Source organism: Magallana gigas, chromosome 8 (assembly GCF_963853765.1).
Source record: "Magallana gigas chromosome 8, xbMagGiga1.1, whole genome shotgun sequence".
In the NCBI taxonomy this organism is placed as follows: Eukaryota; Metazoa; Mollusca; class Bivalvia; order Ostreida; family Ostreidae; genus Magallana; species Magallana gigas.
The window spans coordinates 43,829,749-43,890,696 of NC_088860.1; the positions used below are offsets into that span (position 1 = coordinate 43,829,749).

The window sequence follows — 60,948 nt, forward strand, 5'->3', positions numbered from 1 at the left end:
CTGTATTAATAGAATCCTGCTGAATAATGCTTTCATAAACCATCATGTCAGGCCTTCTAAACAGTAGTGAGATCTGTTCAAAGGTTTTCCCTTTCGTCTCGGGAACCCTTCTGTATATGAAGTTTAAGAATATAATCAACAGCACCACAAACGGAAGGAAGGAGTATTGATGAATTGCCAGCTCCTGAAAATGTATTTTTCAATTCAATTTACAAAGTGAATGAGAACAATATTACTTTATATATGTTGGTAAAATACAGGTCAACAATATTTCTTAAACAGCTTTTTTGTTATCGAATGTGATTTATGTCTAGTAAAGATGAAAAATAAAGTCAACAGAAGGAAAAGGGTACGTATCGAAATTGTTATTTATGATCAACCATGACCCCTTTTTTTCCCATGCATACGTTGAAATCAAAATTTAAAACAGAGCCGTATAAAAAATACTTACATTCAATAAAGGGAAAACTAGTCCAACTGTGAAGTTCGAGAACCAGTTTACCATGGTGGACACGGAAATTGCCGCTGATCGCGGACCTTGCGAAAAGATCTCAGCAACCATAAACCATGGTATTGATCCTGAAGTAAGAATGGGAGATTAATTCATTGAGAAATGACTGCAATGTTATAGTTTATCGTCATCGATAATCAAACTAATATAAATCATTTCAATATGACGTTACTAAAAAGTATGATTTAATTTCAAGTTGATAAATATTTATATACAGAATATGAACAAAAATGTGAAAGAAAATTAAACAGAGAGATAAAATTAAAATACAAATGTACATTTTACATAGCGTTAATTAAAGTGTGTTCATTCAAAATCAAAAAGGGGAAGAATAACTTTCCTATTGCTATCAAACATTAGGTACTGTGATGAAATTGTATAAGTGTATATTGAAATATCAAACATGTTTATTTTATGTGAATCATGAATGAATTAATAGAGATGAAATATTTAAATATATTTTACTGAACACACCTGGACCTGAGGCAAATGCAATAATGTAACATATCACAGACACGATAGCTAGGTAAGGCAACCATACAACTGTAATGTTCAGTTCCTGTAAAAAAACCAAAAAACATTTAATGGTTTTTAAGAATCATTTAATACTGTTAGTCAATGACTAAATCTCGAACATGTTTAAAAATATACTACGACATAAGTGCAACATAGAACAAGACTTTTCGTTACTGTAGTGGTAAGACTTCTATTATAGTGAGGTAATGTACAAAGAGAAAATAGGTGTATATCGCTTACCTACGCAACAACGTCCGACTTAAATTTAATTGACAAAATGGCTTCACTATGATTATTTATTTATAGAAATATGATATCCTCTTTCAAAAATGATGTCAATCTGACTATAAGCGTTGTTGCATGGACATATTTTAAAATTCTCTTTAAACACCTGCTTTTTTACCTTTATATTTTATCTTTGAATTCTTTATGGGAAAAAAAGGAATTTCAACACCTTTGTTTAACAGATGTGTTGTTAGAGTATATGTTTGCCCTTATTGAGATTGGTATTTTTTTTACACAAACGCAAACGTCTATACACAAAGACACTCTGTATTAAGTTTTGAAAATGAATTTATTAATGTCAAAGATGTTAAAAGTTTATAAAATAGGAATGGAAAAACAAACGTGTACGTACATACAGAATCTAGAAGAATTAGATTAGAAAAGTTTAAAAATTTTACGTACATGTGGACTAAAAACATGTATTCGTGAGGCAAACCTTTGTAGATAATCAATTATGTCAGCTATCAACAGCTTTTAATTGGTTAACAACCATCCAGTAAAAATGGATATGGTTAAAGGAATAGTAAAATGATCGCATGATGTATAAACAAGAACATAAAATGCACTGCGCAGAAACTAAAGTACAGGTGGATATCAGTACCTCGGATATCGGTTATCTTGAATAGCCCGTAAATATCAAGTTTTAACGTCTGTCCCGATTGCATTCTCTAAATAATTCATTTTTAAAATTATCTTTTACTTGACAACCTCTCAAATCTTACATTCCATCTAGGCTTATAGATAGTAAAAAACATAAATGCAATCTTATAAACAAATCTGTTTTAGGTGTCTGACATTTGATAAAAATAGATAAGACCAACAAAACTCCTTTCTTTAATAATATATCAATTTTACTACCCTACCGTTAATCATTAAGTAAAACTATATATGATATGAGTTAAATATGGCCCCCATAATTCGCCATTTTTTAAGTGTTTCGGGTACAATAAAAAGTTAACTTCTTTTTTAGAAGAGTTGATACAAAATATATTTTTCATATATTTATTTGATTTTTTGCTCTCACTGGCAGTATATGACGTCAGAAGTGACGCTATTTTTAGAATTCAATCAAAATCAGTCAAAAGTTGACATTTTTCTTATCTTTTTACGAATGGTAAACATAGAGCGCATGCTTGAACAAGATTAATTTTTTGTCACTTATAAGTCTTGGCTAGATACATCTCTGATTAAAATATTTTGTTTGTTCAAGAATGCGCTCTATGTTTTCTGAAAGAAAAACTGCTTGAAAAAAAGCTGTTTTATGTCTTTACGATGTCATATTTCTATATTGTGGGCACTTGAATCAAACGAATATTATGTAAACACATCACATATATATTTGAACTAAAAAATCAAAGAATTACAGTAAAATGATGATGTTCATTTTAGGGGCCATATATAGTCCTTTGCTTGCTTGTTCTTAAGTGCCAAAATTTAATTACGAGCAATGTACTGTACTTACTTTGATAAGTATTAGAGACAGAGCAAGAATAGCACTGAAGATTAGTAACCCTCCCACTCCGACTAACAGGAGGGTACGGCGTCCGACTCGATCCATAAGGAACGCAGACACTAATGTCATAACGACATTGACCCCTCCTGTTGCTATGGTAGCATACTCAGCCCAATGTGCACTTAAACCAGCTGTTTTAAAAATTTCGGTGGAGTAATATATCACCTAAATGGATATGAAAGGAAGACATGTGCACTGCTTAATTTTTCTAGTCCAACATTGAAATGGAAGAAAAATGTTTTTTTTAAATACTGAATGGTTAGAAAAATACTTAAAAAATTTAAAGAATAAAATAAAATAACGTCTGTTAATTTATCTTTGATAGAAATATCACATTAATTGTTAACCCCAAAAGAATGTTTGTTCTACAGTAGAATTCGACATGGTGAATTTGTATAGACATTTCTTACAGCGTTGATGCCACTGAACTGCTGCGTCAGTTGTAGAACTACGCTTATAGTCAACGGCTCTCTGAAAAATTTGTTCCGGAACAAATCCATGAAAGCAAACTGAAATAGGGAGAGAAAACAAGTTTTTTTTACAAAACTGTCTTTAAAAAAATACCTATTACTGTTAGTTATAATTTTATCCATTATGACGAATATGAATGTTCTCATATTGATTTGTTATGTCAGTCCAGTATAATAATTCGCAATTATCATCTTTTGTTACCTCTGGCATCCTCGTCTGCGTCTCTGCTTCCCTTTTCATTTCATCCATATCCTCTCCTACATCTTCAGTTTCCCTTAACCAGATTAGAGCTATCAAATAAGTAATGAAATATTCATCTTTTTTGTGTATAAATGTTTAATCGTAATAAAAAAGAAAACAATTTTGTAGAATATGCAATGTTTTGAAACAAATAGAATAACTCATTGAAATAATAAAACATTAGATACTTTATACCCATGATGGAATCTTTATTTGCTGAAAGTCATTAAACCTTACTATTAGGCTTCTGACCTTTTTCAGCCTTGTTTTCATCCATTGCAGTAAGCATTAGAAATCGCGGAGATTCTGGACACCATGGCAGAGAACACAACATTATAACTATTGGTACAACAGTCGCTCCTTCAATTCAAAAAGTAATTATACTTCCTCGTGTATTTCTGGTCTTAGTAAGCATCTTATTAAAGCTATTTTTATATAAGTCGCACCTTCAAATTCAAAACTATTCATGAAATAATTTTGCAAGAGTAATCACAGCATCAACGATATCGTTATAACAGTCGTACCAACATCTTTGCCATGAAAAAGACAGTCTCGCATTCATGCCATAAAATAACACATGACATATAATAATAATTTGTTGCTCGTTATAATTCACTGAAAACATATTCAGCAAATTTATCCTTTCGTATAGCAGTGATAGTTTATCATAATGTAATGAATATGGCTTAATACAAATAAAAAAAACAAGTACTGTTTATACTTACCCAAGTCGCATGGCCAAAGGTCTTTAGTTCCCATGACAGAATCCAGTCCCAATATTTGAGAGACCAGAATGCCTATGTTGATGGCTAGCTGGTTGAAGACCCCAGCAAATCCTCTCAGAGACGTGGGTGCTATCTCCATCAAGTATAACGGGGCAGCCCCTGAGTTTATTCCTTATTTTTTGGTTTAAATTTAAAAAAAAAATAGCATGTACATGGCAGTTATAGACATTATATAAACTCTTTGAGACAAAATGATTGCATGGTTTTATTAGAGTGGATGTTATTTTCCTTTTCATAAAAAAGAAAAATCAGTTGAATAAGTGATAAAAAGATTCTGCATTATTGCGGGAAAAATATCAGTAGTAATTTATTTAAAAAGTATCATAATTAAAAAAAGTTAAGAAACGCAAGATCGGTTTTTCCTTGTGATAGGAATCCATGATAAAAACAATAGTATGAACTGTTGTCAGTATGATCACGATTTTTTGTGAATATCAATGCAAGTTTGTCAGCTTTGGAAAATATTTATGTTATTTCTTCTCAGATATACGAAATGATAATTAACTACGCACAGAGAGGTGTATATTTACAGTACTTGATAATGGTAGATTTGTAAGTATACCTGCACATATCCCGACCAAAAGTCGACCAGCTATCAACATTTCATAGGAGTTTATAAAGTTAGAATAATACATCAAAGCAGCTGATAATAAATGCAAAAGGTTGTTTCTCAGCAATGCTCCTTTTCTGCAACAAAAATTCCTCTATTGGGTCAAGGCAAACTAATTATTGGCATATATTTCAGACATGATATTTCAAATCAATAAAAAAAAACCTCATATAATATTTGTATTTCATTATATTAAAATCTCCGAGTAGTCTTCTAGTATGCATTGAAACACAAGTACTTGGAAAGAGGTTTGAGCTACCTTCCGTATTTATTGCACCAATACCCTGCGCTGAGCCCCCCAATCATTCCACCCAATGCAAAAACAGAAACGGTAGTGGCCCAAAGGACTGAGATGCTTATGGTACTGAGGTACTTTGAGGAGTTTGTTCCTTGTCTCTTGTTGTAGCTTGCGTTGTAGAAATCTTTGATTATCTACAAAAAAGGCATAATAGGTACTTCTAATATATTCACTTATATTAAATAGAATACAATTGCTGACTGTTCCAATGATCCATGTACAGTCGTGCGCATATGGTACTATCTACGAAATATAAACCCTTTATTCATTACTAAGGAATGATAAGTTGCTCGCGTTCACTCATGCTGTAGTACCAATAGATGCGTTTAATTCCGGAGAATTAATCATTGTAAATGGCAACACTTTTCCACATGAATACTAGTGTGTATACAATGTTTAAGGAGGCTGGGTTGTCATCAGATCAACCAGACCACCTATAACCATTGTACACTTAAAAATAACGTGTTTAATCTATTACTTCTTATTTTCTTTGAAAAACACATATTGCAGAATTTAAATTTGAACACATTATCATATTATTTACTCTCTGTATAAAGTTCTAGTCCTTAAACTTTAGCTGACCATTAAAAATACTTTGAATTGACATTTATTTGTAGAAGCATAAAATGAAGGATATACAGTTTAAAAAATATCACACATTCCTTCTATGCCTATGTAAAATGGAGGCGTACTGTTCATCTGAACCTGAACACTATTTATTTCACAACGATTGATAAACAAGTTCTACAACTTATATTAATATCTCTCGTTGGCACGGATGTCAGCGCGAAGGGGTCATTGTTATGGGAAGAAGCCGGAGTACCCGGAGAAAACCCACATACTGTTGCTGGTGTATTGACGACTCCGGTGTTGTAGCCCAACATAAAAGACGAGCCACACACGCATGCTGCTATGGCAAATGCAAGGTTCTTTGTGTAGTGCTGAAATTCAAATTTATTTTACAGGTGAAAAAATTAATGAACAAATCAAAGCATGTTCCATCTTATTCATTATACCACCATATATGCTGTAAACTTAACAAAACCTGTTTTTCCTACCATTTCGTTTCTTTACCTCGGCAGATTTTAGTTTTAATTTTAAATTACCAAACATCAAACTTTGAAGAATATGCATTGTAGCATATTTTTATAAACAAATTGAAATATATGCACTACAAGAAAGAAAGTATGTGCTATCAGAGAAGATTATTTGAACTATCAATATAAACAAAAAAGTAGATATCTAAAATTTTTGCTTTCATATTTTTGTATAAATAATGTATGTCAATATTTGGAGAGTTCTTAATTGACGAGAGCAATTTAACTTTTGACGAGGCGTGTTAAGACATTTGCGCAGTATTCTGGTACATGCACACACACATCTTTACTCTTCCTAATAACAGTTTATAGATACTCGCTTACTAATTTAATTTGTTGTGCATACCTCACGGTCGACGCAATAAGCAAACTATCCAATTAATTTTTTGGCATGCTTATTCCGACATTAAATGATACTATGTGTAAAATAATATAATCAGACAGTTATATATAGAAATATGGTATTGAATCAACCTTTTAAACTTCAGATATAAAAAAAATGAAAAAAAAATAAGAATGATGAATTTTTCAATGTGTTCTTGTAAATCGCAAGAATTTTTTTTTTTGGTCACGTCATAGGAACAAATAAATTGAACGGTGTTTAATCATATCAATCTGAGGTGTGGTAATAAAATGTTTGTCACTTACTGATATCTACATGTACTAGGAAGTCATTTTTATATCTGTTTTAGGTATGACTAAAATGTCAATATGATATGATAATATTTAAAAAATTGTCCAAGTGGAGAAAGATATTGGACATAATCAAATATAGTCCTCAATAGATACGAGTACCTGACTTTAATTTTATAAGTATAGTAATAATAAACAGTGCAGTTAAACAGGTAATATTTTAAATCCGGGTTCAATAAGTGAAATATTTATGAAAATACAAATTTTTATTAGAAACATAGTTTTCACGCTTTAAACAGTACTGCCTTATAGAATGGTCAATGGTGGTAAGTAGCTAAGTGTAACCTTGCTGATTTTCTAGCGTTTTAATTTAGATATGCAGCAAATGTGTGAAAATAACTCAAAACATGGTTTTCTAATAAAGTGCTTTTTCAAGATGAGATTAGCAAATTTTACACTACACTCATTCAAACTATTTCCACTATTGCTGTTAATTGAGATATTTTAAAATAGTTCTAATTATTGGGGAGTAAATAACAAAAAATCGGGCACACAACATTAGTACAATAACGCATAATACAAGCTGATACATGTATATATATGTGCAACTGCATGGTTGTAATGTCGATCAGTTACGTTAGTTTATGTTGAATAACACATAATGTATTTCTTTCATTATTAAGCACATTTTATGTGACTTAAAATCTTTAAAACATCAGCTTGACATGCGGAATTTGAAAATTTGAAACACATGATTGTATAATTTTAAGCAAATTCTTGCATTAAAGAGATAATTTAATAATGAAACTTTACATTGCATTTTGTAAAATTAGTGATCGGGAGTTTGCATAGTGAGAAATCATTAAAACCGCGGGATTTTTCTTCTTGGCACAATCGGTAAGTCATTTAACTATTATTCTCAAGTTATATATCACTCATTTCCATGATGTATGATAAGTATATCTACATGCGAGCGTAGTGAAAAAAAGTAATGTTTTAAAGAATGATAATAGAAATACAACCTTGATTTTTTTTTCAAATTTAATGTTATTTAATGTACGTCTTTAAAAGCTTCCAAGAAAGGCGAAAATGAATTCAAATTGAGCGCTGTTGAAAGATTATATTATTCAAGTATTCATAAATACCCTAAAACGAGTAAACTGAAAGAGATTGCTAAATCAATCCAATAAAAGAAGTCATCTATACCCGTTCTGTGGCGACCGTCACGTCTGCATCATGTGCCCCTGTTATTAACGTTTGTTTCTCTTCAGTGTTTTCTGAATTGTGAATTCCTCTTCGGAAACCAAGCAACGGTTGTTTTTCCATACTCAAGTTAGCGTCACACTTTAAAAGTGGGGACGTTAATTACTAAAGTGTGTTTTCATTTAATGGTTTTGTTGTGGTGGCAATCACGTGTCACTCATGTGACTTTCATACCGTTCGAATGTATCTAGATGACACTGCTATGCACAATAAAAATATCGGCAATTTTTACATTTACACAATTTAGTGTAGATCTTTTTTACTTAGAAAAATATTGCACAATTGTATTTTTCCATACGACACGAGTAAAGTTAATGTGTTATTGAATTTATCCTAATATTCAACATTGCAATGGAATGAATAAGTTTTTTAAATTCACAACTTATTTATGTATGGAATATTTTCACTTAATATACTGAATTGAATTTAAAAATTATGCGATCTTTCTGTACTAGTTTTATACTGTTTACAAATCATATAGATTTTGCCACAAACTGGATGACTTTTCCATTCGTGAAATTGTATGATCATGCGTGAACATGTAATATAAAGTATATAACCAAAGATGTGGAGGCAATTATATATAACAAACTCGTTTTATCTTAACACGCACTGATTGACGCGATAGATTATATAAAAAGTCACTAACATTCATTCTATTGATAGAAAAAACCTGTTCACCTGACTCTGTCCCAGCAACCAATCAGTGATACGCAGATTTGACCAATAGAAAACGTTGTGGTCAGGATGCGGACATTGTTTAAACTTGTCGGAGTCGTTAAAATTGAACATAACGCAATTTAAAGTCATGACAAAAAGTATAGTGTCTTTTTTTATCAAGTAAAAATGACTACATGTTGTATATTTTATAAGATGAAATGAAATATATCGGAAAGGACAATAGATATAATAATTATTTGGTATTTTGTTGTCGCCACAATTGCAATTTTGATTAAAAAAAATATATTTGGCCTTTTTGCCGCCCATGCTTGTAAGTAATATTACAGGTAACGATATGAATGATTTAAACTATAAAGATGTAACACTACACCCATTATACTTTTTCTGACCATATCTTCCATATTGGATCCCAGAAACAACAGTTGTAACTATTTTTTTATTTATTTTTTTTTGGCCATTAAAAAGTACGTTCATTACGAAAAACAGAAATGAAAAAATGAATATAAAGAATACAAAGTGCATTATCCTTTCACAGCAAAAAATATATTTATTTTTTTTATATACCCTTATCTGACACAAATTGCCACAAATAGGCCGTGCTTCTAAATTGCCAAATAAAATCGAACATATCTATACATGTAAGCATACTCAAGTAGTTATTGTCTGATTGCTAAACTGAGAAAGAAGGAGACAAAACACATTCATCCGCATTTTATCCATGTCATTTGTCGAAGGATAAGTAACACCATATGCTCAAAAATAGGTGTAATTCTCATATACATGTATAAAAATGTATAGATATCCAACATTAATTCAAGGTCTAGAATCAAATACGTTTGTATAAGAAAAATGAGGTACTTTTATTTTAGTGTTATGACTGAGCGGTTTTAACACATTTTTAAAGCTTTCAGCTCGTCTTTTAATACAATATCAAGGTAACAACACCGAAAAAAGTCATATGAATCAAAGTATGTGAAATCTTTTGATTTTATCTTACAATATTGACTTTATAATTGCCGTAATGAATTTTTGTCAACTTCATTGTCGGTATCTCAAAGTGAGAGTTGCATATAACTACTGACCTTGGGTTAACCCATTGCTAAAGCATGCTCATGTGACGTTTAAAAAACATGCCAGTTTAAAACAAAAATCGGTAATGGCAGTTTTCATGCAAGAAAATTACTGACTCTAAATGTTAACATCAAATAAATTTTGTTTCAAGGAGGCAGTTTTATCTAACAGCTATATAGGGTCCCCCTTAGATAAAACATGAATTGCCACATTTTTCTGTGCAACCATTTAAAAAATCATTTCATGATCTTAAAAAAGTTAAAATGGAGTTTCCAGATTTTAAATCTACTGTCTTTCCACAAATTCATTTATAAATTAAATTCGTTGTTGTTATAACAACAAATTGTCATAACAACAAATTTAATTGTCATAACAACAAACTTAATTGTCATAACAACAGAATTAATTTTCAAATAAATTTGTGGAAAAACACTACATTGCAAATATGAGGCGAACGCAAATTAAAGGCGAAAGAACTCTGGGCGAAGGGACTCGTGGGGCGAATGGACCCGATACCTCCTATAAACTACATGCATGAAATGAAAGTAGAAATATGGGTTGTAGAGGGCAGTTTCAACATGTTTGAAAGAGGTACTTAGACAACAAGCAGACTTGAAACAGGTAGTGATTGTAAACTTATTAATACTAAACATTTGCTGTTGCATGAACATGATGAAATGGTTTTAGTGAAATAAGTAATTATCAAACGAGTAATAATAGTAAATCCAGGAACGTTACATCTTCGCTAGCCAAGGGTGACGATCCACGGTGTTTCTCAATTCACAATAGAATAAAGAAACACAATGGATTGTCACCCTTAGCTAGCGAAGATGGGGACGTTATAAACAATTCGTCGAGACTGAAAATTTTTGGGGAGACCGTCCGTTTAAAATTTTCAGAACCGACGAATCTCACAGAGATTACATCATTTAAAGAGACTTATAAACTCTGCACTGGGCTAATATATAATTTTAAATTATATGATCATGTTTGTTTAAGAAATTAACATAAAATGAACGTGTTAAAAGTTCACCAGGATATGAACATGGTTTTGCATAAGACTTTAACTGAAGTATCTCTTACGAAATATTTTAAGTGCTTTGTGCCAAAAGATATTTTACTGATTTCACTTAAGATTGCACGAATAAGATTTACTCCTCTACTTACCAACAAACTTGATACATACACATTAGTATTCCAACTTTTTCCTTCAAACTTTAATTTTGTGATTGTGTTGGAATTTTGCCAATTAAGTAAGATCGCTCATATACCTATACCTGCATCTTAAAGCAATGTCTTTTATGATCTAACCTCCAAAAACCAAAACATTACACATTTATTGGTATAATGTGAAAGAAAGTTCATTGAGTTGTACCGGTAATTGAATCAGCTAGTTAGTCTTTACAAGATTGGCTATAAGATTTTTAAATCATTAAAATAAGGCTGTAGCTGCCCAGTTTGACATGCAGCTGATTTATGTGATTAAAAAGGCATTGTCCTGTTCTTGTACGCATACTTTTCAAACAAAATGACATGAAGGACTTCATATTTATTGCTTTTATATCTTTTGGCAACAGTGTTGACCAGTTTCGAGCAGAAACAAGTCAGTTCAAGAAATTTTTACATTCTTAACCTCAAATGTACAAGATGGCCACACATCCCCCTTAAGGTGTGTTGCAGGTTTTATTAGCTAGGATACTCAACACAGTAAGGCTTGAACCAGCAACCCTTTTAGTAACTGGCCCAATGTCTATGATCATTGAGCCATGTTCTAAGGTGTGATTTATTTTTTGCCTTACTTTAAATGTATTAACTAAGGTGTGTTGCCGGTTCTATTATAAATGCTCATAACACTTTGCACAAAATAATAATGTCAAAGGCATAATCATTGACACCGTCGGAAACCCACGATCGTTCTCCCAGGAGATAAGAGAAGCGAGACCGACTGTGGGTTTCCGATTATGAATCATTGATTGATTATTTATGATTAAAATGAATCATCGGCTTGTCTATATACTTTTACATGACTTTACTGTTAACAAGCATGCATAGCATTCATCAATAATTTATATCTCATATTAGCGATCTCAAATCAGTAGGGTATTCATTACAGCTAATCTAGGTTAGAATTTCGACCCTTTTCCCTTGCAAATATCACTGATTTTTCCCCTAATTTCACCTGTACTAATTCCCATTATTTTTTTTGTCCATTCCCTAAAAAAACCCCCAAAGAAATGTTTATTGTTTATAGAGTAAAGAACTTAGTATAGTTTCAGTCATATTTTGCCCTGTTTTAGAGTGATTTTTAAAAATATCACCAAAAATGGAATTGAAACATTTATTTACACAAAAATACCAATAAACGAAGAATCTATAAATAGTTACCTGCTAAGACTTTCTCAGGGGTTATTGTGACATCATAAACAGTGCATTTTCCCGTAATTTTCATAAAACTGAGCAAAAGACACCAATTCCTAGGTGGTTTTTTAAATAGAAAACTATTTTCGCAGCCATTGCCCATGATAAAACTCACATTATAACTTAATCATGTTAAAACACGTAAAATATATTAATTTTGTTGTGGGTGACGGCTGCATACACATTTTTCTCTTCAAAAATCTATGAGAAAATATGCCATTTTTCACCATTTTTGACTAAAAGTCCTAAAATGTTGAAGTCATAATTATTTTTTGAAACAATTAAGATAAAAGTGTTTAACTTGGCATTTCATATACACAGATGTTCAAGATAGAATATGTCTATTTTCATGAGATTTAAACAACTTTTGAATTTGAGGGCAATTATTAAAAGAAACTGTAAAAGAACACTGGAAATGAATAATAAAACATTAGAAAAGAGTTCGAAAAAATCAATTCAATTTAATGTACAAGTATACTTAACTTTATGATCTATATACATTTACTGTAACAGTAATACTAGTTTTTCCCATTTGACCAAGACTTTGATGATTTCAATAAATTTAAAAAGCCACAGGGCCCTTTTTTATAAACAAAAAAATCACAGAATTATATCTGCATGTGAACAGTTTCTGATGCGGTTTATTTTTGTACAGACGAATGAACGGACGTGAATGAATGGTCCAATGAACAGCGCTAATGGACTGGGAGCATTTCCCGAGTTGTGGAAAAATGAATGGCCATACTGACATGTAACGAGTACTCTCGGTTAAAATCAAGCAGGTGAGAGAATTTAATGCTTCAGTAACATGAATTATATTATTAAATGAAATATTTCTATTCAGCAAATTATGCAGATATTTTTATTGATTTTTTTTATATACAACATTGTTAGTGAATTGATATTTTTATTGATTTTTTTATATACAACATTGTTAGTGAATTTATATTTTTAAGAACTGGTGTGAATACTGTAGATTGGCAAATTAAATCACTATGGTTTTAATTTTATTGTTTGCAATTTTCCGTGAGATTAAACCCATTGTGAATACCATAACATTACTTATTAATATCAAAAACGCTTCAATGCTTTTATTCTGGTCATTGCAACATTAATTTAATCCATGGCATTCACGTTTGATACAGTTTTAGAAATCAAGGAATTTTAAAACTGTGGAATTAAAACAACTTACAGAATAATCTTTACTAGGATTTGTTAAATATGTTCAATGCAATAGCGTGCAGTTTTAATCAAGTTGGTTATAAGTTATAAACATGCACAGATATGTATAGAGCACTATTAGTTTACATTTGCAGTTGTGAGTTCATGTTTTAAAAGACTAATATTTACATTCAGTGTATATTACCCCTTATGGATGTTGCAAAGGGGCAAATGTTTGCGACGTTCAATTTTCTATGAATATACACTTTGCTTATTCAGAGTTCAATTTTCTATGAATACACTTTGCTTATTCAGAGTTCAATTTTCTATGAATACACTTTGCTTATTCACGCGCCATGAGCACAGATACAAACGTCTTCACATGTTTTGAGTATATTTATTTTTTCCGATGACAACTAAAAATAGGCATTCAGTGCTTAACTAATTAATTTTAGAAGCCTTCACTTTTGCATTGTACATTTTTTGTATCATTTGTATTCATTGTAATTAATATTGCTTCTTAATCTGAGTTCTTCCTTTCAACGACTGTTTACAATTTACAGTTAGTGTTCATATCTTTATATGTATGTTTAGAAATGACCTAGTATATGGATAAAAAGAAAGTGTACATGTCAAAACAACTCAACCATAACAAATACCTTTAATCATTTGATTAATTGGTGATATTATGATTATGTATGATTATGTACCCTTATAAAAACAATAAACATGTTTTGAGTGTATGTTGTAACTTGACATTGTACATTTGGCATTAATAAATGTTAACACCTCTCTCTCTCTCTCTCTCTCTCTCTCTCTCTCTCTCTCTCTCTCTCTCTCTCTGTACCTGTACCATTAATACTGTTTTATAGATTTTTACAACATGTCGCTAAATTGGCAAAAACTGCATATTCTAATACTTACAATTATTCTTTTATATATATACGGATTAATACCTCAATTATTAGGATGTAGTGAATTAAGTACATGTATAAGAAAAAGAATCTGTTCAATAACAGAAAATGAAATATAATGAAGTTTATGTTGACAATTTCTTTTTTAATTATTTATATCTTGTAATTTACAGTCTTTCATGGAGAAATATGATACTTTTTCCCAAATTTTTTTTTCTTATTGTAGAATGATACAATTCAAAAGCCCTTTCAGGACCTCGAGTCGATCAACTGTATATTGGATTGTTGCCGTTTCCTTTCTGGTGGTTATTATGTATTATTGTGGTAAGTATATATACAATGTACATGTGTAAATAAAAATGCAATGACATTTAAATGCATGAGTCAGGAGTACTAGGATTTGCCAGATATTGCCTGAAAAATTGGATAAGAAGAGGTTAAACAGTGATCAATACAGCGATTGACCCCAGCAAAGGGCAACAACTTTCATTAATTTGATAATTATGGCCATGCATTGGTAGATCAGAACCCCACAATGTACTGTGCCTTATATTTTTTAATTAATGTGTTTTGTCAATATTTTTGGTTTCTTTCAGTGTTTAAGCATAAAGATAACACAAAGGAGCTTGGTAAGTATTTTTCTTTTCATAAAATAATTCAAATTTATTCTGCTTGAAAATAACCATTAATCTGCTAATGAAAAATAAATTGTGAAAAAAAATTTTTGTATTTCTTCAAAAGACACAAAATATTTAAATTCATGATTTCTGTTTATAATACCCAACTTTAGACATGTTAGATGCATATGGTAAGATTATAAAACCTGGAGTGTATGTAAAATATTACAGTTAGTGTAGTCTTTGGAATTTCCACTAAACCTTGCTCACCACAACTTGTCATCTCAATCATTTTAGATTACTTTTGTTTTTGTTAGGTTTCTTTTTCTCTATTTTTCACTTTTACTACAATAATTATTCTTTTTTTCTCAACATTTTTCTTAAAACTCAAATATCTCGAATATGCTACAACAGATTTTTATGAAATTTTCACTAATAATACAAAATATCAAGGTCTTTTATCACGTACATTTTTGTTGATGACGTCAATTCCGGTTGGCCATTATATATATTCGTTTTTCTTTTTGTAAAAAGTGATTTTGTTCTCCCTTTTTCTCAAAATTTAAAGATAGAAAATTGAAAGTTTTAGGAATGATAGATTTTTGAATTCCTAAGGCCAATCAGGTAGAACCACGATTGTCCTTCACTTCCGGTCTGCTGAAACAGCATTTTTGGAAAATTGTGTTTTAAAAATTTTTCAAATTAAAAAATTTACAAATTTTTTCCATCAGGATATGTTTTAAACTTTTTAAATTTTAATATGACCAGGTCATCCGTCACTTCCAGAATTGATTCCAAAATTTCGATTTTTGAAATTTTAAAGCATATACATTTTGAATACAAAACTAAAAACCGTTTTAAAATCGGACAACACATTGCAGAGATATTGAAGTTTAAAAATGACCTTTTCCGGAAATCTTAATTTTGCAGTGTAGGTTCAAAAATTAGTTTAAAAGGAAGTTAATATAGTAACTTGTACCAAATGTCAACATTTAAATTCAACCCTATCATTAATTCATAATCAAACGGAAGACCCACTCGTTGCTCGCAACGAGATCGTGGCTAGTTATCAATATAATTTGATATAGTATATGATATATATACACATTTTAATTTTATGATTTGTTATAATATAATTTAAGAAAGTGATTGTTTGTTTATTCACAATCCGTTATGCATGTACAAAATTATTTCTTCAATTTAATAATTCTTTCACATGATATAAAACAAAAAAGTGAAAATTTTTCAAGTAAGCAATATATTTGAGATGTTTTGACAGGAGTTTAACATTATATAGTTTTAGTTTAGAATTTAATTCATCTTGAAGCTAGTGTAACATTATGGTGGTCAGTTTTCTCTACTTTTATAAACTGCATTAACAAAATTAACGAATGCTTTTAAATTGAAGACAATTGACTATTATACTCAAGGACATATTCGCCTCTATTATCTTTCCTCCTTTCACCCTCGTCGTCCGCAGGGGAATTCAAGACTGGCAAAATTCAGAACAACTTTTTATTAAAAGTACATTGTTAATGAGGCCATTATAAAAATATTGTTTAGAACTGCTGCCTGGAGGTCTCTGGACCCAGGAGGGAGGGAAAGAATTTGTTTTCAGTTTTTCAAACTTGAAATTTATCTAATAAAAAAATTGTTTAAAAAAAAATCTCCATATTAAAAAAAAAGTTCTTTATTTTTTTGGTTATAAAATTTTTTCAGCGGGCGGTTTTTCAATGAGCCTGTAGGCTATTTTAAACAAACAATAATTTTTTTTTGGCCTAAAAAAAGAATCTATTAAAAGAAGTGTCTGAGCGAATTCAAGAGGGGGGGGGGGGGGGCCATTTGCAAGTGTAGAAAGGGGGGGAAAAAACCAGGACAAAAATAATCTTTCATTCATTTTGTAAATGTAACAGCCTCAACTAATTCACCTACCGGGTAATTATCTTTTTCTTCTTTCAGGATTTTTGGAAAACGTCAAAAACTTTCTACTGAAAACAAAGCAGAGGGACAAACAATGTAAGTTTGCGCAAAGATAGAAGAAAATTTCACTAAGTAATAAAAATGTTTATGTTAATTGAATAATAAGAAGAAAGTTTTGGTGTAAACAATTTGTCTACACATGGAATTAAAAGCTAGGAATTATAAATTACATTTACACCATGGATTTCTGATATAATGGTAATAAGATAGCAAGTTTCAATACAATGTAAGGTGTATGGTAGATAAGATCAAAATAAGATATAGCTATACAACATTAATTTTGATATTGACATTATTGTTGGTAATACATTACCAGTGTACTCATAACATGAAATAATTTGTTACAGATCTTGCTAATGAAAAATCCTATCTGGAAGAAAAGGCGAAAAATCTGAAAATTCTGTGTTATACGATGACAATTATGGCCAACATCAAAACAAAGGCAGTGGCTGTGAACAATACATGGGGAACTCGCTGTACGAAACTCGTGTTCATCACTCCCGAGCCGAGCTCATCTCTACACACGTTACAAGTAGACGTTCAAGAAGGGAGAAGTCACCTTACAGACAAAACCGTCAAAACCCTCAAAGTTCTGTATAGGACTTATAAGAATGATTTTGATTGGTTTTACAAGTGTGATGATGACGTTTTCATTGTCATGGAAAATTTACGTCATCTCTTGGCCAAACATGAATCTAGGGTACCAGTTTACATAGGCCACCAGTTTAGAGTGCGCACAAAGCAGGGATATTTGTCGGGAGGGGCAGGGTATGCTATAAATAGAATAGCCCTTGAAATGATAAACGCAGAGGGTTTCGACGTGCCAGGGAGGTGTGACGTCTCTGGAAAAGACGAGGATCTTGACATTGGTCGCTGTTTTGCGAAAATTGGTGTAAAAATTTATTCCACTGTTGATACTCAAGGTCGACAGTCTTTTCACCCATTTGGTTTTCAGAGAGCTTTTTATGGACATGAAGGGGGTGAAGTTTACTATGTATCAAGGCCTTATGAAACGGTAAATATTAATATAATAAGTATAGTTCTTATCAGTACATTATGTACCAAATTATATTTTAGAAAGTGTTGGGGAAGGCATCTCCAACAGACAAAAATGAGTATACCTTTAACTTCAATTTTACTGTTTATTTCCTTTTTTCAATTTTTACATGGTCCCATTAAAGTGAAGGGGGGGGGGGGGCAACTCCATGTTTATTCAATTTTTTGTATGTAAATTTAAGGAAAATCTTTGCTGCTCAAAAAAACTTTAAGTCATTTTGTGCTGAAAGTCAATTTATTATTTACCGATCAATTTATCCTTCTTAGTACTGTCGATTTTACAGAGTGTGATCCGGTTTTCTTGATCACCACACTGTAGTTTTCTGATTCTGTATCAACACTCTCTGAAACTGGTGACGTAGTATGCATTTAATAACGCCTCTGAAACTGATGACGTAGTATGCAATTAATAACGCCTCTAGTTAGCACGTTTTAAAAGAGTTTATTCGAAATAGCTAATGTGAGATTTGCCTGTTTCTGTACCTGGCAGGGTCCGGGTTGCTGCAGTGAGTTCACCGTGTCCTACCACTATGTGACGCCAGAGGAGATGTACCTGATCGAGTTCTTGTTATATCACACCCAGATCTATGGACGACACTCCACCGCCAGAGACAAGGAAATCTTCACTGACAAAGAGGCTGTGATAGCTGACAAGGCCCCCAACGAAGTCCTGCTGACGCCCAAATACATCTGGCATTATTTGTACAGATACTCAGTGTTTGAATGAATGTGATTTTTATACAGTTAGAGGTTTCTATTTGTTTGTTAAGTTTTTAGAATTTGATTCTTTCCGTAATGTTGTTGATATTAGATTATTGATATGCTCCCGCAATCGTTATTTGATTTTTGATATAGGGTATTATTAGTTTGAGAACATTTGTAGAAATTTTGGTTGAAAAAAAAATCAAATATCATTAAAAGCATTATTTAAAAATTTTAATTTCATTTAAAGGCATTATATTTACCTAAGAAAGGTAACCATTTCTCTTGATATACATATACATGTATTACTTTTCAGTGCACATAAATAAATGTACTGGAAACAGAAAAAGAAATTTGTATCATCAATATGATGATGCTTTTTCTGTGTATATTAATGTACAATCTATATGAAATTCAGAGTTTTTTTTAAACTTACAGTCAATTAATGATCGAGGTATTTCTCAGTGTTCAACATATTTTGCCTAGCAAAAGATGTAAAATGCTGGTGAGGGGTACCCAAGAAATATGCAGAAAAATTGAGCCACTACGAATATCAATAATTTCACAGCTGCTAATGATTTTTCTTTGATTTGGCATCAGGCCAATATTCCCATGGATCAGCCTTAGGCTATCATTTAATCTTAGTTATCATTTCAACTAAAAGTGAACTTAAATGGTATTCCACACTTGCATTTAAAATCCTAGATACAAAGAAATCAAATAATTAAGTTCCTTATTCATTGTGCTAAAAACTTCTTTGCTTTATATATATATATGTATGTACATGTACTTAATAGCTATTTTTCAATATTCCGGTAATTTGTACAAGTACATACAAGTAAGATCTCTTTTGCACAATAGGTTCCATGAGTATTATGTGGATTGCCAAATTATGATCTAAATATGCACTGTGTAAATTGTTTTGAAAGCTTTTCCAAGAAGTTTTTAATTTTTATATGAATTTAGAATATTGATTATTATAGGCACAGTTTCCCTGTCATTTTCTAGGAGACATATAGATATTCATTGATCACTCATATTGTAATCAACTGTTTTTGATCTCTTAAGAGGGTTCGATGGGTGTGGCCATTTTTAGACTGCAATGTGATCTCCTTTTAGAGAAGAGTTCTATATAAAGTATAGGGAAATGCCCAATTTTGAATGGTAAAGGATGTGGATTTTTTCTTGACTAAATAATAGTACAAATCATATCTTAAAATCTTTGGTAGATCTGATTGTTAATTTTTTGACCATCCAGCCCCCTTTAAGTTTAATAAATTAAAGTTAATGATAATTGCTAAGTAACTATTTTATATGTGTCGATCGATCCGTACATTTATATACCCCTGTGATCTTTGTTTTATTGCACATGAAGCAACATGCAATACATCAATCTGCAATCACTTCAAAACTATTAAAATGAAGATATGATTGTAAAATATTTATACTTATTTTGTGATTGTGTGTTTGTCTTGATCTTTTAAGGGTAATGGAATAATGAATCTATTTGGAATAAAATATCTTATAAGACTTTGCACTAAAATTAGTATTGCACTTAAAAAGTTTAACATTCTTATTTTGTGTACCTCACAGTCAACAAATCAAGGTCAGATCATCATTTTTTCAGTGAGGGTACATCTCATACAAGGTCTGAAACTTATAATACCATCCATTGTTTTGCAGGGGAGGTAGGGTCAGGGGTGTTGATTTTTGTGATCGGCTTCCGCCAATCACAGTTGTGTCCATATGAGGCATCCAGCAAATTTTACTATTTGTGCACCCATTGCACCTTCCTCTACTTTATTTACTATGCAATGATAACCTCATTTAAATCTTTATTTACATGTATATTACTTCAAACATTACTCTTATCTGTTTGCCTTGTAAATAAAACATTTATACAGTTAATACATACATAATGATTTGATCCAAGTTGCGTTAATTTTTCATAACAAATGCATAAGAATATTTATCTGAAGTACAATTCGCCTACTAAATGTAAAGCTTATTCATGCTTCGCTATTTCGGAAATCAACAAAACGGTGCAATAAATAGTTTATTGCATGTAGTGTAATGTTTTCTTAGGCTACATTAACAGAGCTGACCAATGATATCTTACATGCTGGTAATTCCTTTAAAAGGAGTTCTTGTTCTAATATTGTTAACTTTCCTGTAGATGCTTATTTCTAGCTTCATTATGCTTTTTTTTTCTTTTGTGATCAATTACAGTATAAGTAGAGTGTGTTGCCCACCTTATTATACCCCATTCATGTCATACATGTAGTTAAGGGCCAAAGATATCGGCCTGGATAGCTCATAGTTAGAATGCTTGATTAGAGTTACAGGGGTCGCAGGTTCGATTCCTGGTCCCTCCATATACTTTTATCATTTATTTTGCTCATTCCTCTTTTCTAACTACAACATTATAATACAGACCATACAGCAATGTACTGTAAACCAATTTTTATTTGCGACGACATTATTTCGTGATTCACTTGCGATAAACTGGTTTGCAACGACTAAATTTCGCAAATAAATTTCATGTTGTTATAACAACCATACGAAAAAGCTGGTTCGCGGCGATAAATTTTTACGACGAGGATCTCGCGAACCTCGCGAAAATTTCTTGCTCGCGAATAAAAGTTGGTTTGCAGTATATTGAATAAATATTATTGAATTTTGTATTAAATGTCTATCCAATGAATATGTTGAACCATAGAATTTATTTATCGTTGCTTGCCAAGAAATTCCCACCAGTATTCTTTGTTTCTGTTCATATAAAATTAGACTACTGTTTTATTTACATGTACATAAATGAAGATAGATATTTGTGTTCAGAAACATGTATCTGTTGAATATACTGGAATATGTTTATTTTTTTACTGTGGAAATAAACATCAGTATTATAAATATTCTATTCTTTCTTTCTTTTTTAATTTAAATACAGTTTACAAAATGTGCCATTTTAAAAATCTAAAAAAAAGAAAAGAAACTAAACTCTTTAGCTAAATCAATGCTATGTATTTCTACAACAAATCAATCTATTTATCCGAGTATTTTGAGTTTATAAATTCACCTATAGCGACTACATTGATTCGCATCGATATTAGCATCACGTGCACAGGTCTAAAAACCAGTAATGTTCTACATTCAGATCATCCCAAATGACTTTTTGTGGGAATTTCAGAAATTGACTGCTTATATTTTGACCTGCATCTAAATGTGAAATCAAATTTTAAATTCATCAGATTGGTAATGTTAGAACCATTTTAACAAGAGCTTGGACTTGGGTAGTTGTGTCAAACTGCCTTGTGATGTAGGCCTGTCTATTTCATTGCTGGCATTACAGCTATGGCTTTTTGAAATCAACAAGATTTGTCAAGCCTTTGAGCAATCAGTGTGTATTTCGCTTGAAACCAGCATCATTTTAACTTGTTGTGATGCAAGAAATGGATGGTTACATCCTACTGAAAGTCCAAGGTTGTGTTAAAATAGTCCTAAAGTAAAATACTACTCAGGATCTGCTGTATCTTGTTGATTGGATCTAAGATTTATGTCTCATTATTTCAATGAGTCTCAATCAAATTAAATTGAGAAATAGCCTCAATGTTTTAAAAATTAATTGAAAGTAAGCACAAATATAATACCTAACATCTACCTGAATATCTGATTGTAATGTCATTATTTAATATCGTAATTATTAAAACTACGGTATTTCTAATTTCAAGTAGAAGACACATTTCATCATTTGCCTTAATTTATTTGCCAACAATCGAATAAAAAGCATAACAATACACCTGTACAGTATGTATAATACATGTCAACAGTACGACTCTTTAACAAGAACACGGGAATGGCCTCAGAACAGTCTGTCTGAACATATTCCTCATCATTGAACCACAAATGTTTGGATATGGAATAGAGGAAAGCATTCTAGACAACAACAACCCCCCCCCCCCCCCCCCAACATCTGTCAAAATAATTAATTCTTGAAATTTCAAGTCTTTGATTGACAAACTCCATCCCCTGAATTATTTCCTTGGCACAGACATACCCAGCCCCCCCCCCCCCCCCCTTTTCTTCCTTTCCATGGCGCATACAGCACATAAACTCTGGAACTGTCTTTCTGACCTCAGAAACAAATAAGTAACACCTCAGTGGAATATTAACACCGTATTGTAAACAATAATTATTGCTCAACAAAAAATAATAGGGAATAAATTCACAGAGTAAAATTATTGCAATACCATGGTGAATTATTAGGTAAATGTGATGTAAAAAATGTAAGAATTAAAAGCAAATTCATGAGCAGTTTCTTCTGTAATTACTTTCTTTCAAAAAATGGTTTATCAGTGTGACAGCAATATCTTCAACTCAAAATGATGAAAACAAAGGTGAAATATGGAACAGATACAGGGAAGCTATATGTATATGATACACATACACTGAAGTGGAGACATAGAAACACAGCCTGTTTTACAAAATCAACTTGTACATGCAAGTCATTATAATTTTTTTTTATCATTTATCAAATGTTACATATACTTAAATTAGGCATAAATCCCCCCCTCTCTCTGCATGGAAGAAGTATCCAAAATTAGGTTTCATGCCTTAATTGTAAAACATTATTTCAATTTCATACTCTGTTTAAAAATAAAAGTTATGCCTTTAAATTCTGTTAGGACTGACTATAATTTTCTACACAATGAAAATCACAGCTTATTATCAATTAATTAATAATTCATTTTGTTTGTGGAAAAATGCCCATTTCATAACCAAGTAAACCACGTAAATATTTACATGCAATACTAACAATACAGGTACATACAATAATTGTCAAATGTAACATTTCATCAATGTATTTGAAAAATATGAAATCAAAGCTAATTGCACTATTTACAGAACTAAATTGTTGTAGATAATCAGACAGTATAAAATCTATGCGCTGTATTTATAAATGAACTGATTAACAATAAATTAATTGTAAAAAAAAAATAAAAAATGTAAATAATTTACTATCCGCCATTTTCTAAAAGAAGAAACAGAATTTCTGTTCTCTGTTGCAATGATAATTTATGCCTACCCTTCTTATAACTGACTTTCAGAGGATCAATCGTATAAATGTTTAATTATCCAGATGCATGCAGAATTTTGTTGGGGAAGGATAAGGGTTGAGGAATATTTAAAAATATATGGAGTACTGTGACATCATCAAGATATTTGGGGTGTAAACTAAGCATCGAGCATACATATCAAGAAAGCAAGTTGCATGAATGTATATATATCAAGCAATGGAGACATTTTTGCATAAGCAATGTAAATTGCAATTCCACTTGCATTGAACATTATTTACTGTTGCCCTAGTTACAGCATTTATTAACCCCTCCCCCATAATTTCATGAAATATTTAATTCAAACTTCATATTACGATCATTGTCATTCTGAGCGGGTCTACAATTAATTCAAAGACACCTTAAAAGAAAGCAAACTTGTGTGTTTACATAGTCAGAAAAATAACAGGGGCTCATATGGATAGCTTTGGTTTCCTTCTGAAATTGTATTCCTCTGATGTCCCCTTCAGTTTGAAAAAGCGGAACCCAGTTTTAACCTCCATCTCATATTGCTTGGCTAGTTCTTCAGCCAGTTTCCGGTCTAACATTTCCTGGGTCATTTTATCCACGCCACTCTCATCACTCACTCTAAAATCAGCATCTTCCTGCATACATTGGTTATTTTCTATCGCCTCTTTAACACACTTCAAGTTTGAGTCAGTACAGAAATTAAAGAGGGAGTTTTTCCCTCGTGAATGTTGTACAGTCTTAAGTTTAGATTTGGCTGAGGGCAGCTTCAGTTTGGAACTAGCTGTGGGCTTGTCTGTCAGTTTCCTTCTCTTTTTGGATTTCTCATCGCTTACTGATGATGCTGTTCTCTTTTTGGATTTTGATTTCAAAGTGAGGCTTAACTCCTCCTTCTCCTCGTCAATAACATCACTCACGTTGATACTGTCTCTTGAACACTCATCCACCCCAACGTCTTGTCCACTGTGAGATGCACTTGTCCACATGGGATCAGGGTTGTACGGTTTTCTCACTCGCTTCGGATATGATTTCACAATCTTCTGTTCTTTCTTCCCTCTCTTTGCTGGGCCGTCTTTGGACTGTGAAACCTTAACTGGTTCTCCATGCAATGTTTTATGAGCTGGTGCACCATCCACATCGTCTCGACAATTAGCCTCAATATGAAAGACGTTCTGTCCGGTACAGTCCTGGGATCTCTTAATCCAGTCTGTGATAGTTCTCTGAGGGCTTCCAAAACTTGGCTTTGTTCTCCCTGAAACTTTTCTAGATTTTTTCGGCACACTTGGACTCTTGGTTTTTGTTAACACTGGGGATTGATTTCTCAGCGTCCCAAAAGAATCACTGTTGATGCTTTTTGGATTGTTCTCCTTCATGGGTGGAATGTCAAAATCATCCTCGTCAAAAGTGGGCTCCAATGGAATCACAAGTTTCTTCAGTTGGTATTTGTTCCCTTCCAATTTCTCTTGACCCACTGTGTTCTTTCTGGTCTTGCTCGGTATGGAATCTTGGTTTTCCTTTACTTCATTATCTTTTTCTAGATCAATCACAGCAGTTAAATGATGATCTCCTTTCTGATTCTTTTCAGTCGACTTCTCATCTAAATCACAACTTCCTGTCATTGTTTTGGATTTTTTGCTGTTTTTTGCGTCTGTGCAAGTGGATTTGGACAACTTGTTCACAATGGACTTCCTTTCTTCCTCCAACTCCGACAGCCTTCTCTGCATAATTGGACTAGAAGCATCAAGGTCTGAAAGAGTTCTCACGGGGGATCCAAACTCAGTCTTGTTCAGATTTCTTGGGGTGGTGCGGATCAGGGGGGTCTCCACAATTTTCCCGCTTGCAAGTTTGCGGGGCGGAGTCAGAGGACAGGCCCTGATTGGTCGAAAGTGACTGATTTCGTGACTGATGCTGTCCACACTGTCTGAGCTAAGGCATCTTTCGACGACCTCCACCGAGTCTTTATCAAACATTTCACCATCACTCCGCTCATCTAAGTTCTCAATGGTTGTCTCTAATGAAGGAAGACCGAGGGACACATACTTTGATGGAAGATCCTCATCGATTTCCACATCCTCCACTCCACTTCCACTGGTACAGCTGCGTGAAGACAACCCAGCAGAAGACAGACTCCTCGACACAAGTTCTCTCCCTTTGTTCTGCAAGGCAGATTTTTCTGTTGGGGTATAACAAAAAGGTGATGTCTCACCGTCCTTAGTTTTTAGCTGTCTTGTTGATTTCTCTGTCGGGCTGACACATGCGTATGGGTACGGTGACATAGCCTTCCTGTTGACCTCATCGGCCGCTTTGAGTTTTTCAGCCTCCCTCATTTTTCGGAGCATGGAGTCGATGGTGGAGGGGGGTCGGCTACTGGAGGCGCTACAGGAGGAGGTGGAGGACACACTACGCGTCTGTCTGTCTGTGTGTCGCCTCTCCTCACCGACCACACACACCGAGTCATCACCTCCAGCACTCTGTAATACAAACATACACACACTGCATTAAAAGCCAATGTAACTGGTCAAAAGCACGATATCTTTCGCGGATGTTTAAAAAAATTCAACAATAAAAGATTATCTTAAATTATAAATACTGTAGAAGCACATATATTCGTTGGGTTAAAATTTCGTTGTTTTTAAACCAAATAAAATTTCGTTGGGATTTAATTTCGTCATATCGTAATCTATTAAAAGTTGTAAAAATGATTTATCACGGTCTTATACGTATATAACGAACGATAACTCTGTATGCAGGTATCGTATAAACCAAGCGCGTGGAAATATAAATTCCGATTTGATAAAAAAGAAACATTACAACTCTGTATTATTGAATACCTGGGTTAAATATTCGTCATGGATTTAATTTCGTTGATTTATATTGTCAACGAAAATAACGAAATTAAATCCTCAACGAATATTTCTGCTTCTACAGTATTTACTAGTGGTGCAGAAGAAAGAATTATTTTGTCCTATCTAAAGTTTGAATGAACTAAGAATCTACGAATACTTCAATTTACAAAACCAAGTAATATAGTGAGAACAATATCATTTTCGGCATCACACCAAGGTTTCCAAAATGTGTTAAACAAACTTTTGATAGCTTATAAAATACTTCTAGCTGCCTCACAATTGATTGCTCTATTCTTATTCGGACTTACCAGGTTGACCTCTTGACTGATCTCCTTGGCTAGTTCCCTGTCCCTGTTTTCAAGTTCCCTCCTCCGGGCCTCCTCCTCTTCCAGTTGCCTGATCAGGGCCTCGCTGGCTTCCTGTTCCTTTCTGCGCTCCTCCTCTCTCTGGGCCTCAAGCTAAAAAGATAAGTTTTTTTACATGTCAAATTAGATAAAAAACAAGCTTATCTTTTAAAAAGATTGGTGAGCTAGCGCTGAAGCCATCATAAAACACAGAAGCAGATTTCTATATCATTGGTGTAAATTTCTGAATCGATTAATTAACAATAGGAAGGCACAGTGGTGTGCTGGAGTGGGGTCTCAATTTAGAATTGTGAATTTTTCATAGAGTGGGCTTCACATCAGCATGGCATACATATGTATCTCACTGACTGTGCCTTAATCGTTATGTATCTACTGTTATTTCAATTTCGAGGTGAAAATTTTCAAGAACCATTTGTAGCAATCGTATCTTCTCGGGCCTTTCCAGCAAGCTCGGAAAACATATCCGAAGTTGTTTTCCGAGCTTGAAGGAATTTAAGATAAAGCTAGCTAAAATTCATTATAATAATGAAAATAACTTTGCATTATAAGACCTAACTAAGCTACTGTTACTTTTTGATAAAACACAACACTTCATGTGAAGATTATAAAACGAAATTCAAACGGTACAGTTTATCTACAGTAGTACAGTATTCCCAGAATCCCCTACTATGGAGTCGAACATGCGTATTCCAGTGAAAAAGACTAACGTAGTTGCTAGCGCTCGAGAGCGCTAGCAATAAACAAAGATTTTTTTCTCATCCTTCACTTCATTGTGTCTAACACTATCAAGGATGACAAAACAGCAACAGGGGACATTATGTATGCATTTTCAATTCCGGCATCAGAACAGCATTTCGAAAGGGAAAGTAAGAAAATGTTATTCCTCACAGATCCATAGTCAAAATTGATTTTTCCTGCATGGAAATATAATCCTCTGGGCAACAGATTTCAATGCTTACCCTTCTTTAACATATTTGAAGCAAACAATTTATATAATGTACAAATATATACTATAGAAGTCTGACAGCAAATAAAGGGCCTAGTATGACAACTTGTCACTGGTTAAAAGTGTGAATGCTTACCCGTTTTAACTGTTCTTCATATTCTTTGCGAATTTCTCCTGGCTGTGCAATGCTGATCACTGGCTGAAACACTGAAATATAGCAAACTCTGTCAAAGTAATGTTAAACATACAAAAGTTTCAATGGTGTTTTTTATTTTCTGTATAACAAACAACATGTTCTTTTCCTTATGTCTTTGTGATGATTTTTCTTATAAGTGTTCACTGAAAAATTTGTTCTGTAAACACTAGTTCAGTACCTGGCTTCGTCATGCTTTAAATTTTGCGTTTATAAATATGCGTACCAGTATATGCAATAATTCGTAATTGTACTAGATAAAGCATGCAAACTGAAAAACTCATTTAGTATTGTAATACATTGTGTGTCTGTCATCAATAACTTTGTACAGTACTTTTCTATGCTGTATGGTAAAGAATAAAATAAAGAAAGAAATAAACTCATCATCTTACATCTGTATAAAATAAAGCACTTTATCATTTCAAAAAGTTTTACCTAGATTTTAATTCAATAAAAGAAGTAACTATTCAATTTCATTTCAGTAAGATTTGTACCAATTGGTATATAAATCAGGAGAAAATAAGGTTATTCAATCATAAAATCCTCAAGTCCTGAAACCTTAAATTTCAGACTAACTTCTACATTCTTACCTGGCTCCTCTATGCTGTCGTCTAGCCCTTTCTGTCGCTTTTCCACTTTTTCCGGGAAAAGTTGCTGAATCTGCGTCCAGAGTTTCTTGTTGACCAGGGTTCCATTTTTTGAGGAGCGTCGAGCCCACACAGAGATCCGGACGCGACACATGGGGCAGGCCAGGCTGGCCTCCTCAACGTTCTGCTTGAAGCAGGGGTAACAGAGGGTGTGTTTACACGGCATGGTCACCGGCTCTACCATGATGCACATGCATATCGGGCACATGCAGTCCTCTACCGACAAAGTCATTCTGTCAGTTGAATCTGAAAACACATATATCAATTGCAGCATATTTTGGATTTAAAACCAAATAACATCTTGTTGGTTAATACTATTGAATCAACAATGTTTGAACCCTCAGGTACATGTATCTATAAATAAATAATTTAAGAAAATTTTCTGCATAAATATCAATTTTGGGACAGAGTATAGTCTGTTGATGAATGAGCAATTGAGACATAAAAGAAATAACAATTAAATGTGGTTTAAGAGTTCAAGAAATTTGAAATATATTATATCCCTGACCTGTACGTCCCTCAAGCTTCTTTAAGATGCTACTGCTTTAACCCAGGAATTGTGCCTCCAAGTTTATTTACAAAATTTTGTTTCTTACATTATGTTTTTTATCACATTTTGGTATCAGTCGAAATAAGAATAAGAAAATATACTTGTACCAAAATGGAAAAAAAAAATACAAACAAAAACACAAGGAAGATGGAGTGTGTGTGGTGGTGGTGGGGGGGGGGGGTGTCTGTATGTCAAGTGTCGTTCAGTATGGTATTCACTTAAATCAGTTGCAAAGCTCTATATAACTTCAAAACATTCAACACTCAGTTTATCAACAGAACATATCTACATGGTAGAGAAAGCAAAAAATAAAAACCAGCCGTGTGATGTTGTTTACGTTAAAAAATCTGCAGGCGACATTTGACCTGTCTTGTTTCTTAAAGTTAACGTCAATATTTCAAACAGCGAAGACGTATCTCCCGTATTAAATGAAAATATAGGTTTTGAAATGCATGATCAAACAAATTATTACAAAGTTACTTACTGGTGGCGACGATAAAACAACAAATAGCAACGTTGGTGATCCATAATTTTGAAGGCGGCTGGCGCGATACCAAATTTAGAAACCGGAAGTAGTTTCTTTTGTTAAGTCAGTCCTAAGTTTTTCGATAGAGGGTACGAGCTAGTTTTTCGACTACATGTAGATAGTCCTCTTTCATCTAAGCCATTTTAGGATTTGTATGGTGGCATATCTCTGCCCCTTGTATGCAAGTTATTTTTCTATCAAATATGTCGACATGCAAGATAAATATGTTGACATGCAAGATAGTTATGTCAACATGCAACATAACTATGTTGACATGCAAGAAATTGCAATCTGATATGAATTATACAAAAATCTCGAAAAATCTCAATTATCGCCCACCTGTGACATCCAAGATGCTAGATGCTACCTTTTTATGTCGACATGCAATTTATTTATGTTAACATGCAAGATAAATATGCTGACATGCAACTTATTTATGTCAACATGCAACTTATTTATGTCGAGATGCAACTTATTTATGTCAACATGCAACTTACTTATGTCGACATGCGACTTACTTATGTCGACATGCGATATGAATATGTCAACATGCAACTTAGTTATGTTTACATGCGAGATAAATATGTTGACATGCAACTTATAAGTTGCATGTCAACATAACTAAGTTGCATGTTGACATAAATATGTTGCATGTCAACATATTTATCTTGCATGTTAACATAACTAAGTTGCATGTTGACATAAATAAGTTGCATATCAACATAAATAAGTTGCATGTTAACATAAATAAGTTGGATGTTAGCATATTTATCTTGCATGTTAACATAAATAAGTTGCATGTTAACATATATAAGTTGCATGTTGACATCAATAGGTAGCGTATCTAGTATCTTGGATGTCACATGTTGGCGATATTTGAGATTTTTTATAACTCTTATTTGATTGCAGTTTTCTTGCATGTCAACATAGTTATGTTGCATGTTGACATAACTATCTTGCATATCAACATATTTATTTTGCATGTCAACATGATTAAGAAAAAAATAACTTGTACACAAGGGGCAGAGATATGCCACCATAGATTTGCATATTTTGGGAAACAAAAAGAAAGAAACGAATAAACAACAAAACAAAATAATAACTTTTTATAAAATACCATTTCAAAAAAGTTTTAACAGGCCTGTACGTTTTACAATAAAGTCTGATTAAAAAAAAAATATTCAGCAAATTATATTCATCACACAGTGATCATGTTTATAAATGTCTTTGAAAAAATATATCATTAAAATCTTGACAAAATTAATATACATTTATAAGTATACAAAGCAATCGGGATCGTATCTCCGCTAGCCAAGTGTCCGATTCGTTTTCTATGGTGGCATATCTCTATATATCAAATATGTCGACATGCAAGATAAATATGTTGACATGCTAGATGGTTATGTCAACATGCAACATATCTATGTCGACATGCAAGATAATTGTAATCAAATGAGAATTATTAAAAATGTCAAATATCGCCAACATGTGACATCCAAGATGCTAAATGCAACTTATTTATGTCGACATGCAACGTATTTATGTAAACATGCAAGATAAATATGCTGACATGCACCTAATTTATGTCAACATGCAACTTCGTTATGTTCACATGCAACTTATTTATGTCGACATGCAGTTTAGTTATGTTCACATGCTACTTATTATGTCAACATGCAACTTCGTTATGTTCACATGCGAGAGAAATATGTTGACATGCAACTTATAAGTTGCATGTCAACATAAATAAGTTGCATGTCGACATAAATACGTTGCATGTTGACATATTTATTTATCTTGCATGTCAACATAACTAAGTTGCATGTCGCGACATAAATAAGTTGCATGTCGACATAAATAAGTAGCATCTAGCATCTTGCATGTCAAATGTGGACGAGATTTTATATTTTTTGAGATTTTATAAAAATTTTATTTGATATAGCAATTTTCTTGCATGTTAACATAGATATGTTGCATGTTGACATAACTATCTGGCATTTCAACATATTAATCTTGCATGTCGACATATTTGATAGAAAAATAACTTGCACATAAGGGGCAGAGATATGCCACCATAGTTTTCCTTTCCCTTTGTCCGATTCGTACACTTGCCTGGCTAGCGAAGATGTCGGGATCCAGGCCTCTATGCTGAGGTGCATTTTAATATTAGATGTTTTTCGTATACTCAAAATGCAATAACTTCATTTTTATTTCACATATTTTTATATTATGGATTAATTTTTTAATTTTAATAGAGAAACAACGCAAAATAAAACGAAGTACAAACAACACAAATTGTATTCACATATTAAATTCTTCATGCAATTTACTACTGATATCGCCTCTTCATTTGCCTCAGACTTTCAACGAAACACGCTACCGACCTCGGAAAATCAAGTATGTTGAATTTACATCGAGATCGATAGTCGCCATTTTTACATGTAAACAAAGTGCACCACATGAATTTACGGGACTGGTGATGGTGTTTAAAAGACTATCCGAGGCAAGTGAACAGACGATATCAGTAGTAAATTGCATGAAGAATTTAATGGTACTAATTGTTTTCACAGAATTTGCGTATAAATAAGGTAAATCAGTCGAAAACTAGCGCACATTTTTCTGCGCAATAAATATACAATTTTTTCAATGGGTGGCCCTGTAGCTCTCCGGTCTGTCAATATTTTTTTTCCCGGAGAGCTACAGTTCTGCAGCTAGATTTGAGGTAAAGCTGTAAATTAATGTAGAATCCCTGTGTTCCAGAAAGACGCAGCAGATCTTCAGTCTACAAAATGATCTACAAACTGATAGAGTACATTGTCATTGACTCTCACCCGCATAGCACCGGAGATAAGCACCGGCCCTTCATGGCCGTGCCATTAAACATTAGGACTTTGCAATTGAATGTCACAATTCAAAAACAGTTGCAATGGTTATTTTAAATTTTAATTAGAAAACAAAGATATTGCTTTGTTTTTTAATTACTAGTACATATTTGTATATGAGGTTACACGAAGCCGCAAATTTGTCTATGATCGTTAAGATCGCATTTGTGACCTCAAACAGTCAGTCTTGAAATAAAGAAAAGACAGATATCTGGTATTTTATTGTACTCTTAAATTAAATGTGACATTAACATTTTTAATTTTTGGTCTTAAAATAATGTGTAGGCACGTGCCTTAAGTGCCTAACGGCAGCTACGCCACCGAATCTGTGACCTTATATTAGACCGTATATTTACCTTTAGATACTATATTAAAATCATGAAGAGGGTATATGGGGGGAGATCAGCACCAGGTTGCATAATAGCAACAACACAGGGTATTTGTTCAAGTTCATACAGAACTCTGAAAGAAGCTAAACGTAAACAGAAAATACAAGCTGATAAAGGATCGAAGTAAGAGAGAAATTTTTCATATTTACATCCCACCTACCCACCCCCTTTACGGGGAAGGGGTTTGACAATTGGCGAACGAGTTTTTCTTTGGGGGCTATTTTATTTGGGGTTTTTTTAAGGGGGAAGGGAGTTGCTTGTCAAAATTTTGAAAGTCTGCCTTCCCCTTTTCATAATCGATGCTATATGCCTGCATGTGATTATATTATTAAATCATGCATGCAGTTATATAGATGTGCATGTCAACATTCTAATTTTTAATACCTTTTAGAAAACATAAAAACACATAACTTGGAAAGTCTACAAAATTGGTGTCATAGAAAAGCCCCAGATTTCTGAGTGCCTGGGAGTGTCAGAATATATTTTTAGTTACATAGTATGATTTATGATACCCGGGATAGAGTTTTAAATGTTACAGTGTATATACTGTAGTTATGTCTTTAAAACAATAAAAACACAGTAAAATATTGGAATTAGTGATATCAGTTTTGACATCACCCATCACCCATAAAGCACTCCCCACTCACACACCATTGCATAATTTTTCTACTTTCACTTTAATCATGTGTATCTCGTTTGCATATTTACGTCGGTACTTAAGTGGTTTATACATCCTTCTGCTTTATCTGTAAGAATTTTTAATCTTGATTGATGTGATGAGAATCAATTCAACACAATTTGAAAAACATTGTCGAGTTTATTTGGATACAGAACTTTCTGGAATTTCGGAGTTTAAATTCTCTGCTCCAGGTTAGTGATTTAAGCCAGCAAGTTTTACCTGTTGATAAAATGTCTGTAGATTAAGGGGGCGCCTGTAAAGTGCGAAACGAAATCGAAACGAAACGAAACGAAATCGAACGAAACGAAACGAAACCAATCGAAACGAAACGAAACCAATCGAAACGAAACGAAATCAAACGAAACGAAATCAAAAATCGAAACGAATTAACGAAACGGAATTTAAACAAAACTAATATCATTTTTGACTACATAAAAGTGAAAATAAATTCATTGAAATAAATCTTTGAACCATAAAATATAACTACCTGTATGTTTCAGATTGCCGCTGTAAATTTTTAAGCCGATTATCCGAAATTTGCAAAAATTATATAATTATGTATATAAGTGATGTACATTCCTATACCTTTTAATGTTTCTAATTTGTTTCATTAAATTATATACAGACGTTTAGAGAGAGAGAGAGAGAGAGAGAGAGAGAGAGAGAGAGAGAGATGCCTTAAAACTTATCAGCGACATCACATAGCAAAGTATATATACGCAAGTTTTGGGAGAGAGAGAGAAAGAAAGAGAGATAGAGATATGATGATGATACTGAAGGGGACATTCTAACAACAATTTTTTTCTATCGATTTGAAATATTGTAAAAATGAAACGATCAAATACAATGTGATTTATAGCATACTGGTTGGTTACCAGTTTCTAACATATAATAAGAAAGTATAGCATGAATTTGGACGTCGTTATTTGACAAAATTAACGTGCAATATAAAGATGTTTTTACCTGTTTTTAACCTTAAATCAAACATGATACCCTCTTTCTCCCCCTTTCACACGCACGCACAATGTATTTGAATCATTTTTACAATATTTCATATCGATATAAAAAAAAAATTGTGTAGTTGGAATGTCTCCGTAAATACTGTAAACGCACTATATTTCGGGTGTACAATATTTGGCGGAATATCATTTTTCAACAAGTTAGCATGGATTTGAATTAGCGCATTTCTGAATTTACCTTTTTATCTACTTATATATTTTACATTTGGCAATGTACTTTTGCGGACGCCGTTTTCCGCCAAAAACACAAAATAGATTACATAGACAAAGGGTTAAAGACAGTTTTTTTAATACGTTTACAGTATAATCATCTTTATATTGCAAGTTAATTTTGTCAAATTACGACGTCCAAATTCATGCTATACATATTACAACAATTCTTATTATATGTTAGAAACTGGTAACCAACTAGTATGCTCTAAATCACATTGTATTCGATCGTTTCATTTTTACAATATTTCAAATCGATAGAAAGAAAATTGATGTTAGAATGTCCCCTTTAGTATCATCGTCATATCTCTATCTCTATCTTTCTTTCTTTCTCTCTCTCTCCCAAACTTGTGTAATATACTTTGCTATGTGATGTCGCTGATAAATTTTAAGGCATCTCTCTCTCTCTCTCTCTCTCTCTCTCTCTCTCTCTCTCTCTCTCTCTCTCTCTCTCTCTCTCTCTCAAAGCGTCTAAATACTAGTATCATTTTTATGATTTAATGAAACAAATTAGAAACATTAAAAGGTATAGGAATGTACATCACTTGTTTACATAATTATATAATTTTTGCAAATTTCGGATAATCGGCTTAAAAATTTACAGCGGCAATCTGAAACATACAGGTAGTTATATTTTATAGTTCAAAAATTAATTTCAATGAATTTATTTTCACTTTTATGTAGTCAAAATTGATATTAGTTTCGTTTCGATTTTTGGTTTCGTTTCGTTTTATTTTTGGTTTCGTTTCGTTTGATTTCGTTTCGTTTCGATTGGTTTCGTTTCGTTTCGATTGGTTTCGTTTCGTTTCCATTGGTTTCGTTTCGTTTCGTTTCGTTTCGTTTCGATTTCGTTTCGCACTTTACAGGCGCCCGATCTGGACATGTCCATATCAGGCTAAATATTTTCTAATTTTTTATCTCAGTATTAAAATGTTACTAGCCTGCGAAGTTCATTGTCTTATTTGTTAAAAAATGGCATGCATGCATATATTGATATATATATAGGTGACGACAAACATAATTTTTTTTAAGTGCATCAGTGCATATCTAAGAGTTTTTCAACTATACACAGATGACGCGGCGTGGTTTTCCCCATTCTCCGCAAGGGTTTATGGAGAGCAAAGTGGACCGAAACCCTTGGCTAGCGAAGATGGTAGCCCCCGGTCTAAAAAAAAAAATCGAATGTCCCAGATCGTCAATTCGAATTTTTCCAGACTGGGGGCTACAGATCTGCATCTACCATATTATACTAGTGTATATATATATATATACAACTGTACTGAATATAGCAGGGGCCAAAAAAACCCGGGAGTTAGGGGGTTTTTTTCTTACGGGGGTGGGAGGGTAGGGGGTCACTAGTCCAGACCAAGCACCACTTCGTGGAAGCCATTTTAACCCGATCTCTCTCCGACTGAAGTTTCCCCAACTAATTAAGGACGCTATTGGACGCTATATAGCACGAATCATATACCAAAGTGTTCATTTCCCGTGGATGGTACTTTAGGCAGCTTTAATGATCTGTCCTTAATTGATTTAAATTAGAATGAACCTAAATAATAGATGAACAATTGTGAAGTACATATGTATATGACACTGCTTATTTGTAACAAATTAGTTAAGACCGGATCTAGATTGTTTTGCTAATTATTTAAGTATTTTTTGTATCATTAATTATATGTCGTTCGATATAATATGTAATTGTGTTTTCCCTTACAATATAATATTTGAACATTAATTTCTTTATGGAGAAAAATGGCGCACACAGTTTTTTATCAGGTAGAGTAGATATAAATTCCGTAAATAATAAGAGTGAGTTCTAACACATTTCTTAAAATGTGTAGTTTTTGAGGGGTTTATCAGCTGCAGTAATAATAATAACTGTATTATGTTTGTAAAATTTTTAAAATTTGTATTGAACAAGAAAACAATCGACACATCATAAATACATTAGAACCATTTTAACAAGAGCTTGGACTTTGGGTAGTTGTGTCAAACAGCAATGTGACGTAGGCCTGTCTATTTCATTTCTTACCACTCAGCCATGGCTCTTTGACATCAACAAGATTTGTCTGGCTTTTGAGCTAAGACCATGCAATCTGTGTATATTTCGCTTGAAACCAGAGTCATTTTTAAATTGTTTTGACGCAAGATATAGATAACTATGTCCTACGGAAAGTCCAAGGCCTTGTTAAAATGGTTCTATACAATTTATAACTACATTTTGACCGTATTTTGTAACTAAACTATATAACATTCAGACCATGCAATTTCTGTTATTCAAATCTGTGTTCCACTCCATTAGATACGCCTGTGACGTCACTGACCATGTCTGTACCGGTCTTACGTCATCCCCACGTGTACCACGCCTTCATTTCCTACTGCGCAGACGCAGACACCAGTCACGCTCGAACGATTCTGGACTCCGTGGAGAGCCGTGGTTTTACCTGCTGTTTTGCAGAGAGAGATTTTCTTCCGGGAGAATGCACGTCTGATGTAGTTGTTGACGCTATCCATTGGTATTTCAATTTGACCCTTTTTGTATTTTTTCTTAATATCCACAAAATTTTCCGTCACAGATATTATGGATTGCATTGCACCACATGTGTTATATATAAAAACCGGGGAGGGGGGGGGCTTTTTGGCATTTTTTTATTGGGGGTGGGGATGGGAATGGAGGTTTTATGCACTTATTTCAGCGGTTTTGTAAATAGCTTGTGAACATTCTAATTGCTTAATTTGCATTCTTGTGTAAACCCTAGTAATAGTTCATTACGTACACATACATTAGTATTTTTGTTTACATGTATGTTTTACATGTTTTTTACCTTTGTCAGTATGTAATCATACATTAGTATTTTTGTTTACATAACATGTCTGTTTAACATACTGATTTGTAATGATAGCAAAAAAATTCGCTTAACACGAAAGACTAATTTGACGAGGTCTTTGTGAAGATAAGACTTTGTAAGGTACCAGTTCTTAATTTGAATTACTTTTTTGTTTTAGTTCGAAAAATGTAATTCTAGTAATCTCCCCGGCCTCGTTACAAAGTGAGTGGAGCAAGTTTGAAATGCTGATGGCCGTGGATGACTCGCACCAACGTAACAACGTCTGCCTCGTTCCCGTATTACTGGGCGGGGTCAAGGTCGACGATCTCCCGCCACCACTTCGACCTTTGACCTGCATAGAACTCATGGACGACTTTAGGAACACAGATGATATCATTCAGGCCATCAGTAGTATGTTGTTCTATAACCATGATAAATGTAAAATTTAATTTGTACCCTAGAGTATTTTGTTTCTATTATTTGAAATTCTAAGAAAGAATTCCTTAAATTTGAATTCATCCTTAATTCTTTAATTTTTACTTAAAGTTAGAAGTGACTGAAAAAGGTTATCTATTTTGTGTTTGTTTGTTTTCATTATTCTATGATGAGATTTTTCCTGATTTGTTCGTAGAACCAGAGGATACCTGGGAAAGTCTATTACCTGTTGGTAACCTGGCTCACGGTTTTGCTTGGGGATACTATTATGGCTACCTCAAGATCATTTTACCAGGTTTATATGCTTCTTCACACAGTATATAACGTTAAATGGTCTCTGTGCAGAATTTCTATGGCTTTACTTCCCCCTCTCCGCTTTCAACTCCTCAAAGTCCACAACAAAAACCCAATGCAACTCTACATCTGGCACAAGGAAAATGTGCAGTTGCCTTTCCTACTGTACTGTATACACTTATTTTAGGGGAAATATAATGTTTCATTTTTATCTCTAGAGTATCATCCTCCAAAAAAAAAATTTCACTATGGACAGCATCGTTCATATCTTATATGGGAAAATAACGAGGCTTCCGAATATGTCAGTTGTATGGTATTGTTGGCCGTGTCACGTGTCTGCCTTACTTATTCAGATGACGCATTTTTAGACTATAATGTAAGTAAGTTACATTGATTGCCATTTACTTTCAGACTTAGATAAGACAGTGAGACAATGGCGAAGAGTGAACAACGCAGAAGGAAGGATGAGTGAGAAGCTATTTCTTTTCTTCCCCCAGAGCTGCCGATGTCGAGACTCTATAGCAGACGAGAGTTCCCTCATCAAACATCGAGGCCATCTGCCGATCATTACCAAAGACAGAGCCGGCATCATAGAACGTCAGTACAAGAACACTATATATAGCGTGACGGACGACAATGGCGAGGCGAGTGTTCGAATTGTCTCATCAAATTACATCAAGAAAATTGTTATCAATTCTTTACTTGTAGAGAATGAAATTATTCAGGGTTTTCTCTCCCATATATCCTGCTTTTTACGATTTGTGCATTAATTAAACACCGGCATTTATTTTAAAAAAATAATGATAAAAAAGATTGCTCAGCAGACATGTATAATTACATCCTCTACTCTGAGGTATCAATATTCTTGGTTTCTCAAGGTAGTATGTCGTGAATAATATTTAGATATAATTTTTATCGATATTTCTTTAACTATAATGATTGTACATGGTTTTAGAAGTCCTCGCTAACCTGTATTATTATATATTCTTTGTAACGCGTTATCTGATTGGTTCTAGACAGTCATGTGTCAGGGAATAAAATTTCATACTTCCCTGGCATCGTTATATTTTTTCATCATATCCACCCCTTCGAAAGCCACGTGAATTTTCATTCAATGCCTTTAATTTAAAAATACCGAGGATGGGCATACGATGTATATAAACAAATGATTAATTCTAAAGAAAAAAAAATTGTTTTAACTCGTTTGATATTAGAAACTAACATAGATAGAAACCGGTAAACATTCACTGCGTTATTGCTTTTAAAATAGTTGAAAAAATATTAGAACCAGATGTACTCTATATTATCACGTGTGGTTCGATATAGAGCTCTAATAAACAATTCATTGCATGAAGGTTCGGGAGATGAGAAGATTTATTCCCCTATAGAAAAATCAAATTCTCCTTGGGCGTTGCCCTCGAGATACATGATTTTTCCTGGAGGAATAAATCTTTAATATCCCCCTCACCATCATGCAATAATTGTATAATATTTTGATTTAAACATGCAAATTGACCCATGCACAGTTTGTATATGCATCGTTTCTTAGCATAAATAATTCTGTATACAGTGTGATTTTCGCCGTGTCACACTTAGTTGTAATACATTCGTTCCTTTAATTGTTATAATCTGACGGAAGACGAAGGATTACCTGGTATATGAAGCTATGCATAATCACTCGTAAATTATCGTGCATTGATAATTGTTACAACTATAACTATTTCATATTTATATTTGATATTTATGATCTTATCTGTTATGTGGTGAACATGACGGCATAATTAGTGATTCAGTGTCCCTAATCTTTTGTTGAAACTGATATCTGAAAAAAATTGGTAACTAATGTTTTTATATTTAGGACTTTGCTCTTGCTATACGAATACAATATGTAATGTGTTTCAACTATCTTTGATAAATCTTTAATCAATCTCAATCTAATTAAAATTAGATTCTTCACGCTCTCGTATTTGATATGTCGCTGTGAGGATCTCTGGATTTCATTACCACTTTTAGTGTCATTCTGCATATATATGTTTTAGAAATAACCCTAACCTTTGTGATTATCTTATCTGTGACGCAATGAACAATGCGAATAGAGTTGATAAAAAACCGGTATTCGATGACATAATTTTTAACGACTTCTTTATCAAAACCGATTTCTGAAAAAAGTATGACATATATTTGTATGACTTTGTTCCACAACATTATTTAAGGAATAAGGAATCATTCTTTGAGTATTATGAGGTAATAATTTCGGTCGTGGCGTGATCAAATCCAATAAAGCACAAATGGCTTTATGATAGATTTGTTCACGCCCCAACAGAAATTATCACCTCATAATAATCAAAGAGTGATTCCTTATTACTTGTTTTTATATGATTTTCAGAAATTGTACGATAAAATATATGAATATAGATATGCAAACCCCGCTTGCATAGTGTTATCACAGGCAACGACACTGGTAAATGTAAATATAAAATTTTATGTCGTACACAACGGAACCAGATGCATTGTGATGTAAATGCTTTGTGAAACTGTATCGGTTGATCGATTTGATTAAGTATTATTATAGCTCCGTGGTTAAAGCGTTGGGCGTGTTAACGACAAACCCCGAGTTCAAATCCACCCATTGACTAAAAATTTAGAATTTATTTGATATATACATGTATTTTGTTTTCCGCTGATTTGAGAAACCATTTTATGATAAACTGAACCACCTTAAACATTAAATCCAATTCTGTTTACTATAGGACTACTTTTTTGCCGGAGAGTACATTGGAGTGATTCATACGATGTTTGAAATGGAACAGAATGCTACTACGGGACTGCAGACGCGAGAGAAATACGTGCAATCCATGAGGTTCTACCTGACGCTCAAACGCATCTTGGACACGGATCCAGAATGCTCGAAAAAATGTAAAATTGTGTTTTACAAAGGTAAATATTTCTGACACTGCATTTTTGTCAGCATGATACATTTTTTAAAATATGTAATATATATAATTGGTCTATGATAATCAGGGAATGATTGAGAAATAAGGAATCATGAGGTGATAATTTCGGTCGGGGCGTGGTCAAATACAATAAAGCCCGAAGGGCTTTATGAAAGATACTCAAAGATGATTCCTTATTACTTATATTTATATTAATTCCCATTTGAACGATTTAAAACAACATTACTTTAAATCACTATTTCTTATGTAGCACATTCTATGTATCACTACGCGGCGCAGCCAATACCGTATTTTGGTTATGCTATAAAAATTAAGACGCCAATTTGGTGTCACTCATGTTTTATGAAGTTATTGGGTTTTAGGCTTCAAAATTGATTAGTAACGTTATCACAGACAAGGACAGTTGAAAATGTGAAGAATGAGAAAATGAGGTGTTGCTACATTATACCATGACATCTTTCTGTTCTAGATGTCAATAATAGTTCCGACGCCATGCCCAGACTAATCTGCAATGAAATAAAGAACCAGCTACGGAAAGAGTCGTCAGACGACACGACAGTGTGTATGACGCCATTTAACAGCCCCTTCCCGTCCATTAGTTCACCCGATTTCGCGCGGTGTTCTCTAAAAAGCTAAAGTTCCACAAACATGGTTAAAAGTGAGCCAAACATCTACCGGGAAGAGAGCGGGAAGACAAAGTCAGTGGAAAGAGGATAACGTGTTGATAACAGGATTCTATGGGACTGTCGCCATGTTCGCTTTGCAAGGCAGGAAAAACTGCTGACTGTATTAAACATTTGATCGTGTCGCTCAACAACTCAATGTCTGGACCACCATAGAGGTTCTGGAAGTTGACCTTGTATACTTCCCTTTGAATACTTAGTATGCTACTATCAGTTTGATATTCTTCCGTTGGTTACATGATGTACCATTGCAAGAACCCTCTGGAGAAACTGATTGATTAAATCGCTCCTATACATTTGGTTCCAAGTCGATGAAAATAAGTTGGGCGCAAAAGATAACTATTTACAATGTACATATATATTTGAGTGTTAATTAATTTAACTAGGAATTTCTTTAATCCGTAGAATTCTACGGTATTGGTGCTACATGATGTAATTAAGGAGGCTGGAAGGTCAACAAATTCACCGTCAGATCTACGTAACACTCTAAGATACGATTTGTTTACCTAGTAACTATTATAAAGAAAAAATCCACGTATTTTACCTTTGGATTTGGATATTTTTATTTTTATTGTATGGAGCTCTTCTCCTAAAGGAGATCAATACAGAATATGATAAAATCATGTCTATACGAGCTCAATTTGCGCTAGCATATTGAATTCTTTTTTGTGTCTGATGTACCAGTGTTTTACAACAATTTACAGTCCATTTTGTTCTATTTGTATTCTTGTATCACATTAAATATGTCCTTCTACTTGCCATATAAACATTGAATATTGTGAAAATATGATTATCTTAAGATCACCTAGAGTCAAATCTGTGTAATATACCGCAGCGGTTACTGTAAACTCCTTATTAAACGCGAGGAATTAATTTCCGCGTAAAATCGCGAGATGCAGTCCTCGCAGACTTTTAAATCTCGCTCTTATTTTTCAGACAGTTTTGTATATGAAAAAGCAAAATTGGTAGAACAGTCTTTTCAAAACCCCTGTATAATAATATCATGAACAAGACTTTTAGTTTGAAAAAAAGACATAGAACTAGAGCCGAGCTCGTTGCAAAGCAACGAGTAGGTCTTCCGTCGAAACTTCCTGTGGCGAAAGGATTGTCCATCAGTCTGATTAAAACCACCTCCTTCTCACACTTGTCAGAGCCTGGCAGACCCTGTATTGATAAAAGGTCATCTTTACATGACCATTTTTTCTAACCAATTAGAGCTTTAGAAAAGTGAATGGAACTCTTCAAATGGAGACAAACAAATTAATTATAATAATGCCTTTTTTCTGTAACCTTTAGACTGAGTATTGAAAAGTTGCGCCACTAATAAATGATTAAAGGCATATCTTCGGTTATTAGAAGTATATTTAGATTATATGCAAATGTGGAGGTCAAGTGGAACTGATCTGTTATTGTTACAGGTCTATCAGACCCTGACGAGTGTAAGGAGAAGGGAAATGGTTTAAATGAGACTGGATTATCAATATGATAATAAAAAGTTCAAAAAATCCAAAACGAGACTCAATTTCAAAGTATTTTTTTATACCAGCAAGTTCTCGGTTAATTTACTTCACGTTTAGAATAACTTTAAAAAGAACATCATATATGTATATGTATATAATTAATTTAATTATAATAAAATATGTCTGTGGCGGTGGGGGAAGGGGGGTGCCCCAAAAATCAATTTTCTAAACGTTAACTTAAGGGAAATTTTGGTTGCGAGAAAGGGGGCGGGGGCAGTGCTCCCACTGGACCATCTAAAAGGTACCATTAGCAAGCTCACAAATGATACCCCCGCTAAGAAAAAAATCATAACTCAAGTATTTTTCTATTAGAGAATAATGGATGCATCTTTTTCTTATAGTGAGTCAGACAAGACAGGGTATATTTACAGATCACAAGCAATTTTTATGTCAAACTTTAGCTTTTACTCATTTCCATTAATACAAGATATGACACAGACAGGAATAAAGCATTTTATAATATGACTTTGAACTTGCGCAACTGACCCTGGATCAAGTTCATGACACATCATCGGTCATAAGGAATCTTTTCTTTATATGAAATAGAAACTCCCGATGTTTCTCCTTAAATGACTTAGGGACAAATCATTATATACTCCCAGGTGGTCATAAGCAATCTTTGTGTGAAGTAAGAAATTCAAAGGTAGACCGGAAACAAATTTTTCACTTTTACTGCCAGTGACCTTGTCCTAATGACCTTGGGTTAATGTCATGACGGTAATAAGGTAATAAGTAATATTTTTTATGAAGTATTAACTTCCAATGTTTCTCTATCAGAAAGATATAGATCGGACACGAACGGACACAGACGGACGGACAAGGTGATTTTTATTTTACCCCGCCCCAAATTAATTTTCGCGGGGTATAAAAATCATTTTCGCCCGTTTTGTGCGGCACAAAAACGACCTATATATTTCACCTCGCCCCAAATTAATTTTCGTGGGGTATAAAAATCCTTTTCGCCCGTTTTGTGTGGCACAAAAACGACCTATATATTTCAATTTTTTCTATCATATCTCATATAGATATTCATGTAAATGTATGATTTGTATGCACATTTGAGTTCTTCTCATCATCGTCGGAAAGGATAGGAAACCCTTGGATTCCAATGATGTCTTTTCATTGGCATTTGTCAATTTGCATCACTAAATGATTTATGTCTCCCCTTTCAAAGGGGAGACATATTGTTTTTGTCGACTTTCTTATTCTTCTTCTTCTTATTAGGGTCTTCCGTTTCCAACGGAAGACCCTCTTGTTATTCTATTGTTTCTTTTTAGGGTCTTCCGTTTTCAACGGAAGACCCTCTTGTTTTAGGGTCTTCCGTTTTCAACGGAAGACCCTCTTGTTATTCTATTGTTTCTTTTTCATTATTATTATTTTTCTTTTTCTTTATTTTTCTGACTTTTTCAAAGCTTAATATCTCAAAAAGTTTTCAACAGATTTACATGAAACTTTCAGGGATTATGAAGCATTATTGTGCCTCAAAGTTTTAAAATTTTCAACTACAACGTCACTTCCGTTTTTACGTTACGTCAATTTTTAAATTTTAAAAAAGTAATTTTGTCCAGGGCGTTTTTCAAAAACGGTTCAAGATAAAGACTTGGAATTTTCTGTGTTGAAGCAATGATCGTTTTTATTTGGACATAAGACTGGAAATTAGTTTCCGTCACTTCCGGTCTAAACCGGAAGTGTTTTAAAATTTTCGAATTTTCGAATTTTTCGTTTTAATTTAAAATGTTTACGAGGTTTGTAGAGTTTGTTATGCTGAACACGAATCTGAAATCCGTTTGAAAATCGGACGATGCATTACAGAGATATTGGGGGTTAAAAATTGATTTTTCCGGAAATTTTGATTCCGCGTCCTTGGTTTAAAAAATAGCGTAATGTTCAAAATAAAATTAACTCGTACCAAAAATAATCGCTAAGTCGTACTTGAACACATTCGGATTTTTTTGTTAAGTCGTTCTTGAAATCAGAAAGGTTTTTGTTAAGTCGTACGTAAAATCATTCGTATTTTGTTAAGTCGTACCATGAATAATTCGATTTTTTTTCATCTTTTTATTTTAGTTACTCTTGTTATTGGTTTAAGGGCTCTGCTTCATACAGGAACTTCCAGCTTTACTTCCGATATTAACGGAAGACCCACTCGTTGCTTTGCAACGAGCTTTGCTCTAGTTATTATTATTATACTTTTTCTTTTTTTTTCTGACTCCTTCTCGGCTTTATAACTCAAAAAGTTTCCAACCGATTTTAATGAAACTTTCAGAGATAATGTTTAACTATTATCCCTCAAAGATGTTAAAGGTTTCTTGACAACGTCACTTCTGTTTTGACGTAACGTCAATTTTAAAATTTTCAAAAAGTCATTTTGTCCGCGGCGTTTCTCAAAAACGCTTAAAGATAGAGGCTTGAAATTTTCAATGGTTATGATTTGGTCGATTTACCTCTGTAATAAGGCTCGAAATAAAAATCTGTCACTTCCGGTCGAAACCGGAAGTGAAACAAATTTTTCGAAAAAATGAATTTTCTGATCAAATCAAAAATGAATACGTATTTTGTAGAGCTTATTAAGTTGAATCTAACACCGAAAGCCGTTTTAAAATCGGACGATGCATTACAGAGATATCGGGGTTTAATAATTGATTTTTCCGGAAATTTTGATTCCGCGTCCTTGGTTTAAAAAATAGCGTAATGTTCAAAGAAAAATTAACTCGTACCAAAAATAATTGTTAAGTCGTACTGTAACACATTCGAATTTTTTTTTGTTGAGTCGTTCTTGAAATCAGGAAGGTTTTTGTTAAGTCGTACTTGAAATCATTCGGATTTTGTTAAGTCGTACCAGGAATAATTCGATTTTTTTCATCTTTTTATTTTAGTTACTCTTGTTATTGGTTTAAGAGCTCTGCTTCTTACAGGAACTTCAAGCTTTACTTCCGACATTAACGGAAGACCCACTCGTTGCTTTGCAACGAGCTTTGCTCTAGTTCTTCTTATTCTTCTTCATCCAAATTTGTCCAAGCCGTAACTTAAATACCCTTTGACATTAAGACTTCAAACTTGGAACATAGGTAGATGGTATTGAGAAAGAGTGCACGCCACCAAAATGTTTGACCTTGACCTATTTTCTTTTTCAAGGTCAAGCGTTTTATAAAAAATAGAGTTTGGAATATAACACAAGATTCCTTAAACTTACAAACTTTTAACTTGTATCATACATAGATGGTATATAGTCCAGTTGAACCTTACCAAAAATTTTGACCTTGACCTTAAAATTTTATTTCAAGGTCAAATCAGAAAAAACTTCATTGTTCACCTCCTAAATATTCTTTGACAGAAGGACTTCAAACTTTACACAAAGAACAATTATAATACAATGAGGTGTACTATTGATAAATATTTGACCTTGACCCTGTTTTACTCAAGGTCAACTTGAGAAAAAATAATAAAGTTTTGTCTGGGTGGTAACTTAGATACCTTTTGACATTAAGACTTCAAACTTGGAACATAGGTAGATGGTATTGAGAAGAAGTGCACGCCATCAAAATTTTTGACCTTGACCTATTATTTTCTTCAAGGTCAACCGTTTTATAAAAAATATAGTCCGGACCATAACACAAGACTCCTTAATCATACAATCTTTTAACTTGTATCATACATAGATGGTATATAGTCCAGTTTAACCTTACCAAAATTTTTGACCTTGACCTAAAAATTTTATTTCAAGGTCAAATTAGAAAAAACTTCATTGTTCACCTCCTAAATATTCTTTGACAGAAGGACTTCAAACTTTACACAAAGAACAATTATAATACACTGAGGTGTACTTTTGATAAATATTTGACCTTGACCTTGTTTTACTCAAGGTCAACTTGAGAAATAATAATTAAATTTTGTCTGGGTGGTAACTTAGATACCTTTTGACATTAAGACTTCAAACTTGGAACATAGGTAGATGGTATTGAGAAGGAGTGCACGCCTCCATAATTTTTTACCTTGACCAATCTTGTGTCTCAAGTTAATTCATTTTCTAAACTGTATCATATATGGATGATATCTAACATATAGCTGACTTCATTCTTTTTCACTTTTTAAATTTTCCCCATATTACAATCCTTGGGGAGAAGGGGAGACATGTGTTTTTTTGTATAAAAAAACAATACCCACTAGTTCCAAGTGGTAAGGTATCAAAGTTTTTGAGAAGTTAGATACTTAATTTCTATAGATCTAAATTTTAGGTTAAGAAAAACAACACTTTTATTTCGTGAATCAAAATCTTAAATAGCTTTATGTACTCGTACACATAAATAAGAAGATGTTGCGAAAGCCATAAAGACTTTATTTCTTCTGTTCTAGACTTTTTCAGAGTTAACAAGCTACAAGTTAACAATCTCCCATTTCAACAAGCCATATTTATAATAAAATATTCAGCTGAGTTTTAAGTCAATTAATTTGCATTACAACCTCATACTACACAACTTTAATGATTTTTTATCAATGTGCATATAACAGTTAGTATTATCCCCAAGAACACATATCTATCGCAATTAAGTGCATTCATTTTTGGGAGGCAAAAAGTCTGCATGTCAATTGAACTATGGTCTTTCAAAGAAATAACAAACTGTCGACACTTGCAGTACTCTGATGATTTTTAGACGACCAACTTCATTGCATAATGTAGTCGTATATCATTACTTCTAATCCTGAGAACAAATTTTATTTAAAACTTTTAACTTATAATATCAGAGACATGAATAACTTATTAAAAGTTATTTATGTCTCTGATAATAATATTGATATATTTTTTTCTGTTCATAACTATAGAAGTTTAGCGTGTTCAACAGGTTAATTTTTTAGCCACATTCTCAGATTACGATATCACACCTTTAATGCGACGATGATTGACATCCAGTATTTAGATACTTATTGTTTAACAATTGACCACTGCAGTGAAAGCACCTTTCCATATTTCAGAATTAGAGGTTGAGAAAGCTATTTTGAAACTGAAAAGTAACAAGAGTAATGCTGAAGATGGTGTAATTAATGAATTTTTTTCGAAATGTAAAGGGGTTATGATACCTATTTTGTGTAGACTTTTTAATAATATATTTGACTCTGGTTTTTACCCAGACAGTTGGTCAAAAGGTTGTATTGTACCAATTTTTAAAAAAGGTGAAATGCAAGATTTAAACAATTATAGAGGTATCACATTAGTTAGTTGCTTGGCAAAACTATTTACAAGTATTATAAATACTAGATTGTTAGAATGGGACCAGAGATATAATATCATTACTGATGCTCAGTTTGGTTTTAAACCAGGGGTAGGTACAATTGATGCCATATTTGTACTACAGAATCTCATAAGTAGAACTTTAAAAAACAAAAAAAGATTGTACTGTTGTTTTGTGGATTATACAAAGGCCTTTGACTTAATTGATAGATCAAAACTATGGTATAAATTGCAAATGGAGGGTTTTGGAGGAAAATTGTTACGTATTATTAAGTCTCTATATAAGAATGTAAGAGCATGTGTTAAACATAAAGGTACATTTACAGAAACATTTAGAATCTCAGCTGGAGTTCTACAAGGTGAAATATTGTCTCCATTATTATTTTCAATGTACCTTAATGATTTTGAAAGATATTTTATAGATAGTAATTGTACATCAATTGAATTACAAATGATTAATATGTTTTTAATTATGTATGCTGATGATACTGTCCTTTTGGCAGAATCGCCCGAGGGTTTACAGGATATGCTGAACACATTGCACAGATATACTGATGAATGGAAGTTATCTGTTAATGTACAAAAAACCAAAATTGTAATTTTTAGAAACGGAAAATGTGTTAAAGATAATGAAAAATGGGAATACAATAGCAAATACGTAGAAGTAGTGAATCAATTTAACTATCTTGGTATGTTGTTTAACTACAATGGTAAATTTTTATCTACACAAAAGCACTGTGCAGCACAGGGAAATAAAGCAATGTTCAGCATATCTAGTAAAATGAAAGATTTGAATTTTAATGTTGAAACTCAATTGAATGTTTTTGATACTTATGTAAAAAGTGTACTTAGTTATGGTGCTGAAATTTGGGGATTCCATAAAGGTCAAGATGTAGAAAAAGTTCATATAAATTTTTGTAAGAAGGTTTTGGGTGTCAGAAAAAATACTTGCAACAGTGCAGTTTATTATGAAGTAGGTAGATTTCCATTAGAGATTTTCAGGAAACAAAAAATTTTTAAATACTGGTTTAAATTGAGAAACAGTAAAAACTGTATTTTAAAAGCATGCTACGAAGACATGGTGAAAAGTAATGATATATGGATTTCAAATATCAGGAAAGAATTGTCCATCTTAGGCTTAGCCGATTTATATCAAAGTACTATGAAAGAGTCTGTTATTTTAGATATTATATTTAATAGAATGTGTGATGTCTTTAAACAAAAAGTTGTTAACGATATAAGCAATGCATCAAAATGTATATTATATAAACATGTTGTTGATCATTTTTGTTTACAAGTTTACCTAAAGAAACCAATTCATGTAAAATATCGTAAATTAATTACACGCTTACGGTTGTCCTCACATGACTTAAAGATTGAAACAGGGAGGTATGATAATTTAACACGTGATTGTCGAAAATGTGAATCTTGCAACTTAAATGTAATTGAAGATGAGTTCCATTTTTTACTTATTTGTCCATCACTTTGTAGTTTAAGAGATAAGTATATTAAAAAATACTACTCCCGAAAACCAAGTGTCTATAAAGTTATACAGTTATTATCTACCTCTAATACTAAAGAACTGTGTAATTTAGGTAAATATTTATATTATGCAAACAAGCAACGAACTCTCCATGTGAATTATCCAAATTGATTATGTACACTTTGTTTTTCTAACTGTTTATTTAATATGTATATGTTCATATGTATAACCTATGAGACATTTGTCTCTTGGAATAAAGAACTTGAACTTGATATGTTACTCAATTATATAACAATTGCTGATCTGCAGCCCGGGGCAATATTCTGAGCTCATGTGCGCTGAAGCGACACGAGATTTTCGGTCGCACGTGGAGCGGATTGAATAAGCGTAGACTGTCCGAATAAACACACGGATGGGAAAGTGACACACATTGCGGAGTACACATGTTAGGTAGTCGCCAAAAATTGATTTTCGCCACATTTTGAAAAAAAATTAAGCCCTTGCACTGTGATCATGTAACCGATAAAATCTAAACAAAAGTTATTTAAAAACTCATGTGAACATTCTTAAAATAATCACTGAATCCCTCAATCCGGACAATGCTTTTATCGTGGCAGCCTCAATCGCATGTGTTAATTCGATATTTGATTTGATAAACGCTTGGAGGGTGTTTTATTTTCTAAATTCTGCTTCCAATGTTGATCTCTCTCTTTCTCTCTTTCTCTCTCTCTCTCTCTCTCTCTCTCTCTCTCTCTCTCTCATTTTGTCCAACCCTTTGAAAACGTCAAATTATAATCTACTTTCTACGATGTCTGTAAAACCTCTCAGCAGTATTAAGCGGAAATATTCGTGGGTAAATAAAAAAAATCTAAGTTGAAATACAAGTCAGTCTTACATGTACCGGTCAAAATCTCGAATAAACAAAATAGTTTAGATCGTACAAAAGTTTAGATCGTACAAAATATCAATAAACATGCACGTGTGATAACGTACATGTAGAAGAACACGAAGCTACCGCAGATCACTTGTCAGCTCGCGCAGGATCTCCTTGGCTATGTGCGAGGGCGATCATCATTTTAAGGTTTAATCTTTGTGGTTTTTCGTTGTTTATCTAAAACATTATTAGTATAATTTGTAAAACATTTTAGACTTAAAAATTCACCATTGATTTACGTCTGACGATGTTTCTGATTTGGAATAATATCGCTTTTATCAATTTTTAGAACGACTCCTAAATTTATTTTTTTCTATATGTTTAATTAAATAAATTGAAGATGAACAAACTTTTAGATCATAAAATAAAAACAGCTTTTGTATATAAACTCAAACAAGTCTTGTTATTAGAACTGCTGACCTCTAGGTAATGCGGCCGCGACCGATCTCCTCGGCCGCGGACGAGGGATTGGATAGCTTACGTAAAGGTAAAACACACATAGAGAGCTCAGAACCCAGAAAAGCTTAAAACGTTTGCAGTATGACGACTAAACTCTAATAAATAAAGTTTTTTCCCTTAAATCCCGCAGTTGATCTACCTGTCTGAGAGTCGCATTGCTTTTATAAATTAACAGAGCGATTTCTTAATTGACACTCTATCGTTAAATTCAAATTAAGAAGTGTAAGCTTTAATGTGTAGTCAATATTAAAACGATTCTTGTGTTTGCGGCTAAATAAAATCACATATGACAGACGCAACTCTTGTGTATTAGATACCCGCTGACCGCTAGGTAGTCCAGCCGCGACCATGGCGACCGATTTTCTCGGCCGCGGGCGAGGGATGAGTTACGTAATGACGCACACAACTAAGAATTGAGGTCGATTTAAAATGCTTGCAGCAAAATGACCCAAATCTATTCATGGAAGTTATTTTTTTAAAATCCATTTTACGTATCTTACTAGATAAGAAAAGGAACGTTTATATTTACTCGTTTTTGTTTTTCTTAACGGTTGTCCACTATAAGAAGTATACAGAGGGGACTCCAAAAAAAAGTCTGTAAGAAAAACATGTACACATATACTTTTAGACACTTTTTCTAATGAATGAAAGTATCCCGTATATGCTGGTGCACTTCCAGCTGTTAATTTATGTCCGTTATACGCACGAAGACTATTCACTTCCTTGCCAAATGAAAACAGGTACATGTTAACAAGACAAGCTTTTTACAATCATATTATGCATTACCGGTACAAACTAATTTTATAACGACATTGATAACACCATATTAAACAACTTTTCTATCGACAGCTATAACAAAATATCAACCATTTTTGAGTTATAAAGCGAAGACTTTTAAGGGCTCTAGACCCCTAATTTAAAGGGCCAGCCCTTTTTCAATGGTGTCAAGTGAAAGCCCTCGATATTTTGCACATATTTTGTTCTGTATGTGTTCAGAGAAAATTTTAAACTAAAGAGCTACGAGACAAAAACACAACCAAAAATCATCATTTTTGAAGCACAAAATTCAAATTAATTTTTTGAAACTTTAAAGGGGGAAAATTGTAAATATAAAACTTAGAGGACAACGTTCAAAGTATCTATTTGCAGGATTTGTGACTTTGTAACACATGCTATGGGCGGTTTCAGAGCCTATGCGTGCACAGGAATGCCTATATTTTCTTGAAAAAGGGGAATAACTCGGTACCGGAAGTGTTGATTTCAACGATTTTTTCTCGATATTGAGAAGTATTAACTACCAATAAGCCCTGAAAATTTAAACTTTTTTGGAACAACAAACAAGCAAGATATTCGAGTTTTAAAAAACGTCTAGAAGAAAAAAATGAATAAAAAGAATTATCAACAGAATCAGTACAAGGTCTTCCGTTGAAAACGGAAGACCTTAATTAACTAAACGCCATGATGACTGCCTAATGTTTGCAAGCAATTCTTTTTTCTTGAATAATTTTCTTTCACTCCTGGACTGTGAGAAATGCAAAACAATTACATATGTAGATGCAAGTTTACATGTTGATTTGATAATGAATATTTTTGTGGAAGACTATTAAGGTTTTTGACATTTGATCAAAATGAACGTAAGTGGATACTTAGTAAATTACCTTCGTAAGCATGTACATGTGTACATGATAACATTTTAAAAACAACAATAAACAACACATCTTTTTAAGGCAAAGTTTAATCTAACCTAGATTACACGGCAGTTAATACTAGTATTCTGCTATCAGAAGGCGGTGTCATCCCACTCTGAGGTCATTCAAGGTCATGACAAGCCTGATAAATAGTTCTGTAAGACAAGATATGGAAAGTGCACCAACATTAAGGAGATCAGCCTCTGTCTCGCGACAGCTGTCCACAATGGCGGGTAGAGGCAGACTCTTAAAATTACCCATAATCCTCGTATCAGTTTCTCTTGGGATATTGTGTGGACACTTACTATTCCGGATTTCTGGTTCTCGATCGGACTCGAGGTCACGTGAGAGTGGTCTCAGACTACGTGAAACGCCAGAGAGAGACTCGGATTCTTCCTTTCATCAGCCACCAGCCGAAAGAGAGGGCATCAGTATTAAAAAAGATATGAGCATACAGTTCCGGACACACCAGTCCAAGAATTATTTCATCAACGTCGGAGGAACGTATCCAAAGAGCCTAGAAATATTTCTACAGACTTATCCGGCATCCGAACTTTTTTCTCTTGTGTCTTTTATACCGGATGAGACGTACGCGCCATTTTACGATGCGTTTGACGACCATCAGTTAATCAGCCCGGCGTGGATTAGCGCAAGCGAGGAAAAGGAAGAGCAGGTTCCACTCCAACCGTTTGGAGAAGATGAAGCCATGGTTAATGTACCCGTGGTTGACCTAGCAGCATGGCTTCAAAACAATACTCACCCAGACGACTTTGTAATCGTGAAAATGGATATTCCTGAGGACGAAGAAGAGGCTCTGATGACGAAGCTGGTTCACACCGAAGCCGTGGAGTGGATCGACAAATATTACACTACATTTCCCGAGAATCAGCACCACAAGCTGCAGACCATCTCCGAGGTGTACGGGCTTCAGATCTTCGGCTGGGATGAGGTGAACGAGACTTTCAGTGATTTTAATGACGTCAACCCGGTGAAAGTTCCGCCCGGGGCGGGTTTTGTGAAGAGGGATTGTAGATCCTCGAACTCCTCGGACATGTTCGCTTTGTTCCTGTATGTTAAAGATTTGTCAGTGAAGTCTTTACGCGCTCTGAAGATGCTGGCGGCCTATAACAGTGATACAGAAGAAAGACTGGATGTCGGAGTTTTTCTGCCGTATGATTTGATTGTGACGTATGGCGATTTAGCAGAGGACCTTTTTTTAAAGTTCCAAGGGGGTCTCTACTTAGAAGTAGAAAAATATCGGAACAAGACGAGCAACCAGCTGAGGAATTCCGTTACCAGGATCTCGAACATATGTGCAAAATTTCAAACCCCGATGATTTTGCAGTACATATTGTTTTCTGAACAAAACGAAGACATTTCTAATTCTATCATTTCATTACGCCATCAAACCGTGTTTTATAAGCTTGATGACGTGGCATCACTGATGTCATATCCGTTTGAAGATTCGATGGCTGGATTCAAACCGAAATCTGGAACAATTTATTCACTAAGTGTTGAAGAAAATGATAATGAAAAACTTGCTGTGTATTTATTGAAACATTGCGAAGAACAATTGATTTCACTCATAAAATGTGCTATTCCGTGAGCTACTAGTGTCCTCTATACGTAGCATAAAAAAAAATAAGAATTAAAAAAAAAACAACATCATTTACTTCACATTATCGATAAATATGAATAAACCTTCTCATTTTCGAGCTTTATTTACAATAAAGTACAAACGAGGGAACATTGAAACAAATTCATTGTTGAGTACCTTAAGCATAAAGAGTAGACTAACAAAAATTAAAGTTGTAAAATTATTCACATCACAAGGCACTGCGCATGATTTGAGAAATTAAGTATTTCATTGAAAGCCACATGGTAAACTTGCCCTTAACACCCCCCCCCCCAAAAAAAAACCTCACAGAGACACACAAAATCAAATATCTAAACAGTTTGATGCGATTGATTCGGGAAATTATAGAAGCATGTGCATTAATAAGAGTTGCCTGTAAGTTTGAAATCCTTCTAGCACGTACTGGATAACCTCAAAGGTATCGTGGTTAACCGTTGTAATGGGGATTAGGAAACTGTTCAATCGTCGGGCAGAAAAACAATAATTTCTAAAACCAAGATGTTTATTCCGTCACTTCTTGTGTCCTCGAGCTCTAAATTTATCCCATGGTCCGTGTCAAAAGGCCTTACTGTCACTCTCTACCCGCCAAATCCGATTGCTTTCCATCTTGTTCTTTGATCCTTCAACTCTTGAACTTGATTCGTCAGCGTCGCTCTGACGTCATAATGGAAGTATAAGGCTTGTGGTGTTCTGTTAATTTTCAGTTTACTATTTTGTACACAATGGCACACTATTGTCTGTTCTTACAATTGAGATATTGCTTCCTTATATTCCATCTGCAGATCTTCGTTTCAGGTAAAATATTTTTTGTTTATCTACTCTCTTGATCTCTCAAAACCCTTGACCTCTCGAAGTCAAACGGCAGTCCCGTTATTCATTATCTATTGTTTTTTTAATTCGATACCCCGAAGTGGCCGGTATATGCAAGCGTTACCTAATTTTAACACCTACTTGGTCATTCAATTGGCCCAAGGCGTTAGACGCGGGACCCGTGTAACGGGATATGCCAGGTGACACTTGTCATGCAAGGTGATAATTGTTCCATGATTGACCATACCGTTGTCTTAACTATAATTAACACCGACCGTCTTAAATTAAGATAATTTACATAAATGTACCTAAAATCGTATTTATTTAAAACAAGAGAGAAAGAAAAAGAGAGAGAGAGAGAGAGAGAGAGAGGGGGGGCATACAAGTTGAGTTGATGCCTACGGTAACGACCTAATAATATTATATCGCAGAATATTTGTCTTCTATAAATCTGTGGCATATTTTAAACTCATCATTTGCAAAAAATAATACTTTAAAATATTACAAATTTTTAGGTACACTTATATGCATGATTTGCGTAATACATTGCTATGTTTGGGACTCTTATACAATATTAACAAAATACATGCAGCGATTGTTTCCCAGAAGTTTATGTTAAAAACAATTCAAAGAAAATAATGAATTTTTCTTCTAAAAATATTTATATTTAAATTCTAACAATAATTAAAACAGCGCTTTTTTTCTTCTTCTCGGTTTAATCAATGATACAGAAACACACACCTGTTACGGTGTCTCACACCATCGCGGTAAAATCGTGGCCCCGCGATCACCGCGATGACAATGCCGCGACGGTGTATCGCGGAAAGGATTAAAACACCATCACGGTGTCGCGGGAATATACGGGATCCGCGTTGGCTGTAGTGTATATTACTATTTCTCTCAGATTTCCAGTTGAAGCAATCATATCGCATTTTTCCACTAGTTTTGAGTTTTTGTTGTTCGTGTGTCTTTTTTAAATTTTTTAAAGAAAGAACGTTAAATGAAAGTTGATAAGTTTTGTATTTCAAATGATAAACAGTTAGAAAAGAGGAAAAAAGACACTGTGTATATATATATATATACATGTACAAATTAAAAAGTTAGGTCATATAAATCATGGTAGAGATTGCAGTGCATGGTATGATTGTGTTTGATATTTTATATATGTCTGACAAAGAAGATGGGTGGATAAGTCGTGTAAAATGCCCATACACGGTCGGACAGGCTACTGAAAAATTAAAGTATCAATAAATCTAATGGTTTTTTTAAATCATTTAAAACAATATGTATTCAACGAATCATTGATTTTTAACCTATTGGTATGTTCAATATATACTTGGAATGTGTTGACTCAAACAGGCGTATAGGTATCAAAACCTGCAAATACTGTTATTTTTTTAGAACTTCAAGGCATTTTCTTATATAGAGTGGGTCTGTGCTCCATATTTTTCTCATTGTCTAATTAAGGTCTATTGGAAAACAAACCGATTTCAATCAACAAAAACGTGGAGAGATAACCCACTATACGTTAAAATTTTGTATCCCAACAATTGAACGTTTTGAAAAAATAATACATGTCCGGTAGTTCGTGGCCAAAGTCGCATATAATACTTAAAAAGCCCACTTTAATTTGTTGTGTCTGAAATGGCTCAGTGGTTAGAGTACCTGACATAATATAAAAGATAAAAAAAAAAAAGAGTACCTGACATAAGCTAACCTTATATATCTAGGGTTTTTATGTTACAGGTTCGATACCACCAAAATTTCCGACAATATACTTTTTTTTCTTATTTTTTGTTAAATATATTAAAAAGTGACTATTGTTAGAAATTCTGCTTTTGCAAACTTGTATTATAATATATTTGAATAGATTTAATTGGAGAAAAATAAATTCAAAATTGTATTTCACTACTAAACCGAATGGGCATTTGCGCCATCTTATTCCCCCATCTTCATGAATAAAAAGTATAATGATTTAGGAATTGTTATGTTTCGTTCAAACCATATTTTAGTACACAATTTAATAAATAGCATAAAGAATATAAACCGGTTGAATACAAGCTCCGAGCTGAAAATGGGGTGGTGACCAGGCTTATAGAGATATTTCTCCAGATTACACAAATCTTTAAAATTTTTGACATTAAATTGTATTAATTTATGAACAGAGGGTTTTTACAGTAACATTTCTAAACATATTTTAATCGGATTTCTTTATACTGAGGACACTTTAAGACAAGCTAGGCCTTAAAAATATGCTATTACTTAAATATTTCACTCTGGTAATAAAGTTATTCATATTTGAGTTCAGAAAATCGAGTATTCATTTCTGAAATGCAGAAAAACTGCTGTTCGTGACTGGTATTGAGTGTAGACCATTTGCTGTAAAGTTTTAGATATAACACCACAAATAGAAGCAAGAGAATGATGTTTACATCTGACACGTCTCCTTCATTCTCTATGCAGGAGAGGGTTGCTGCCGACAGTGGTCTTTCCAGCCCCTGGTCACGGGCGGATATGGATGCGTCCGGTCGGTGGAGGCCGCTTACAGCGCCAGAAAATGTCTCCTTAGAGGCCATCACCTAGCAATGGTGTCAACCAGGAAATTTGTCTGCATTAAAGGTCTCTCTCTCTCTCTCTCTCTCTCTCTCTCTCTCTCTCTCTCTTATAAACTGGGTTGGATTAGTTTACGCTTTTAACTAAACCACCTTGCGGTCTATAAAGCATAAACTGCTCAAACTCAATTTAAATATATACTTTTATAAATTGGATTAATTCCTTAATTAAGGAGACTGAAAGGTTAAGAAATTAACTATACATCAGATCTGTCATAAACTTCTAAATATGATGTTTTGGGCCATTACATATTTTGTTTAGTAAAACAAATCCAAATATTTTAGCTTTAAAATTTGCACATTTTCCTATATATCTTTATACAGATTCCTTCGTCTAAAGGAGGTAAATATAGCATACAAATGGTCCCGAACATCGAGTCCTCTTATTTATTCAAGATTCTTTATTTAGACGAAAAATACGCAATAAGACCAGTGCTGCCAACGACCGCTTTCCGATCTACAGTGACGTCACTCGACAACTCGAGCAATAACATCAACCAAGTTTCCAAATCGAACCCAAACAGTGATGAAACCACCTCAACTTTATCTTCTGCCTACTTTACTGTAGAATCCACTGATGGTGGGCTAAACTTTACGGACAAAATAACATTTCCTGTCCCATCCTCGGAAACAGAAGTCGGCAAAATGACAACGCAGAAAATAGTGGCGGATTTTCAAAATGTAGATAGAACATTAACTGGCTCCAAGTCGGAGTCGGTGAAGGACACAAAACTATCTCCTGACCTTATCGAGATCACCGAAAAAGAAAAACTGACGAAATCACTAGTGTGCTGTAATCCTTCACTAGTATGAATGAATCAATCAAACATTTGAAAATATATTTCTGAACTGGTTTATAGTTTTCAATATTCGTCATCTATTTAAAGGGGCATGGTCACGATTTGGGCCAAATTTTATTTATCAATTTTTATGGTTTTACAATGCTTTAGTACTAGTAATGCATTTCAAATGATAAACCAAAATTAGAGTGTTGGTCGTAAAATTATGAGCAAGATGCAATCTCTCGATTCTTTGCTAAAAACAAGGTTCCTACCTTTTTATTATTTTTTTTTTACATTGGTACATATATATACCGGCTAAAGTTCTTTTTCATGGTGATTTTTCTATCTGCTGATTCGTTTTGATACATATTGAAATTTCCTATGTGACCGCATAGAATCGTACGGTGCTAGGAAATTCGTTTGGAACTGCATCCGTCGTGTGCAGTACGATCGGGGTGTGGGAATGTTGGCGTATATAGAGGGTACAAAGGTATAAGGTTATGAGGCGCGCTGTGGGTCGTTATTTTCATTCTATTTTAATCTGTCCATTTTATAAAGAAATTAGAAAGTTGTATGTAAAAAAAAATATTATTATGAAAAGCCTTCTGTCTTTAAACTCGTTCAATTACTCTCAACAAAGAATATCAAAGAGTTGTGCAATTTGGGCAAATACCTATATAAATGCTCAAAATTACGATAAAAATAATATTTAAATTGTTGCTTTTGTTTTGAGAATATACTCTTCATTATCCTGTTTAATTTTGTCATGTACATTTTACACACTCATATGTGCACTAATATATGCAGTCTAATACAAGATTGTGATGTTTTTAAAAAAATGTCTACATATGTTTGCATGTTCACTTTACTTATGTATATATGTTAAACCTATGAATCGTATGGTTCTTGGTAATAAACAATACAATACAATGAGCCACATTCACTTTATGTCAAAACATGTGAACAAAAACGTCACCCAAGCTCTGTTTACGTGACCGAGAATCGCGAGCTCTGTATCTCGCAATAACTCAACGACTGAGTCGGACCATCAACATTTGGTTGCCCATTAACAATTAATGCTTTACTGAAACATTATTAATATAAAAAAATCGAAAAACTTATTTTTGTCCAAAATCGTCGTGGTCATGCCCCTTAATACCTGAAAAGTGTCTCTCTCTCTCTCCTCTCTCTCTCTCTCTCTCAAATAAAAGTGATGCACGGAGGATTCCAATTTCATTTTATTAAACGAGTATCAAAATTATTAAAACAGTTTTGCATGCATGCATGTCATTCAACAAACAGTCATGTTACATATAAGTGAGACTTACATAAAATTATTATGACCGCGTGAGTTCCGAAATCAGAATTCTTTAAGCAAGACTAATTAAGCACCGTATTCCAAAATATTGAAATAATATTTGTAATTTTTGCTCTTAATGATTAAAAAATGA

The 60,948-nt window shown here is 33.4% G+C and overlaps 5 protein-coding genes across 14 annotated transcripts in view; 3 read left to right on the forward strand and 2 right to left on the reverse strand.

Annotated features, from left to right (window-relative positions):
- The window catches only part of LOC105330675 (solute carrier family 2, facilitated glucose transporter member 3), a 10,362-nt gene extending 1,996 nt beyond the window's left edge, over nt 1–8,366 (reverse strand). The window contains exons 1-12 of one of the 3 annotated variants that reach the window (XM_066070129.1): nt 8,166–8,366; nt 6,072–6,170; nt 5,191–5,363; nt 4,884–5,008; nt 4,262–4,420; nt 3,789–3,896; nt 3,498–3,586; nt 3,236–3,334; nt 2,775–2,990; nt 986–1,070; nt 452–579; nt 1–184 (exon numbers count right to left, since the gene is read on the reverse strand). The exon at nt 1–184 is cut by the window's left edge and continues 1,996 nt beyond it. In XM_066070129.1, coding sequence (XP_065926201.1) covers nt 1–184; nt 452–579; nt 986–1,070; nt 2,775–2,990; nt 3,236–3,334; nt 3,498–3,586; nt 3,789–3,896; nt 4,262–4,420; nt 4,884–5,008; nt 5,191–5,363; nt 6,072–6,170; nt 8,166–8,285 — 1,585 coding nt within the window. In that variant the 5' untranslated portion in view covers nt 8,286–8,366. Of the gene's footprint in view, nt 185–451; nt 580–985; nt 1,071–2,774; nt 2,991–3,235; nt 3,335–3,497; nt 3,587–3,788; nt 3,897–4,261; nt 4,433–4,883; nt 5,009–5,190; nt 5,364–6,071; nt 6,171–8,165 lie in introns of all 3 variants that reach the window. The other 2 variants (XM_066070128.1, XM_066070130.1) reach the window with 2 other exon arrangements.
- Nucleotides 8,367–10,461: 2,095 nt separating this feature from the next.
- LOC105330676 (glycoprotein-N-acetylgalactosamine 3-beta-galactosyltransferase 1) lies at nt 10,462–21,074 on the forward strand. Of its 2 annotated transcripts, none has more exons than XM_034472922.2 (7): nt 10,462–10,595; nt 13,048–13,174; nt 14,694–14,791; nt 15,064–15,096; nt 17,044–17,100; nt 17,412–18,079; nt 18,611–21,074. In XM_034472922.2, exons 2-7 carry the CDS (start codon nt 13,128–13,130, stop codon nt 18,845–18,847), a joined length of 1,140 nt encoding a protein of 379 aa, XP_034328813.2. In that variant the 5' UTR covers nt 10,462–10,595; nt 13,048–13,127; the 3' UTR covers nt 18,848–21,074. The 2 variants fall into 2 exon arrangements, with proteins under 2 accessions (XP_034328813.2, XP_065924325.1); XM_066068253.1 differs by having other exon boundaries at nt 10,495–10,565.
- Nucleotides 21,075–22,561: 1,487 nt separating this feature from the next.
- On the reverse strand, nt 22,562–30,060 carry LOC105330677 (E3 ubiquitin-protein ligase RNF168). Its single transcript, XM_011432533.4, has 5 exons — nt 29,932–30,060; nt 28,841–29,143; nt 28,194–28,264; nt 27,055–27,204; nt 22,562–26,371 (listed from the first exon to the last, which is right to left on the reverse strand). Exons 2-5 carry the CDS (start codon nt 29,127–29,129, stop codon nt 24,347–24,349), a joined length of 2,535 nt encoding a protein of 844 aa, XP_011430835.3. The 5' UTR covers nt 29,130–29,143; nt 29,932–30,060; the 3' UTR covers nt 22,562–24,346.
- A 2,050-nt stretch (nt 30,061–32,110) lies between these two features.
- On the forward strand, nt 32,111–43,148 carry LOC105330678 (stimulator of interferon genes protein-like). Of its 7 annotated transcripts, none has more exons than XM_011432539.4 (8): nt 32,111–32,126; nt 32,734–32,902; nt 37,455–37,668; nt 38,159–38,391; nt 38,612–38,710; nt 39,121–39,353; nt 41,460–41,646; nt 42,133–43,148. In XM_011432539.4, the coding sequence occupies exons 2-8, from the start codon at nt 32,875–32,877 to the stop codon at nt 42,297–42,299; spliced, it is 1,161 nt and encodes a 386-aa protein (XP_011430841.3). In that variant the 5' UTR covers nt 32,111–32,126; nt 32,734–32,874; the 3' UTR covers nt 42,300–43,148. The 7 variants fall into 7 exon arrangements, with proteins under 7 accessions (XP_011430841.3, XP_011430848.3, XP_011430839.3 ...); XM_011432537.4 differs by lacking the exon at nt 32,111–32,126 and adding an exon at nt 32,372–32,524; XM_011432546.4 differs by lacking the exons at nt 32,111–32,126; nt 32,734–32,902 and adding an exon at nt 32,324–32,476.
- Nucleotides 43,149–53,418: 10,270 nt separating this feature from the next.
- Nucleotides 53,419–60,310, forward strand: LOC117690054 (uncharacterized). The gene is made up of 3 exons (XM_066068256.1): nt 53,419–56,088; nt 58,567–58,722; nt 59,125–60,310. Exon 1 carries the CDS (start codon nt 53,791–53,793, stop codon nt 55,261–55,263), a length of 1,473 nt encoding a protein of 490 aa, XP_065924328.1. The 5' UTR covers nt 53,419–53,790; the 3' UTR covers nt 55,264–56,088; nt 58,567–58,722; nt 59,125–60,310.
- The last annotated feature ends 638 nt before the right edge of the window (nt 60,311–60,948 follow it).

Bases quoted from the DNA above. Each gene is read 5' to 3' on its own strand.
- LOC105330676 (XM_034472922.2), top strand. From the start codon at position 13,128: ATGGCCATACTGACATGTAACGAGTACTCTCGGTTAAAATCAAGCAG. The intron at 14,792-15,063 runs GTAAGTATATAT...GGTTTCTTTCAG, and splicing joins GGTTATTATGTATTATTGTG to TGTTTAAGCATAAAGATAAC. The intron at 17,101-17,411 runs GTAAGTTTGCGC...AATTTGTTACAG, and splicing joins AAAGCAGAGGGACAAACAAT to ATCTTGCTAATGAAAAATCC.
- LOC105330678 (XM_011432543.4), top strand. From the start codon at position 34,021: ATGAGAATCAATTCAACACAATTTGAAAAACATTGTCGAGTTTATTTG. The intron at 34,115-37,454 runs GTTAGTGATTTA...CCACTCCATTAG, and splicing joins GTTTAAATTCTCTGCTCCAG to ATACGCCTGTGACGTCACTG. The intron at 41,647-42,132 runs GTAAATATTTCT...TTTCTGTTCTAG, and splicing joins TAAAATTGTGTTTTACAAAG to ATGTCAATAATAGTTCCGAC.
- LOC117690054 (XM_066068256.1), top strand. From the start codon at position 53,791: ATGACAAGCCTGATAAATAGTTCTGTAAGACAAGATATGGAAAGTGCA.
- LOC105330677 (XM_011432533.4), bottom strand. From the start codon at position 29,129: ATGACTTTGTCGGTAGAGGACTGCATGTGCCCGATATGCATGTGCATC. The intron at 27,205-28,193 runs GTAAGCATTCAC...TTATCTTTTTAG, and splicing joins ATGAAGAACAGTTAAAACGG to CTTGAGGCCCAGAGAGAGGA. The intron at 26,372-27,054 runs GTAAGTCCGAAT...TTTGTATTACAG, and splicing joins TCAGTCAAGAGGTCAACCTG to AGTGCTGGAGGTGATGACTC.